At 42.8% G+C, this 72,089-nt stretch overlaps 2 protein-coding genes, 1 long non-coding RNA gene and 1 pseudogene across 9 annotated transcripts; 3 read left to right on the forward strand and 1 right to left on the reverse strand.

The window, feature by feature from the left end:
- Positions 1-17,541: 17,541 nt before the first annotated feature.
- On the forward strand, positions 17,542-18,408 carry LOC105190330 (uncharacterized). The gene is made up of 2 exons (XR_850336.3): positions 17,542-18,113; positions 18,231-18,408. It is a non-coding gene; the product is annotated as an uncharacterized LOC105190330 (long non-coding RNA).
- Positions 18,409-19,857: 1,449 nt separating this feature from the next.
- On the forward strand, positions 19,858-27,180 carry LOC112588691 (uncharacterized). Of its 7 annotated transcripts, none has more exons than XM_025299376.1 (9): positions 19,858-20,239; positions 21,195-21,335; positions 24,672-24,864; positions 25,552-25,659; positions 25,720-25,941; positions 26,032-26,359; positions 26,429-26,468; positions 26,552-26,604; positions 26,682-27,180. In XM_025299376.1, the coding sequence occupies exons 6-9, from the start codon at positions 26,190-26,192 to the stop codon at positions 27,061-27,063; spliced, it is 645 nt and encodes a 214-aa protein (XP_025155161.1). In that variant the 5' UTR covers positions 19,858-20,239; positions 21,195-21,335; positions 24,672-24,864; positions 25,552-25,659; positions 25,720-25,941; positions 26,032-26,189; the 3' UTR covers positions 27,064-27,180. The 7 variants fall into 7 exon arrangements, with proteins under 7 accessions (XP_025155161.1, XP_025155160.1, XP_025155162.1 ...); XM_025299375.1 differs by having other exon boundaries at positions 25,733-25,941; XM_025299377.1 differs by lacking the exon at positions 25,552-25,659.
- A 355-nt stretch (positions 27,181-27,535) lies between these two features.
- Positions 27,536-32,413, reverse strand: LOC109504629 (uncharacterized; annotated as a pseudogene).
- A 24,462-nt stretch (positions 32,414-56,875) lies between these two features.
- Positions 56,876-60,734, forward strand: LOC105181140 (retinol-binding protein pinta). The gene is made up of 7 exons (XM_011137719.3): positions 56,876-57,203; positions 57,502-57,667; positions 58,587-58,691; positions 59,459-59,600; positions 59,675-59,785; positions 59,919-60,024; positions 60,320-60,734. The coding sequence occupies exons 1-7, from the start codon at positions 57,071-57,073 to the stop codon at positions 60,469-60,471; spliced, it is 915 nt and encodes a 304-aa protein (XP_011136021.2). The 5' UTR covers positions 56,876-57,070; the 3' UTR covers positions 60,472-60,734.
- Positions 60,735-72,089: the final 11,355 nt, after the last annotated feature.

A 72,089-nucleotide genomic window follows, 5' to 3' on the forward strand; every position in this document is an offset into this window, starting at 1 on the left:
TGCTTCGAACGACATCGAGCCCCAAAGTCATACAATGTCGAGACAATATTGAGCGTCTTGCCACAATGTGGCATTCTCCGGATTTGTAATGAATGAGGTCGTTTACAAAACTCAAGAAAAAAATACAAATGCGGTATGGTTTATTGTCGTATTTGTATGTCAATTTGTAATCAAAATCACTGAACCACCTCTGTTTCATACGCCCGCTTCGTCACATTGATGGATTATTGAAAAATCCAACGCAAGCGGAAAACGCTAGTGAAACTGAAATGGAGGATGAAAATAATAAGAACGTAGAAACATGCGAACGGAAGAAAGATCGCGTCGCATTTGTGTTTTACGGTTTTTAGACATGGCAGGATGATGCGGTCGAAGGCAGCGAAAATGTTAAAACGCACGTGGTTACACTTTGTGTAACCGCAGTGTAACGCGCAGCAAATATGTGATTCATGTATGGAGATAGATGATATGACGGTGCGTTGTCGTTGGTGTGGCGTGCATGAATTAATATTTCGCAATGATCCGGTGAAGCAATTTGTCGATTTTGCCACGAGACCAACGAAGAACTTCAAACAGATCATTTGCATCGCGCATAACACAAATGCGTTCGACTCGCAATTTATTCTCCGCTACCTGGTTGAAAGTAGCAACTACGTTGAACCAAAACTTATTTTAAACAGTACGAAAATTGTACTATTAACCGTTGGCCAAATTAAATTCATAGACAACATTAATTATATGCCGATGCGATTGTCAATGCTGCCAAAAGCTTTCGGGTTGAAGGGTATTTCAGGCAAAGGGTTATTCCCTCATTTGTTTAATACCGTCGAAAACCAATATTATACCGGTCCATTACCTGATATTCGGTATTTCTCACTAGATACGATGAAATCGGATGAACGTGAAGAATTTTTAACATGGCACGCGGAGATGGTTAGTAAAAACGTCGAGTTCGATTTCCAACGAGAGATAGTGGACTATTGTCGCAACGACGTGGATATTCTTCGTCAAGCATGTCTCGCTTTTCGTAAAATTTTTTTGGAGCAGGGAAAAGTATGCCCCTTCGAAGAATGTACAACCATCGCTTCCACTTGTATGCGAGTTTTCCGGAAAAACTTTTTGCGTGAGAAAGAAATAGGTATCATTCCGACGGGAGGTTAAAGACATGCCAATAATCAATCGGACAAAGCTCTTCAATGGTTATTGTGGAAGGAACGCGAACTCGGGCGCGTTCCTTCCATTATAATTCATGCCGGTAGAGGACAGGAACAGCATTTATCAGATGGTACATTAGTTGACGGTTATTACGAGTCGGAAAATCCACCGCAAAGACATGTTCTATAATTTCACGGATGTTTTTGGCACGGATCTCCTGCATGTTTTCGAGTGAACCGCGATAGACCACTCTGGACCTGTGTACACGCGGATACGATCGACACACGCTACGAACGCACTCTCGCAATGTCAAGTCGTCTTCAAAAACAAGGATATTTCCTTACGGAAAAATGGGAATGCGTCTTCAATCGAGAGATGAGAAAGAATCAGGAGATGCGCGATTTTGTAGAAAATCGCTTAATGCTGAGAACCATGCCCTTCACGACGCATTCTTCGGTGGCCGCACGGGGAATACACAGTCTGTCCCAGATACGATGAGACTGGTTCCATCAAAGTTCTTAGCGCAGCGATATCTATGAGTGAATGATGGTAGGTGAATGTTCTACCCTTCATCTACTTAACCTCAAAATTTGAGCGAATTCGGTTGATATTTCACTGTGGTTTGACATTTTATGTAAAGTCACTTTGTGTACGTCGGTCGAAAAACCAACTTTCAAATTGGGTAAAAGTGGTGCAGAAACGTACGAAACGATAAAAAATGTGTACGGGGATGAATGCATGTCCCGTGCACAGGTTTTCCGTTGGTTTGGTCGATTCCGTGACGGTCGTGAGGACCTTGCAGACGATGACCGAGCACCGCCGCCAAAAACCACTCGCAATAAAGAAAACATCGAGAAAGTCAAAGAAATTCTTCGAAGAGACCGCTGTGTGTCTGCGAGACTCATCAAAGAGGAAACTAGGATACCGGAAAGCACAGTCTATCGAATTTTGACCGAAGATTTGGGCAAACGGAAGGTTGCACGATAATGCACCATCGCACAAAGCCATCATGGTACGTGAATTCTTGACCAAAAAAGGCATCATTGTTATCGATCATCCACCGTATTCACCTGATTTGGCTCCGTGCGACTTCTGGCTATTTCCCAAACTGAAATTGGCGATGAAAGGAAATCGTTTCGATACCATCCCGGTCATCCAAAAGACTTCGACCACCATACTAAAGGCCATTCCAGCCGATGCGTATAAAAAATGTTTCGAAAAATTTGTTGAACGTTTCCAACGTTGTATTGACTCACAAGGGACATTCGGCAACGCGGAAATTCAAAAAAATCTGAAACTCTGCATAATTGTAGAGCAGATATACCTAATAACAAAACAATTTTTCGTTGGTGCCCAAAAACGGTTTTAAAGGTGGAAACAACCCCTTGAACAAAGTTGATTTTTGTCTTTCTAAGCGAATATTATCGAAACTATTAAAGATATGAAAAAATGTTTTAGACAAAAGTTTTATGGTTTTAAAAGTGCTTTATTATGCTATATTTAGATTTTTTTAAAATGTAAAATTGTGTATAAAATACCCCCCCTCCTTCTCTTTTTTCAAATTGTTAAAATCAATTGTCCAACCAAAATAAAGCTTATTTTATGACAAATTCAACCATATATAATAACATTATGTTTGGAAAAGGCAATATTGAAAAAAAAATTAAAAATGCTCTTATATATATGCTACGCGTACCAAACTTATGGGTTCGCTGCTTGACGATGGCATTTCTTTCTCCCTCATAATTACTGACTGTAAAAGGTAAGGAAGGAATAAAAACAGGTAATCTAAGAAAAGAATAAAGTTGATGTTAAGAAGTAAGTTGAAGAAGAACAGCATGATAAGGAGGACGCAGAGAGAGTGTATATAACCCTAATATAGATAATCTTTTAAATTCAATTGTAAAGAACAAATAAGGAAATGAATGATATGAAGAAAAAAGGAGAACACACACGGATTTAATAATGAAAAATATAATTTATAAATTTATTCAGTGTACATTTGTGTGTATGTGTTTTGCTTCATTCAGTATATAGGTTTTATTAATTAAGTAGTCGATATAGATATTCGAGTGAAAGATATCTTATATTTTGGTATGGATTATAATATATACAAATTTTACAGGAATTGAGGACAGTAAAATATTATTTATTCTATATAATTATTACAATAATGATATTGCTCAAAGAAATGTTCAAAACAAAAATATTGCTTGCACCATGCACAACGTATAAAAGCCATTTTTACCACAAATGCTACATTTTGGTATACGTTTTTCTTCTTTAAAATAACAATAATCGATTGGATTATGAAATTTTTCAGGCCGTGTTGATAAATAACCACTTTTATACCAGCTATATCTAAATAAATTTCGAAATCTTGGAGAAGACAGTTGATTGTGTGTTAAAGATTGCAATTTTATTATGTTATTATGTAAATGTAAATTTATGTCATAATTATTTATAATAACACTATCAGAAAAGCTTCGAACAAAATTTTTCCAGATTCTGAAACCAAAAACATCTAATGGCTGTATAAAAGCAGTTGTTTTTTTTGGTATTGTTAGAATATTTACATGTTTGTCTTTTGGTACAAGTTCTTCCAATTGGTTCGGGCAATGTCCTGTCCATGAATCAAGCAGTAGTATACTTTTCTCTCCAGTGTTTGGTAGATACACTTCTTGGAACCAATTTTTGAAATGTTCAGTTGTCAATTTCCCTGATTTTGAAGCCGCAATGTAAATATTCACTGGTCTAAAAAGAGTTTGTTCTACTTGTGGTCCAAAAACACCAGTAGATTCTTTTAATACTATATACAAAGGCGAAAGGAGATGTCCATCCGCAGATATAATAGGCATAATGGTGTAGCTATGAGTCATAGCAGATAAAGATTGGATAGTAGCTCCAACTGTCTTCACTCCTACATTAGCTAATGTTCTTCCTGCATGTATTTCTAAATTAAAGCCACTTTCGTCCGCATTATAAGTTGATTCAGCACCGATTACATTAATATGTGGCTTTACTGTATTTACAAATTCCTCAGCGTTTTGACGTATAGTTAGATCAGTTAAATGAGAAGACCGCGTTTTAAATGCAGTTATTTTACGTGATGTAATACGATGTGCCTTTTTAAAATTCCATATCCACCAATTTCCTGCTTTAAATGAAGAAAAATCCACTTGTTCCTTTGCTTCTAGTTTCGCCCATTTTCGCAGATTTATATCATGAATAATAAGTCCTCTATTAACAGCTTCTTGGAATTTTATAAGAACATATTCAGCAATAACTACAAGTTTGTCTGTATTTGAACCCCCACGCATTACATGTTCTTGCCATCTGTGCAATTGTTGAATAGATTTTACCTAGAAGAAAACAAATCTCAATATTAAACAATTCGAATTCAAAAATAAAAGAAGTTATATACGAATTAAATGTTCACGAAACATCAAATTGTAAAACTTAAAATAAAAAACAACGCGACTCTAACTATATAATTTACAGCTTTGGTCATAAGTATAAAGCATCTCTAACTCATTGTATTTTCCTAGAAATCAATGCATATACTCATAGTAAATATATAATCTCTTTACAATAAATATTATATTAATATTTTATAATATAATGTGTATATTATATTTATGTATATTATATTTATATTATAATTTATATTATATTAATATTATATTATATTACAATAAATATTGTAAAATAAATATTATTTTCCACATATTCTTATATTATATTTTTTTATTATATTATTTTTCCATATACTCGTATACTATATTATGTTCTCCATATATTCATATAGTATGTTTTTGTTACACAATTTAAATAAATTTTTTGGGATGCTTTATACTTATAGTCAAAGCTGTATGTACAATGACCGACAATGATGCGTTCCGCGAGAGGGGAAATAGAGTTCTCTCTGTCGCGGAACGAATCACTGCCGGTCACTGTACACCGTAAAAGCCTCAAGTATTTTACTATATATTATTCTTCTTATTTTTTAATTAAACTTTACTTTTCTAAAACGATGTTGTACAGAAGTAAGAGATAAATGTCCTTTCTTTCCACTCTTCCAAAATTCGATTGCCTTTTTCTTATAATTTAAGTTTACATTTCCACCTTCATCATCCACAGTGCAAACTTCATTTCCATAATTATCTTCTTCAGCATCAATATCGTACACATCTACAAATTGTACGTCATGCGGTTCTGATGGATCGTCAAAATCAAGTCCCCACTCATGTTCGATCGTAATATCGTGATGTATAGCACTCTTTATTAAATCAATAATTGTATCATGGAGTTCCACCTCTTGATGATTAACAGGAGTTATTGCAATATTTGTGAAATGAAATGTCGCAATTAACAAATTAATAACATTAGCTGGATTTATTACTGACATTATGATACAAATCTTAAGGATATTTTAATTAAACATTTCTCACAGCAATAATAATATACGTACTGCTTCAATAACTGCTTCAATAACACTGAAATGTATTCCAAAATGGACAACTTTTATATGCAAATGAATGAAGATAACATATGTCAATATAATGAACCTTGATTGCACTGTACTTGATAAAGAGTGCTATTTTGGTCGCACAGTCATAAAACTTATGACAAGTGTTTTGCATGTTGCCATGATGTACACACACGTGCGCACGTACAAAAACACACATACACACACACACATATTTATTTATATTTACGCGTGTCGTTTAAATTAATGAAAAAGGTAGCCGCAATGTTGGCAAAATAAACGTCTATTACGTGAAATTTTATAATTTATAACATTTTTAAATATTAGTGACTGTATCCTTATCATGCTATTTTTCTCCTACTTCTTAACATCAACTTTATTGCTTTTTTAGATTTTCTATTTTCTTCCTTCCTTATCTTTTACAGTTTGCAATTATGAGGAAGATTTGAGGAAGAAAGAAATGCCATCGTCAAGTAGCGAATCCTTAAGTTTGGTACGCGTAGCATACATATAAGAGCATGTTTAATTTTTTTTTCAATATTGCCTTTTCCAAACATAATGTTATTATATATGGTTGAATTTGTCATAAAATAAGCTTTATTTTGGTTGGACAATTGATTTTAACAATTTGAAAAAAGAGAAGGAGGGGGGGTATTTTATACACAATTTTACATTTTTTAAAAATCTAAATATAGCATAATAAAGTACTTTTAAAACCATAAAACTTTTGTCTAAAACATTTTTTCATATCTTTAATAGTTTCGATAATATTCGCTTAGAAAGACAAAAATCAACTTTGTTCAAGGGGTTGTTTCCACCCTTAAAACCGTTTTTGGGCACCAACGAAAAATTGTTATGTTATTAGATATATCTGCTCTACAATTATGCAGAGTTTCAGATTTTTTTGAATTTCCGCGTTGCCGAATGTCCCTTGTCAGAAGGAGACTATTTTGAATAAACAAGAATAAAAAATCAAAATAATAAATGCTTTGTACTTTTTTTAAACCAGTCTCATTGGATCTGGGACAGACTGTGTATCATCACGCGGTACGAAGTTACGGGAGAGGAGAAGATACATTACGTTGATGTATGCTCTCTATACCCCTACGTACTGAAGACAAGTGCTTTTTCGATCGGACATCCGGAAGTTTACGTGGGCGAAGAGTGTTCCAACTTAATCGGTGTGGCTCCTTTACTACGATGGAAGGACTCGTACAATGCAAAGTACTCGCACCACGCGAACTCTTTCACCCCGTACATCCGTTTCGCACACAACATAAATTATTGTTCGCACTCTGTCGCAGCTGCTGCGAAACATTCTCTCAAATAACGTGTACACATGAGGATCCAGCTGATCGTGAATTCGAAGGCACATGGATCTCTTGTGAGCTACGAAAAAAAAGCCATTGAGAAAGATTATCGTGTGATATCTGTGAGCGAGATATGGAATTATAAAATCTCATGATACGATCTTGGTACTCAGCAGGGAGGGTCGTTTGCTGAATATATTAATTGTTTCCTACAGATTAAGCAGGAGGCCAGCGGTTGGCCGAACGAATGCGAGGATAACGACAAAAATGCAAAAGAATGTTATTTAAGGGAATACAAAGAAATTGAGGGGATTGTTCTCGATAGGCGTAATATCGCACGGAATCCCGGTCTACGTTCGGTTGCAAAGTTATGTCTGAATTCCTTCTGGGGAAAATTCGGTCAACGTTCTAATCTACCGAATACAGAGATTGTTAGAACGCGAGAACATTTATTATCTTTGCTCACGAATCCTGAGCATGAAATAATAAATATTTTGCCTGTAAACGATGACGTGATCTACGTCACGTGGCGGTTGCGACAAGAGGCGCTCGTACCTTCTTCGATGACAAATGTAATAATAGCTGCTTACACGACGGCGCAGGCACGACTAAAATTGTACGAATATTTAGAAAAATTAGACCGCCGTATATTATATTATGACACCGATTCCTGTATATATGTGAGCATCGGTGACCCCAATGAGTACGAGCCGCGTACGGGTAATTTTTTGGGGAATATGACAGATGACCTTGAGAACTGCGGTCAAGGCAGTTACATAGAGACCTTTATATCCGGAGGCCCAAACTTTTACTCCTACGTTGTGCGTACCCCGCAAGGTAGAACTCGCGAAGTTTGTAAAGGGAATAACCTAAACTTTGAACATTCGAGATATATTAACTTTAGCAGTATAAAAAATTTATTAATAGCCGGAAAAATAACCGAAAACGAGAAAGATGATGAGAGGAAGGAGGATTCGCGGAAAACATCGATAAACGATTTACGTTTTAGAGCGATTCGCCGTACCACATTTCACGACGTCGTAACGAGAGATGAGAGCAAATCATGCAAGTCTGTGCTACTAAAACGTAGATTCGACAACAACACAGGACACTCTCTGCCATATGGCTACGTGGCGTCGTAAGAGAGTAGTCGGTTGATCCTTCTCCTCCTTCGAATCTGAACATTTATTTCTAGAGAATAAGAAAAATGTATAAACGTAAATATAGAGTTAAGTATTCTGTGTAAAAAGATACAACTGTTTTCTTTCAATAATGACTTATCTGTATATTGTATACACAGTAGTTTAGCAGGAAAACTTTTGTACAAACCGTATGTATATAATATTAAAATAATTCTTTTGCAAAAATAAAGAAATAAATTCACTTATAAATATATATGTATTTCTATCCTTGAATACGTTCCCTCGAATCACAATAAAATCTTAGCAAATTATCGCTAGAAGCTTTTTCAGAAGCCTTCGCTCGTACAAGCTTATTGAACGGTTAGCTCACAGCTTCGCGCTGACAAGCTAATATCGCTAGCTGCGCTAAAATAAGCTATTCCCGCGGCTGTGAGCGCCACTAAAAAAGCTTATTTAACATGGCGCTTCCGCGAATATGAGCTAGCGGGACCGCCGCGGAAGGACTTCCGGCGCGGGTTATAAGCTCATCGCCATTTCTTCTTTTCTCCAGTATTTATGTAGCTGCACTAGGTAACCGAATCAGTCATTTAGCAAAATGGACATGCGCTGGAAACATTCTTGGACATCTATCGTTTGCAGACCTACGGATTGTGGGAAAACGGTTTTTGTAAAGACTTTTCTTCGTTATTTACCTGCAATGGCGGATACTCGTTTCGACAGGATCCTATTTTATTATGCCGAGTGGCAAGAGGCTTACTGGCAACTACAGCATGAAATGGCGAAATCGGGACGATGCGTGATAGAATTTCGAGAAGGCTTACCGCGCACGGATGATTATTCAAACGATCCGCTTGTCGCGAAATTGGTGATAATAGACGATCTCATGAGGGAATCATCATTGTGCGAAGTAATCATCGATCTGTTCACGAAAGGGAGTCATCACAAAAACCTTAGTGTTATACTCATTTCGCAAAATCTATTTCATTAAGAACGCGGGCAACGAGATATTTCTCTCAACACGAATTACATCGTGGTGTTCAAAAACCCCCGTGATCGTGCTCAGATTCGTCACTTGGCCAGGCAGGTATGTCCGGAAGATTCAAAGTTTTTGGAAGAAGCTTACTATGACGCTACATCGTTTCCACATGGATATCTGTTGCTCGATCTGAAACAATCTACTCCGGATGAATATCGGTTTCCTACATGTATCTTCCCTACCGATACTACACACTATGTTTACGTTTGACGGGGATCCGCCAGAAGTTACATATAAAACCTTTGCATATGCTTATTCCGCGACAGTCTTGTCGTCGTAATGGCAATGAGTGGGGGGAGCAGAACGAATGCGAAAAAGAACGATAAAACAGCAAGCGTGGCAAAACAATTCATCGGTGAGAAAAACATCTCTCTTCTGAAGGCGTTGTGCTACTTGACGGAGAAACAACGCGTTGCCTTTCTGCGAGAAGCTGACCGTGATTTCATCAGATGTATTTGCAAGCCTTCAACATGCTGAAAGGTAACGTACCGTTCGGCAGAAGGGAAAAAAAATCGTCTATCACGTTACAAAGCAACGCTACGTCATATCGCTAATAATCGTGCCGATTGGAGAGGCAAACGGAGAGTGATAGTGCAGCGTGGAGGATTTCTACCTTACCTGATCGGTCCTATACACGGGACTATTATCCAAAATTATCGGTAATTGAGTCTGTTCGCACTTGAACCATGGAAAAAACCAAGAAGATGGTACTGATTTCTACGGATAATCTTGAGAAATTGCAGCAGCAGGCTCATACATCACCGACCTCAGTGTCGTCGTTGTTGTATTCCTCGACTGCGATTCCTTCTGTTTTGACAGATAATGCCGCAACTGGGTTGAACATAGCATCAGTAGAAAATGAAAATACGGTACTCCGGGTTCCGTCCTATCGCGTCTCGACGCTGAGATGCATAGAATTCTCAACTTTTCAGTCCTTAGAGGAGCACGGGAAAAATGGAGATGTATAAAGAAGTGCTTCAGCGATATCTGTACTTTTTTCGAGAGCGGGAAAAACGCCAATTACGCGGAAAAAAGAAGAGAAACTCGTCGATGATGAGCAACATCATTCTTGGACAAATACTGAAGCGTATAATTGTCGGTTTTGTCGATAACAAATTTAACAGTGCCCGGCATTTAAATCCGTTCAATTTCCAGCATTATGGAATAAATTTATTTTCGCTGTATGTCGATGGAACTCAAATCCCTAGCAGGCCGTTACAGCCAAAATTTTCTGGTAACGAGATGCTCTACGCCGAGGTATAGAGCCGAGCGTATCACACCCTTTTTTCGAGAACGGGCATTCACTTTTTGAACGAAATTAATTCTATATCCAGAGAAGATTATCCTGCTGGTTATACTCTTTTCGCTTTCAATCTCACTCCTGATCTATCAGCTAATTGCACGGATCAATAGAACCTTGTGAAACACAGTATTTTGCAAATGGAACTACGATTCGAAAAAGCTCTCACAACAACGATCAACTGCTTAGTTTACGCTGAATTTGAAAGCGTGCTGGAAATAGATTCTTCTCGTCAAGTCATTGTAGATTATAGCGGTTAAAACGAGTCCCCCACTTTTCTTTTCGACATCATTCCCCTTCCAATGTAAAGATTTTCAACATCATAACTCTCCTGAGTAAAAGTTTTGAGAAAAGAGCCCAGTCGATTTCAAGGCGTGAAAAGTATAATTTCAGGGGAAGCAGAATTGCGAATACAGAGGGAACATGGATGTGATTATCGAAGTGCAATGTTTCCGCGATAACAACGATGTCTATGTGTTCAAGGAGGTGGCTATTATCGGTAATAATGAGACATTCGTTGGACATTAGATCTTAGCTCCAGAGTATTCATTTGCGAAATTGAATGAAAAATCAAGGCGGATAAATAACTGACTTTCACAGAATCATGGAATCGAGTGGTATGACGGAGAGAGCAATCCGAAATATTTTTATCCGCGCTTGCGTGAAATTACGAGTCATATTCGCGACTTCATGACAAAGGGTAAGGAAAAAGCGAGCTACTTGCAAAATTTGTTAGCCCGAAATGTGTATAATCTGGAGAATATCTCGCCATGTCCAGTGATCTTTCATCCAACGAACGTGTAGAAGCTTGCTCATTCCACGCATTTAGAAAACACAGATATTATCACTGTGCATTACGCAACGCATACAAATTGAAACACTGATACATCGAACAAAGCCAAATGAACTTTTGACATAAGCAAATTATGGCTGGAATTAGTAAAATGGCGGACATTATTAAGGAGTTAGCGATTCTGGCTCTCAGGAAACGTGACAACGTCTATGTGACCCAGTGCTTGTCCTCCAAAATTGACGAGGAAGACAGTGAAAATAACTATTCCTACAAATCGGGGAGTGAAGAGTCATCGACTGAAGAAGAGGAAAACGAAACAAATACTGAGTTGGAGCATTCAGTCGCACCGTCGAGGACTATAACAATCGCGTTACCAGAGGTAAAACGAAATTATATAAAATGAATTCGCTCGAAATTCAACATGCGCTGTAACATCTCAACGCTAGATATACCGGCGTCTATCTAGCCGACAGACTACCGAGGGTGTGGACGAGATCAATGGCAGTAGTCGCTAATATGGACAATCAGGACCGTCCAGGACAGCACTGGGTCGCATTCTACATCGATCAGAATGGAGCAGCCACATACTTTGACAGCTACGGGATGCCGCCCTGGGACTCACGATTTCTCCTGCGTCTTAGAAGAAATTCCGTCACTTACCGATGAAATACCTCTCAGTTACAGGGACTCTTATCGACGACTTACGGCTATTATTGTTGTGTTTTTCTTTACTTTATGTGTCGGGGTTATAACCTCAGTACCTTTAAAAATTTTTTACCAATGATTGCGAACGAAACGATCAATTAATTGTACGAATGTATAAGAAAATGTTTTGTCAATATAAGCGTAAATCACTAGATCATCATATCCCTATGTATCAGGTTCAATCCTGTATTAAGAAAAATATATAAGAATAAAATGTGAATTTATTCTATAAAAATTTTGTATATTCCTTTCTCGCCACTTCTCTCTCCTCTGTGATCTCCAGTTCGCGGTAACAAAACCTGTTGTAAACTTTTCGAGTTCGAAAGCGAAGGGACACACACAGGTAAAAATATTCTGGTAGACATAGACTGGAGGTATCGTCTTCCAACAATCGCTGGGTAGTTTTTGTTTTCGAAATTAACCTTATCTGATCGAACATGTTCGCACACGCTCGCGCGACTCAAGAGCAGGGGTCTCAGAGACTCGAGTCTGTAGGGTTTAGAATTTTCGAAATTTTCCACACGTGACGTCAATATTCTACGTATGTATACAATATAGCTAGTTTCCAACAGAGTATAGCAATAGCGTAGCATATAAGACGCTTGACTCAAGAGCCAATGGACCCAGGTTCGTATTCGAGCGGGACCACAGAGTTTTTCCAAAACTTGTGACGTCGATACTTTACGTATGTAGGCAATATAACTAGTTTCCATCAGGGTATATAACAGTAGCGCAGTGGTAAGACGGTTTGACTGAAGAGCCAAAGGTCCCAGGTTCGAATCCAGCAGAGCTTACAAAGTTTTTCCAAAAATGCAATATGTAAATTAAGTAGCTGGTCAAGAGCCAGAATCGCTAACTCCTTAATAATGTCCGCCATTTTACTAATTCCAGCCATAATTTGCTTATGTCAAAAGTCGATCAGTTTTTGTCTGTGGGAAGGTATGGGCCGTCAAAACATTTCTTCTCCACTCGACCCGCTGGCGCCGGTGGGCGTGGTTTAGTGGCACCGACGGGTTGAGTGGAGGGGGAATGTTTTGACGGCCCATACCTTCCCACATACTACTTATAATCTATCTACAGGGTGTCTCAGAACTTTGGCATACGGGCTCCGTAGGGATATATAGGGTGGTTGACTATAAGTTGCCAACCCGAAATGTGAAGGTAGATTGGGTTAAGATAAACATAAAAGTCTCATACCGTTTTGCGAGATTCGCAATAATTATTCAGTTATTAATGACAGAAATCTGAGGAATGGGAGCGCGCCGACATAGATAATTGGAGAAGCGTTGCAGCTATTTAGGCCGCAGCGCGGCCCAGTTGATCCAGAAACTGTTGCCGGTGCGCGGCGAGGGGAAAGACAATGCGCTGCTATTCGTTGTTTTATCTCGTCGGACCTGCGTCTCGCCGCACGCCGCCAACAGATGTTAGGTCGAGTGGGCCGCGCTGTGGCCTGAGTAACTGCAACGCTTCTCCAATCATCTATGTCGACGCACTCCCATTCCTCAGATTTCTGTCATTAACAACTGGATAATTATTGCGAATCTCGCAAAACGGTATGGGACTTTTATGTTTATCTTAACCCAATCTACCTTCACATTTCGGGTTGGCAACTTATAGTCAACCACCCTGTAGAGCTAAGTGAGAGGAACAAAAAAGTCCTGTGCCATAAGGTGAAAATTGTAATAGTTTTTTAATTATAAGCACCAAGTTAGGAGTTTTCCATGCCCAGCGCGGCCTATAGACGCTCCGCGGCAAGCTGTGTGCGTAGGAGCTGAGCAATAACGCGGCTCGCGTTGACCGCGGCGCGGAGTCAAAGCGCCAAGACGCCATCGCGACAATTAACACGAGACGCGTTACCGCTCAGCCCCCACGCACACAGCTTGCCACGAAGCGTCTATAGGCCGTGATGGGTGTGGAAAACGCCAAACTTTACGCGGTTATTACTAAAAAATTATTACGATTTTCACATTATGGTCGCGATTACTCACAATGGAACAAAAATAGCGTCGTGAGGATGTTTCAATCGAGTGTTTGACGAAGTTTCGCAGCAATAAAGCCGAGTTCTTGTGTCGATTCATAACCATGGATAAAACATGGGTCCTTCACTTCATATCTGAGACGAAGGAACAGTCAAAACAATGGACTAAGGTGGCTTGATGACTATTTTAAGGAGCTCGATGATTCCCACTATAAACAGGGTACCGAAGCTATTTGAACATCGCCGGAAAAAGTGTATTGAGATAAAAAGAGACTATGTAGAGAAATAAAGATATTTTTTCCCAAATTTTTTGTTTTCTTTGTTAGGTTGTAACCGGACACGCAGTTGCAAGGTCAGGTACTTCTGGGACTACCCTCGTATAAGCATTGGAATAGCATTTCTTTAAGTTTTCGGGGTCGTTCTATAAGATTCCGGCACCAGAATTCGTTTAGATTTATAATAAAATCCAATATGGCGGAATTTTTGGAAAAAGTCATGAAAAATCGATAATTTTATTTTTATAAGCTTGATTTCGTATGAAAAACATTACTTTGATACAAATATAAGTGTCACATCTTGTGTCAAAAATGTTGAACTTTCAAGGTATACATTGATGAAAATGTGAATTCAAGATGGCTGCCTCAAAATGGCGATTTGAACGAAAAAGACTTAAAAAACAATGTATTTTTAGAATAATTTCGCAAAATCCTAGTATTTAGCATCAATATAATATCCAGAGTACTGATTTTAAGATATTTACTGACAACTAATTCATATTAGAGAATTTCAAAATGGCGGATCCAAGATGGCGACTAAAGGGCACGAATAATCGTGAAAATTTCCAGATTTTCATGAATTTTCTTCTATTATTTTCATATTCGTGAATTATTTTCGAGACATACACATGCACATATACAGGATGGGTAATTATAAACTTACAAACTTAATAAAAAACATTAATAAAAAACATAAAAAATATCGAGATAAATACAACGGACGGGAAAAAATTTGAATCGACTACGTAAAGTTTTGAGAAAAATTATTAAATAATTATTAAATAAAAATTATTAAATTATTAAATGAGCGAATAAATGCACAGTGATCGGACGTCGCGGTCCTGCTACTCCACATAGCTTGGACCGGATTGACAGGTAACAACGGCGCGTGACGGTCCACTGTTATTGCCTGTCAATCCAGCCCAAGTCGTGCGGAGTAACATGCCTGCGATGCCCATAACGCATGCCCACTGAGCGTTTATTCGTTCTTTATTTAGCAATTATTCTCAAAACTTTACTTAGTCGATTTCTATTTTTTCCCGTCCGTTGTACTCATCTCAATGTTTTTTATGTTTTTTATAAAGTTTGTAAGTTTATAATTACCCATCCTGTATATATACGTATATATGTCTCGAAAATAATTCATGAATATGAAAATAATAGAAGAAAATTCATGAAAATTTTCTAGATTCTGGAAATTTTCACGATTATTCGTGCCTTTTAGTCATCATCTTGGATCCGCCATTTTGAAATTCTCTAATATGAATTAGTTGTCAGCAAATATCCTAAAATCAGTACCTTGCATACTAAACTGATGCTAAATATTAAGATTTTGCGAAGTTATTCTAAAAATACTCATTTTGAGGCAGTCATCTTGAATTCACATTTTCATCAATACATATCTTGAAAGTTCAACATTTTTGAGACAAGATGTGACACTTGTATCTGTATCAAAGTAACATTTTTGATACGAAATCAAGCTTATAAAAAATAAAATTGTCGATTTTTCATGACTTTTTTCCAAAAATTCCGCTATATTGAATTTTATTGTGAATCTAAACGAATTTTGATGCCGGAATCTTGTAGAACGACCCCGAAAACATAAGGCAATGCTATTCCAACCTTATATAATGTTTCTTTACATAAAATACAGTTGCAAAGTAAGGCTAATATTTTAGGATTTTTGGACGTTAATGGGTTAAGTGTTAAATCACCGAATGTAGTAGATAAAGAAGAGATAAAGAAGAACTCCTTTTCCTTCTCATTCACCTCTTCTTTGTTTCCTTTTTTATCTTATAAGGTTCTTTCCTCCATTTTAGTTTATTCATATTAAAGTTTAGAATAAATATAAATCAAAACTAATCTCTGTAGTGTAATATAAGTTCCATAATATCCGACTTCAACATACTATGTATTAGGCGCATAGTTTGAAATTCCATGACAAATATTTTCTGCATAGTAATGCGTAACCGTCTAACCAATGAGAATTTCAACGTTTAACATTTCTATTCAAGACCATCATAAGGTCTATGTCTTTCTTTCTCTCTCTCTCTCTCCCTCTCTCTCTTTCTCTCTCTCTCCCTCTCTCTCCCTCTCTGTCTTCCTCTCTCTCTCTCTCACTCTCTCCCTCACTCTCTCTCCCTCTTTCTCTCCCTCCCTCCCTCTCTTACTCTCTTATTCTCTCACTCTCGCACTCTACAAGCGCGCATTTGTGCGCGCCATTTTAATTTATTCATATTAAAGTTTAGAATAACTTAAAGTAAGCTATACAATATTTAAGGAAAATCGGCTGTGTTTGGTCAATTTTTAAGGATTAACTCTTTGCAGCCGGCAGATTTCGAAGAGATCGATAAACATTGACATCTGTAAGTTGATCTAAACATTTGAATCTAGCATCGGGAGGATAGTTTTCATTCATTATCGCTAGCTTCGTTCGCCATGCCGCACACCAGGCAATCATAAATGCCAGCCTGGCGGCACCGACTTCTACAACTTGCGAATGCTGCCACTGTGGTGGCATCGACCGCAAAGGGTTATGTAAGTCTTAAATCACCGAATATAGGACTAGAGGTAAAGAAGAACTCCTTTTCCTTCTCTTTCACCTTTTTTTTGTTTCCTTTCCTATAAGATTCCTTATAAGGAACATTATAAGGTTTCTTTTTCCATTTCAGCTTATTCATATTAAAGTTTAGAATAAATATCATAAATCAAAAATAATTTCTGAAGTGTAATATAAGTTAGATAACATCTGACTCCAACATACGATGTATCCGGCGCATAAAATTTTAAATTCCATGATATATTTTCTGTATAGTAACGCGTAACCAATGAAAATTTCGACGTTTAACATTTCTATTCAAGACCATCTTAAGCGCTATCTCTCCTTCCCCCTCTCTCTCACTCTCGCCCTCCCACTCTCACGCACTCACTCTCACACACACCCTCTCTCTCTCACATTCTCTCTCACACTCCCTCTTTCACACACTCCCTCTTTCATACATATTCTCTCTCACACACACTCTCTGTCTCATACTCTCTCTTTCTCACTCTCTCTCCCACTCTTTCTCTCTCATACTAACTCTCTCTCATAGACACTCTCTCTGCCTCTTCCTCCCTCACAATTCTCTCTCTCTCACTCTCTCTCTCTCTCTCTCTCTCTCTCTCTCTCTCTCTCTCTCTCTCTCTCTCTCTCTCTCTCTCTCTCTCTCTCTCTCTCTCTCTCTCCCTCTCTCTCTCTCACATATCTTCCCCCTCTCTCTCACTCTCTCTCACACTCTCTTTCTGCCTCCCCCCTCTCTCTCTCTCTCTCTCTCTCCCTCCCTCCCTCCTTTCCTCCCTCCCTCCCTCTTTACCTCTCTCCCCCTCCCCATTCTCTCTGTCTGACTAATATAACCCCATTCGAACTTCTTTCGTACAAACTGTCACTCAACTCATTCACCGCGATGACAGCCGCAAACGGTACAAAGCCGGCCGCAACGCGGCATAATCGAGACAATCAGTCAACATCCCGGAAAAGGTGCCTCAACGTTTCAATGCGACTTCGATAGATTTCGATACCAATCGTCACGTTCACCGTATTATGCCCGTATCACACTAGCGATTGACGGCTGCGTTTGCGTTTGCGTTTGCGCTTGCGATTTGATGTTTGTCAATCACACTAGTGACCGCTGGGAGTAAGCGTTTGCATTTCGTCGTTTCAATGTATAATAATAGGTTTTGCAACAGAAGTGAAGAAAAATGGAACATAGAAAGAAAAAAAAAATATGTGTCATTGTGATGTTAATGATGTTAAAGTCACAGTATGAGAAAAAGGTTCTTCCTAAAAAAAAAAATGTGGGTTTGATCCTGGATAGCTAAAAGAGCACAACAAGGTTGTTTTCATAACCTCTTTCTAGAATTACAACTAGAAGATCCAGATAAGTATCGCAGGTAGATATATTTTTTTATGTATGGGTTATAATCTATAGAACGTAAGAATGTAATTTGAGTATAGTTTGTTAACTCTAATCACTTTCAGTAATTAATATTATGTATTTGTTTTGTCAGATGTCTTCGTATGTCTTCAGATTTGTTTGAGGATCCCAGATAGCCAAACCTGCGCAAACAGATTCTGAACAGAACCTGTTGACAGATTTTGTTGACAATAAGGCTACAGACTGTAGACAAAATCTGCTGTGTCAGGCGATGTCGCCAAATTGATGTCAGTTAAGCGACAGAATCTGCACACATAATATCTGACAGTAGACTGGCGGCAGATTGCGAGCAGGGTCTACGTATATATAATGTAACAGCAGTTTGGCGACAGATTGCGAGCAGAGCCTGCACACATAATCTGATGGCAGATTGACGGTAGAATGTGAGCAGACTCTGCTCATTTTTCCGCAGACTCTGTTAGTCATTTCATAAATTATTTTATTAAGGGCGGATTGTGTTCCATCTTCTTGGTAAGCTAACTAACAGTTAAAACATGAGTTTGTCTTTATTTAAACATGCAATAAAAAAGTACAAATATATAAATATTCGTTTATTACAAGTTTTTCTTAGCTACTGTGCATACATCGAATGTCTTCTATGAATTTTTTTAATTAATATGTATAGATTGTTACTGGGACTTTAATTTGTCAATCTGCAAGCTGCGAGAAACTATATACAAGATAATTTTTCAAGACAATTGACTTCCTGACAATTAGTAAAGAAATCTACAATAGTTATAGCAAGCCTTAAACCCGTTCTACAATAGAATATTTTACGATATAATTAGCTCTGTGTAGCTTATCACAGAGCTTTGAATGTATTATATATAAACTAGTATTTAATAATAATATATAAATAAATGTAGTATATATAAATTAATGTTAAAAATCGTCTTCAGAGCGATTACTCCAGTTCACTCGAGAACGCTATTGCGGCTTAAGGCTTGTTACACGTATTATATACCCGGCCTAATGGCTCTTGCAAACCAGCACAATGCGTGACGCGATACGCGAGATGCGACGCATGATATCCAATGACTGTAGTTCTCCTGTTTCTCTGGAATAACTGAAGGCTTATTAGATATACGCGCTTATTAGGTCGCGCGTTGCATGTTGCGTCGCTCATCGCGCTGATCTGCGAGAGTCATAAGGGACTGTGTACGCTTTTGGGAGTGTTCCGATATTTACTGCCAGTACTAAAAATATATAGTGTACGTAACATTAACTATAGACTTTCAATACTGGCAACGAATATTGGAATACAGTGCTGCTTACTAAGCGCTTAGTGATTATCGTTTCTGATTGGTTCATTCCCCTAGATTTGTTAAAGATCTAAAAGAATACTCCAATCATAAATAATAATCACAAAGCACTTGGTAAGCAGTTTTTTCTTCTCTTTCAGTTTAGCTGCGTTTAGTAGAACAAAATGATCAGTGAGCGCTTAATGATTCTCGCTCCTGATTGGTAAATACTTCTGGGTCTATGAAGAATCTAAAAGAATGCTCCAATCACAGACAATAATCACTAAGCGCTCACTGATCATTTTGGCTGCGTTCAGAAAACACAACGGTTACACAACGGTTGAGTAATTCGTCAACGTTATTGGTCTGAATGTAAGGATATAACAATAAGGACCAATAGTTACTAAGCGCTCAGTGAGCGCTTTGTTTTCTGAACACAATCTTTGTTCTACTGAACGCAGCCAGTGAGACCGTGGCATTCCCTATATGTCAGTTAAATTGCATTCGCCAATCTGCAAGTTCAATATTGCCCAGTCGGTTCCGAATTCAAAGTTTACTAATAACAGAAGTCATTGGCCGCATTCAGCAGAAAAATTGCTCCGCTACCGTTCCGTAGCAAACGTCTCTGATTGGTACGTCCGTTTGGACCTGCCAAAGATTTTAAAAAATTCTCCAATCATGAACATTTGTTACTGAGTAGTAGCGGAGCAGTTTTCTCCACTGAACGTGACCATTGTTTCAAGTGCGACTGTCGTTACATGACGTATAATAGAAAGTCAGTACATAGTGTTTTGCTCGGGACGTATATTTGCTGCAAAACGAGATTCGCCCAAAAAAATACGTAATTATGGAAAAAAATTATTATAAATTATCCGTGTCGCGCAAATCGGTGCATAAGTTGTGTAGAAGACAACAAATTAGGGTTATGTCGGAGATCAAAGAGAACTTGAGTTCACAAAATTCATCTGTATGTACCATTGTTGATAGGGAATCAATAAAGAATAATAATGTTAAAGATAATCCTGGCTCATCAATTCCGGGCTGTAGTTTTTGGAGCAATAGTCTTAATGTTTCCACTGATGATTATGGTATTAGGGATGACACTCATATTATTAATGAATCTTCTTGTTCTTTCTCATCTTCCTCATCTTCATGCGTTTTAGATATTAATAATACGTTGTCATTATCTTCCCATGATTTATCACAAACATCCTTTCGTGAACGATTAGCATCTTGCTTTGTCGACAATAAATTAATTCATATGCAAGGTAATAATGTGTTATCTCTCCTTAGAACACATCCTTGCTTTTCGAATTTACCTAAAGATGTGAGAACTCTTCTTCATACATCACGAAATCAAGTTGTTACATATAACGTAGAGCCAGGAGAGTACATTTACTTTGATGTGGAAGCACGTATCGTTGAAAGTCTGTTAAACGTTTCATTAACATTTATTCCTACACAGCTCCAATTAGATTTTAATACTAATGGATGCACATTGGATAGAACAGGTACTATTCATATCTGGCCTATACAATGTAGAGTATATAATATATAGCAGGCAAAACCCTTTGTTGAAGGGATTTATAAAGGTACACATAAACCTCATGATGCTAATATCTTTTTCGAAAAATTTGTTACTGATATTAGAGCAATCCTATCAAATGGTGGCATTAACTTTAATGGCAATAGAGTACCAATACAGTTGAGATCATTCATAGCAGATGCACCAGCTCGAGCTTTTGTTCTTAATCATGTTGGCCATATATCTTCGTAACCATGTTCCAAATGTAAAGTTTCAGGCACACAATGTGAACATCATAATGTCTTCCATGGAATCAACCATTCTTTGAGAAATGATGACGAATATATCAGATATGTAGACGAAGATCATCATCATAAAGAAGGCACAGGCCCATTATCGTTGCTCCCAATAGGTATGGTATCGCAAGTGCCTTTCGAGTACATGCACCTAGTGTGTTTAGGTGTTATGAAAAAGTTATTGTCTGCGTTAGTATGTGGGAAATACATATGCAGAGCAAAACTCTGTGCAAAATCAATTTCTGTAATTAATGCTAGGTTGAATATTCTTCGACAATATTGTCCTACTGATTTCGTAAGACACCCTAGACCTCTGGATGCATGCTCCAAATATAAAGCTACAGAGCTTCGTCAGATTCTTTTGTACACAGGTATTGTTGTTACTTATGGTGTGTTAGATGAACAATTATACAAGCATTTCCTATTGTTACACTGTGCTATAAGAATTTTATCACAATCTCCATCGAACAAATATCTTGATTTTGCACAACTTGCACTGCAAAAATTTGTCCTTCGTTGTGGTTCTCTCTATGGTGCTACTTTCTATTCATACAATATACACGGTCTTTTCCATCTCACTGACGATGTCAGACGTCTTGGAAGTTTAGATTCCTTTTCAGCTTTTCCATTTGAAAACAACATGTCCATTTTTAGGAAATTTTGCAGGAAGCCAGGTTTACCTCTGCAACAGATGTTTAATAGAATGCAGGAAATACAGCTGCACGGAACAAGTGATAATCAGAAATATTAGGAAATATTAGGTTGTTCGGAAAGTTCGTTTCAAATTTTTGAAATAAATTAAGAGCGCAATATTTTACACAAAGAGGAACTTTATTGAAGCAAATATGTACCGTTTTGTTCAACGACCTTGGCCCATCTTTCAGAAAGCTGCATGATGCCTTTGCTCCAAAATAATGGTTTCTTATTGGCGAAGAATTTATCAAGATGACTTTTGAGGACTTTCAAAGACTCGAATTTCTTGTCCCGAAGAAAATTTTTTAAAGAAAGAAATAGATAGTAGTCAGATGGGGCAAGGTCGGGAGAATATGGAGGATGAGGAAGAACGTCCCAAGAACGTCTAACAGCTTCCTACGGATAGACATTGCGACGTGAGGTCTGGCGTTATCATGATGGAAAACAATTCTACGCCTGTTGGCCAATTCAGGGCGCTTCCGTGCGATGGCAGTCTTCAGTTCGTCCAGTTGAAGGCTGTACTTCGCCGCGTTGATGGTTTCGTTTGGTTGAAGAAGCTTATAATATACCACGCCCTTAAAATCCCACCAGATACTCAGAAGAACCTTTTTCGCGTGAAGCCCCGGCTTGGCCACTGTTTGCGTAGACGCGTCGCTGGTTCCCCACGACCTCTTGCGGCTAACATAATTGTATAGGATCCAACTTTCATCGCCCGTTATGATCCTCTTCAAGAACGGTTTTTTTTGGTGCCGTTGAAGCAGCATATCGCAGACGTTCACACGTTTCAGCAACTGCCGTTCATTCATTTCGTGTGGCACTTACACATCCAGTCGACTTGAGAATCCTAGCTTCTTCAGATGGTCATGCACGGTGGAAACAGACTTGTGCAGAATGTCGGCGAGTTCTCTAACTGTCACTCGAGGATTTTCGTGCACGAGATCCATAAGAAGCGTTTCATCAACCTCCTGAGGCCGGCCTGAGCGAGCTTGATCTTCCATGTTGAAATCGCCAGCTTCGAATCTTCGATACTGTCTTCGAACTACTATTTTCGAACTGTCTAGTGAGTGACGCAGGCATCTCCATATATTGAGAACATCTCATTCAGGGTCTGCGAAGCCGTGAAGCCACGTTTAAAGCAATATAGCATCACATGACGAAAATGGACTTTTTGGTTCTCCATTTTTCAAACTGATTTCTGACGAAATAGTTGCACTTAGGAAGATCTGCGAAGTTTCCTTAGCGGGCTCATAGATCCGGGAATGTTTGTTGACAAACATAAAATCGTTTAGAGCGCCCTCGTTCTTACTGATTACATAGAAATGGGGAGCGCGCGAAATTTGAAACGAACTTTCCGAACAACCTAATATATGTACAGGGTATAATAAAAAGTACTGGGATGGTGAAATATCACTGAAACTAAACATTTTAGAAAATAATGTTTCAAATAAGAATTATAGGATTTCAAAAGATCTATTTACTGACATTATGAGTTTGACCTTGGATGGTGTCGCCAAGGTCAGAACAAGGTTACCTAGAATTTTTTAAATAGGACCCCCTATTCTTTATTCATATTTTTGTAGCCCTTCAAACCTTTTTAAAGAACTATAATTTTTTCCACTTTGAGTAAGCTGTTGCGAAGTTATCGAGCTTTTTATGATAAGATGTTCAGTCAGCGGCTGGAGCAATTTCGTGACTTGTATTTCATACACATGTAATATTAAAGTAATACTAATGTACTAAATTTATAACAGCACTAAAATTCACCTTCGAATTATTTCAAATCAATGAATTTGATTTGAAGTAGTACAAATTACTGATACAGTACATGATACGCGTTGTTTCATACGGAAAAGATAAATGATTGTTGTTATTGATTTTTCTTTCTTTAATTGAATTATCGATTTTGTTATCTAATTAATACAAATTTCTGTTTATTGGATAAATCTTTTTGTTTCCTGGCTTATTCGTTAGACTTTACTTTTTCTTTTAGAGATTAACATTATTCTCAAACGCTTTTGTAGAAGATGCTGTTTCAGATTTTTATCATCGATTAGCGCATTGTCAACCAATGAATGATGAACAATTTGATACATTAATCAAGCTTTTAATTGCTAGTTTTCCTTTAGGATCATCTTTCCTTGGTTGGCTGGATACTTCTTTGATCTTGTCTTGGCTGGCTGGACACTTTTTTTATCTTGCCTTGGCTGGCTGGATACTTCTTTGATTTTGTCTTGACTGGCTAGATACTTCTTTGATCTTGCCTTAGTTGACTGGACATGTTATGATAAGAAGCTCAATAACTTCGAAACGGCTTACTCAAAATAGAAAAAGTTATAGTGCTTTGAAAAGGACCGAAAAGAGGCTACAAGAATATACAATAAAAAATAGGGGCTCCTATTTAAAAAAGTCAAGGTAATCTTATCCTGACCTGGGCGACGCCATTCAAGGTTAAACTCATAATATTAGTAAATAGATCTTTTGAAAAGCTACAATTTTCATTTGAAATATTTTTTTCTAAAATGCTTAGCTTTGTGATATTTTATCCCGGTTTTTATACATCCTGTGTATATATTGACTTAATAAATATTATGAAGAGGTTATAATCAATAGGTTCCACGATGGAAATGAAGGATTTTTATTCATGTATTTCTTTATGCGTTATGCAAGAGTCTATGCTTTCTGTTGTACAATCTTTATTTTGTCCTTGTGGATTATATTATTAGCATGTATAACACTATTTCTATTGTCTCTGTTTGTAGGACATTATAAAAGATAATCTGACGACTGCTGCAAGGAGAATTGATCATTGATGAACGAATACCATTTAGGACGGAGTAAAGAAGGCCGAAATATAGAATATAAAATATAGAAGAATCTATATTACAGAGAAAATGTTCGTTTAGGCCAAAAGTGAAAGATTTTGCGCATAAGTTCTTCTACATACATAATAACGTAAATACATGTATTTTTTATATTATCCAAGTTTATTTTATATTAGTTTATTATATACTATTTTATTTTATTTAGTCACGTTAAAAAATGCATTTAGCGTTTTAAAAATGTTACATATTTTGGATTCTTATGTTCTACTATGTGGCCTGTGTGCATGCATGTATATTGTATATGTTTTCTACTATGTAGCCTCTTTACACGAACAGGAAAACATTATACGTTGCATTGCGTTAAGCGACAGGCGATGACTTTGTACAATGTTGTACAAGAATTACTTCGTTGGAATTAAAATACATAATGATTAAAAAAAAAGTACCAAATACGTTAATAAATATATTGCACGTAATACAAATATACGATTCTTTCGTTATTTTTACATAAGGCATTATTTCTATTAGGATTTGCTAATTCTCAATAAGTTAATTATCTCGAAAATTTTATTTTGCGTAGTTATGTATTAAGAATTTAAAGTCTCAACAAAAATCTATATATATGTTTATAATATTTAACGTAATTGACAAAATTGTACTTTCCTTGTAAATTATAGTTAATAATGATCATAGTTCACCTCTCCACATTGTATTGTATTTATTTCTTATTAAATACTAAAGCAGAAAAAGTAGAGAACAAAATGGTATGGGATTTAAATACCAATTTAAATGATCATTTAAAAACCTGTGTGTCCAGCCATTCCATTTAATGAAACGACAGAATCTGCTCACATTCTGCCACCAATCTGCTGTCAGAATTTGTCAGCAGAAACTGCGCGCATTCTGCCGTCAATTTGCTATTAAAGTATGTTAGTAGACTCTGCACGCACGCTGCCGCCAATCTGCCGTTAGATAATGTACACAGGCTTTGTCGACAGATCACAAGCCGTGCGCGGACACAGATGTCTACGGATCTGTCAACAGTGCCTGCTCGAATCTGTCGCCAATCTGACGTCAGTCTGCGTACAGATTGTTTACTGGGTTGTGAAGAAATTGGAGCCATTAATTAAAAGACAGGATACTCATCTCCGACAAAGTATCTCCCCTGCAGAAAGACTTGCTGTAACATTACGTCATTTGGCAACAGGTTGTTGAGCATATCTATTTTAAGCAAGTTATATATTTTTTTGTGACTTATTTTTCATCATGTAATAATTTTGTATATTATCTGTTGTAGGTGAAAGTCAAGAATCACTATCTTATACTTTCTGTCTTGGACAAAGCACTATATCTGGGATCATAAAGGATACTTGTGCTCTCATTTCTGTTTTGCAAGAAACACATCTGAAATTTCCTGACAGTGAATTGGCTTGGAAAGTAATTGTTCATGATTATATGGAAAGATGGAATTTTCCAAATTGCTTGGGTGCCATGGATGGGAAACATGTTCGGATAGATCCTCCACTTCAGTCTAGTTTCTCATACTTCAATTATTGTACAAGGAAACGTTCAGTATCGTGCTTTTGGGGGTTGTGGATGCTCAACTTCGATTTATATTCGTCGATGTAGGCACAAATGGACGAATATCTGACAGAGGAATATGGAATAAATGTGCTCTAAAACATAATTTGCAGAAAAACGACATTAATATTCCTCCACCAAGTCCCCTACCAGGTACTGAGCAGGATTTTCCTTATGTAATTATAGGAGATGAAGGTTTTTCTTTATCAATAAATGTGCTCATACCTTATCCCAAGGATCCCAAGGAACAATGTACAGGAAAAAAAGAGAGAAGAATTTATAATTACAGGTAAGTAGAAGAAAAGGAATAGGTGTTTTTTCTTATATATCAGTATTTATATATTCCACATTTAATTATTGTTGCAGATTATCTAGAGCGAGACGATGTGCGGAAAATGCATTTGGAGTCATGGTCAGCAGATTTAATATATTCAGATCTCCAATGAGATACGACCCAGATGATACTCGTTGCATTGTATTGGCGATTTGTTGTCTTCATAATATGTTGAGATCTCACAGTATAGGCCGTATGATATATACTCCACCAGGATATATTGATATGGAAGATGAAATGACAGGTCAATTGCAATATGGAGAATGGCGAGATGAGCAAGGACAAGATTTATTAAGATTACAACATCAAGGAGGCAATCTCCATGCTTCTGTTGCCATAGAAATGCGAAAAACTTTATGTGAATATTTTAATAACATTGGAAGAATACCATGGCAAGATCAGGCAATTCAGTGACAGACAAAATAAAATATATTTTTGTAGAACTTTTATTCACTTTGTATTTTACCAGCTTTGTATTTTATTAGCATAACATATTTAGATAACAATTATAAATAAACAATATTAATATTTTTCAACAGACAATTATCATTTCTACTACAAACATATAAGATAACTGTAGAACAATTATAATATAAGGAAATATTTTATAATCATTTTTCTAAGTTTGAACATAAAATCTAAATGTTAAAACATCTGAAACTAAAAATGACATACTCTAGATATCAAAAACGTTAAAACATCTGTATGCTAAAACATCTGAAACTTAAAATAACATACTCTGCATATAAACGCAGAGTTACTAGATTTATACTAATTAGGTTCATATTTGTAATTAAGATAATATTTAAATACTTTCTTATGAATATTTATACACAAAATATGTAATTACTTTAAACCTAGTACATAATAAAATATTTGTCATGTTCCTATTAAAACTAAAATAAAATTTAATTGCATTTTAAACTTTTCTCTGAGAAATAAAAACTTAGTATATGTAATATATAAAGTTTTATGAATATAATAAAGAAAATATTAAAACTGAGATATCAGTTTTAGTATTTCATTTTCACACAGTCTACGCTCTTCAGGCTGCATTTCACGTAGTCTTGCCGCAATAAACAATCCTAAGGTATGAGCAGAGTCATTATCGGGATATTGACTGAATCTGGATACAGATAAGTTAGGCTCAAATGAAGTAATTGGATCAGGTTGACAAAGTTTTAATGGCACTAACTGCTTCTTCCATGAAAGTACCAGTCTTTCTTTTAGATCCTCGTTTGGTATACATCTGATTGTCGGTATCTTGTTTTTTAGAAGCAGATACAGTAGATATAGGCTTTGTTGATGCTGTTGAGATCAAAACAGTTGCATTTTGCGAAGTTGCCTGTAGGACAAGAGTAGACATAAATCGCAAAAGTACAAGTGCATAAGATATTGGCTGTGAATAAGGATGTTCTAGAGAAAAAAGGTTAATATTCTATTTATAATATCAACAATTGTTTTAACTTACTGAGCTTGCATAACTTTCAGATACTGATAAATCTGTAGAATTATTAGATGAATCTTCTCTTGATCGAAGCATAAATTTCTATACCAAATTCCACCAGTAAAATTTTATACAAATTAAAAATAATTTTGTTATACTCATTCTTTAAATATATTCAAATGTTGTCAAAGCTCTATTATATAATAATCTTACTTTCATAGAGTCATTATAATACATGTTTAAAAGTTCAGGTTTCTCAGTAACAATTTCCTTATCTTGGTTCTCCTCTGCTACATATGATACCCACTGTGTCATTGATTCATTTGAAATTCTTCTCCTCTGTGATACAGGATCGTCAATATTCTCCTCTGAAGAAGTAGTGAGATTTGAAATGGAAGTACTCTAAACCATTGTCTTCTGTAAAAACTTTAAACGTCTGTACAAAGGCCACTTTGGAATATAAATATCTGTAGTGCCTTTTCTACTATGTTTAGAGTCCTTCACTCTTCTCAAATTTGACATAAAAGTATCTTTCATATTTTTAAATCTGCTTGCTATAACAGTACCTAGGAAGAAAGACGTATTACTTTAAATATATACAATTTATTTGTACACATAACTTCTTTCAACTTTTACATTTTACATGGTGTTCAAAAATTGTATGAAGTGATTGCATGCTATATATACAGGATGTTTGATAGCTGATCATGCAGACGAAAGTTGGAGATAGATTGGGTGTAGCCGAGAAGAAAAGTCATGTACCATAATCTCAAATTGCCAATAGTTATCGAGTTATTAATTAAAACATGTGAGCCAACGAGCGTGTAGAGAGGGGAAGCCGACCGCAGTAAGCACATAGACATTTGATACAGGCGGAATCAGCGAGTGTCAGTAGGCGAGTGCGCGCGGCGAGAGGCAACGTAAGCAACAAGAGGCGAACGTGCGCGACGAGGAGCGAGCGAGCGCGAACGACGAGGAGCGAGCGAGCGCAAGCGACAAGAGGCGAGCGAGCGCGACGAAGAGCGAGCGAGCGCGAACGACGAGGAGCGAGCGAGCTATAAGGAAAAAGCTATAAAGAAAAAGCTCGCTCGCTCCTCGTCGCGTGCGATCGCCTATTGTCGCTTACGTTGCCCCTCGCCGCGCGCGCTTGCCTATCGTTACTCACTGACTCCGCCTGTATCAAATGGCTACGTGCTTACTGCGGCCGCCCTCCGCTCTCTACGTGCTCGTTGGCTCACATATTTTAATTAATAACTCGGTAACTATTGCCAATTTGACATTATGGTACATGACTTTTCTTCTCGGCTACACCCAATCTATCTCCAACTTTCGTCTGCATGATCAGCTATCAAACACCCTGTATATATATATATACATATATATATATATACAGATATAGATATATATCATACTAAGTATTAATAGAATTTTACAATGTTCAAAAATTGTATGAAGTGAATGCATACTATATATATATATATATATATACAGGGTGTTTGATAGCTGATCATGCAGACGAAAGTTGGAGATAGATTGGGTGTAGCCGAGAAGAAAAGTCATGTACCATAATGTCAAATTGCCAATAGTTATCGAGTTATTAATTAACAGATGTGAGCCAACGAGCGTGTAGGGCTAGAGGTTATAGCTCGCTCGTTCCTCGTCGTTCGCGCTCTCTCGCTCTTCGTCGCGCTCGCTCGCCTTTTGTCGCTTGCGCTCGCTTGCTCTTCGTCGTTCGCGCTCGCTCGCTCCTCGTCGTTCGCGCTCGCTCGCTCCTCGTCGTTCGCGCTCGCTCGCTCCTCGTCGCGCGCGCTCGCTTCTTGTTATTTATGTTGCCCCTCGTCGCGCGCGCTTGCCTACCGTTACTCACTGACTCCGCCTGTATCAAATGTCTACGTGCTTACTGCTGTCGCCCTCCGCTCTCTACGCGCTCGTTGGCTCATACGTTTTAATTAATAATTCGATAACTATTGGCAATTTGACATTATGGTACATGACTTTTCTTCTCGGCTACCAATCTATCTCCAACTTTCGTCTGCATGATCAGCTATCAAACACCCTGTATATATATATGTATAATTATCATACTAAGTATTAATAGAAATAACTTTCCAATTTATTATTTCTTCATATTATATGATGTATACAATATTAACCTGAAACACGAGGTCCTAAGGAACGGGCCACTTCTTCCCAAATTGCATCTTTTAAATCTGTTCTCTTATATCAGGTGTTGTAAAATGAAATCCATTATTTTTGCATGAAATTGAAGGCTTTAATTACCATAGTTAGAATGATCCGATTTAGGTCAAATATGCGCCGTTTTGTTCGATAACTTGTTGCCATTTTGAAAATAATTTCATTATGCCTCTCTCATAGAAGCCCTCGTCCCTATTGGCAAGAAATTGAGACTGTCGATTTACACAAGCCTCTCTTGAAGCGAGTTTTTCACCAGCAAAATTGTTCGCCATGGACAGGAACAGATGGTAATCACTTGGTGCCAGGTCCGGATAATAAGGTGGATGCATAAGAACCTCCCAACCAAGCTCCCGGAGCTTCTGGCGAGTCACTATCGATGTGTGTGGCCTGGCGTTGTCCTGATAGAACACAATTCCTCTCCTATTGGCCAAAGCTGGCCGCTTCTGGGCGATTGCTTCCTTCAGACGGTCCAATTGTTGACAGTACAGTTCCGAGTTAAGAGTTTTGCCGTAGGGGAGTAGCTCATAGTAGATAATTCCCTGCCAATCCCACCAAACACACAGCAAAACCTTCCTGGCCGTCAATCCTGGCTTGGCCACCGTTTCCGCCGGCTCACCGCGATTCGACCACGACCGTTTTCGTTTGACGTTGTCGTAAGTGATCCACTTTTCATCACCAGTGACTAACCGCTTCAGAAATGGGTTGATTTTGTTGCGATTCAGCAGCGATTCGCAGATGGAAATTCGGTCCATGAGATTTTTTTGCGTTAACTCGTGTGGCACCCATACATCGAGCTTCTTTTTGTATCCAGCCTTATTCAAATGGTTCCAAACGATTTTTTGTGCAATCTTTAGCTCTTGGGCAATCGAAACAGTGCTTACATGACGGTCGGACTCGACAATGTCCATGATTTTATCGATATTTTCGACAATTGGCCTTCCAGTACGTGGTGCATCTTTGACATCGAAATTACCGGAACGGAATCGACGAAACCAAAATTGCGCGTGATTGGCTGTTACAGTATCAGGACCATAAACACTATTCACATTTTCAGCCGCCTGGCTTGCGTTTTCGCCTTCATCGAAGAAAAACTGTAAAATATAACGTATTTTCTATTTGCTAGTGTCCATCTTTGACGCGCGCTCAAACAAAACTGAGTCAACTAATTACAAAACTGTCAGAAAAGTTTTTTTAGTACGATATCTCATCTTTCTAACACCATCTAGTGGAACCCGATCGGACTTATACAACGCGAGATATAGATAACTAAAGCCATCTATTGGAAAAATAATGGATTTCTTTTTACTACACCTGATATAACTCAGAAGTACTATCCCAAAGGATAGGTCTACACTCCACTAAATCAATCAGCAGAAACTCTGCATCTTTTGAAAATATGTCTGTTTTTTAGGTGGCATGATTCACTGATTTCACATTTACAAGTTCTCTTCTAATGTTACTACAAGTCGCTTTGTGATTGGTTGCACTTGCGTCTACGATTGTGAAAAATAGGCGGACGGCTAAATAGGAATCGCAAATCGCAGTCGCCAGCAGCTTTTTTCTGATTGGTCAAGAAACAATCGTAAACGCAAATGCAAACGCAAACGCAGTCGCCAATCGCTAGTGTGATACGGGCATTACACGGATCGTTTACTAAGGGGATGAGTCTCGACTCTTGTCAATAAACTATCGATAAACTATCATAACGCACACGGTGCAAAGTTAGTTGCATTTGTCATAACTGGGTCATAGCAAAGTTAGTTATTTGTCATAATTGGGAATACAGCAAATATCATCATCAACAAAGCCAATGAGTGACTTTTTCGGAAACCTCTGCATTATCATTCGAACAAAGGCAAGCAACCCGTCATACTGATCTGTATGTTGCTGTTATCCTGTATCTTTAAAAATTGCCAGCCTTCTAAGTGAATTTTTTACGAAATATATTAAATCTTTTACGTTATTTAACGTGTCTCTACATTCTGTTATGGATTTGATTGAATCTTGAACAACTAAATTCAAATTAGGCAGTGCAGTGAATGAAAAGAGCTTTTTCTCCAATCTCCAGGATTCTAGCTTAAACTCCATTAAAAATACTAGACATATTCTCTGCACCGTCATAACATTGTTCACGAATATTAGATATAAAGGTCGACAAATCGAAACAATGTAAAATATCAAGAATTATACCGTCAAGGTTTTTTATGTCGTACTGTCAGTACTGTAAAATCCAAGAAACAGTTCTTCTATTTGTATAGAATTGTTTACAAACTTAAAATGCAAAGAATTGGTAACATTAAATTAGTAGACCTAAGATATTGATCATTACATATCATGAACATAGTATTATAGATATAAAATCCCTCCCTCTCCCTTAAGGAAGAGGGGGAGATAAGGAGGAAGGGTGGATGTCCCCTTTCTCCAAGGTGACACTAGAAGGCCAACCGGCGGGGATACCCGCTGGAGACCGCACCTCTCCCACTAATTCTCCGAAAGGGGAAGGGGGGTGCGGTACAAGAAGGCGAGGGGCTCTTGGAATAGAGTCCTGGGGCCGGGGGGTTGGGGAGGGAATGCGGGAGCAGTTCCCCTAACTCCTCTCCTCACGGTCAGGTAGACATCCCGCAGGGGTTTTAGTCGGTAAGAGTCTGACATAACCCCTGCCCCTCCCCAAGGGGGCGGAGGTATCCATGATGGATTTTCCCTGCGTGAAAGAAAAAAGTATTATAGATATAGACTTTGTTGCCGCGTCAAGTGGTTGAACGGCCGTGACGCAGGGATGTCAGAACATCCTTGTCAGAAGGATCGGAATTAGAGATGTTAGTAGACTCGGATCTCGTGCGGCCTTTTCGAGTCGTAAATCCAAATCGAGAAACCCGAGTATCGGTCGTAAGAAATAGATCAACGAGCGCTAATGTGAAACGACCTCCGTCGTTTCAGAAGGCCTGCCCTTTCGGACTCAACGGCCAGCAAGATGCCACGGTAAAAAAGGAAACTGTGGCCAAGCAAACGAAAGTGCTGAGCTCTGTCACGCTAGAGGCGACTGATCGTTCCTGCGGCGAAACGCCGATGTCCTGTGGACGAGAGCTCAGCGTGCTCAAAGACGCGATCGCGTCGCTTGTCAAATCGCCAAGATCCTTGACGGATACTTGGAAGAGAGAGAGTTCGCAAACTCCGAAGGAGACGGCCTCGCCGCTCCTGAAAGCCAAGTTCCTCGATGGACGCTTGGAAACAGAGAGTTCACCTGTCCCACACGGAGGCGACCAAAGCCCGCTCCTGAAGCGTGGCAACGTAGAGAACTCACCGCTGAACACAGTAGATTCCAACCATAAAGCTTCAACCCAGCAGGGTATATTGAGCACCCCAGTAAACTCAGCAGAGTGTAGAGTGCGTTGGTTTGAATCTCGACTATGCACTAAAACTGCTTTAGGAAAGTCTAGAAAGAACGTCGGTAAAGACGGACGCTACAAGCCGCACATACCAGACACCAGAGATTGCCACAATCGGCGTTGGGCCATGCGAAAGCACGCTGCTCGCGATCGCGTTTGGTTATATCACCCGGGCGGCCGATTCTTAGCTGCGAGCAGCGGAATCAGTGAGCGCGTCATGTAGCGGCCGCGAACGGCACTAGTGGCTACGCGCGGAGCGTCGGCGGGAGCACCGCATGCTCGCCTGCAAGAAACCAACGGGAGCCAGGCCGTCCGCCACACAGCCCCGACTCGATGACAATAATGATGCAGATTTTGGTAACGTGACGTTGTGTCATTGCTTGCACATTTCCGAACAGACTTAATGAATTTAAGTGACAATTATTATACCGTAAAAGCAATGAATCTTAGCATAAAAATAAATTTTTTTATTTCAATTCTGTTAAAACAGATTTTTTTATTTGTTGTGATCAAATTTTCTATCAATAAATATTTTAATGAGCTCATAACTTATTTAGTAAAGTAAATTATTTTTAAATATGTAAATTTTACTTTAAATAAGTAAATTTTTGTACCTAAAAACTGAACTGAAAAACTGTACGCAAAAACTGAACTGTCCTTTAGTAATGATATTATTCTCGTCTCGTCCGCAATAATAGAAAATTAAATCGTGCTTTCTACATTTTGAATTAGTTTACGTAAAATAGAATGATTCATTATGTTCAAAATTTCATTCTGAATTTCGTGAGATATCCACTCAAATGAATCTCGGCTTAACCATTTCTGTAATTGTACTGAATGTTCAGATCTCAAATTCAATAAATTGTTGAAGTTATTCGTTTCATCGATATATCCTCAAATTGGAATGCCTTAAACGCCGAGATAGTGTAACATGATATTATTTATAACAAACAAGCACGATATTCCCTCATTTGTCGTAATTTTTTGTTCGAAATACTTGCTGCAACATTGACATTCGTTCCCAGGTTGATAAATTTTAGTACAGCTTCTTTATGACACGCTGACATTTTATGAATTCGAAATTTTTCAATCGCTTTCTTACAATTCGCGTATCCGACCTCGATAAATGTATTTTCCATTTTTGAGAAAAAATGTCAAAATACTTTTCTCGTACACAGTCTTGCATACATTACACAAAGCTATTTCCTTTTTGGAATTGTATATCACCTAAGAAAATGTTTCAATCTAGGATGGCAGAAAATGACGGCCACCTTGCCGTGGTGGGGGAGCTTGCGTGTCCCGATGAAGTACAGAGCTGTGCCAGCGGGGGTTTCAGCCTCTGGCAGGTTCTACCATGCCGAAGAGGTCTGTACAGAGGGACCAGACTAAGAGCGTCCATAACACTCCTGGATGGACAGCTGCCTCCAGGTTTTACACAGGGACTGGAGGGTCGCACTCATGCGGCCCAAAGGACCCCACAGCGCGGGCAGAGTGGGCTCGTTAGCCTGGTGAAGGCAACCGGTCTAGGGGAAGAAAAACCTCGAAATCAAACCCGTGTGTGTAGGGGCACGTAAAACCCCCACATTAATGGAACATGTCATCAAAGGAATACAACGCCCCAGTACTCGGAGCTAGGGAACGGCAGGAGGGGGAGTATCGTCCAGGCACCCCCCGTCGTCATCATACGACGGGCTAGGTAGTGTGTGCCAGGCGGGCACATCACTCAAACTGGCTACCGCCCGAAGGGAGACGCTGGAGGACAGGCTGAGGCCGAGTACGAGTCGGTTTGACTCGTGCCCGGCCCCGGTCTTGCCTCCAGCACCAAAGAAGAGGAAGAGGAAGACGGAGACGTCCGCTTCCCAGCTTTGGAGGGATAGGGAGGTTCACTTCCCTCCGATCGGGTACAGTAATGTCCCACGGTTGGAGGGGGGTGAACCCCCCCTGTAGGCGCGGTGTAGGGACCGACCATCTGTCCGCCTCGCAGATGTAGGAGCGACACTTCACGGGGGAGGAGTTTCCTCCGATCGAGGACGGAGAGTCCTCGGTCGGGGGAGCTCCTCTTCGGAACGCGCGCGAGGGGGATGTCGAAGGCGCGGGAGAACGTCGTCAGCAGGGAGCTTCTGCCGGTGCGGAGGCCCTCACGGCTGGGCGAGATCCTGGCCGCGGAGGCGATCGACGGTGTTCGGTACCTCCGTGAGCTCAGGGTCGAACCGAGGAGAAAGACGGCGAGGGGCTACGTTGGGAAGCCCCTCGCCTGTCTGAACAACATGGTCCGCAGGTGCCTGGAGGAGATAGAGGAGGCATTCGCGGACTATAGGAGGATGGTGAAGGAAGGCGGTCCGCATGGACGCCTTGGGGCTCTGGAGATACAGGTGCGGGGCCTCAAGGCGGAAATCGCCCGCATAGGGCGGATAATGGAGAGGGTTCTTCCCTCTCCGGTGTCTGCAGCTGCGGGCAGCGAGACCGCCCCCCTTCACCTTTCTCCGCGGCAGCCGGTGGCCGCTGGGGAGGGACAAGACGGCTGGACAGTCGTGTTCAGCCGAAAGGGTAAGGGGAAGGGGGCTGGGGTTAAACTCAAACCCCCTATCTCCAAGGGGGGAGATGCGGCGAAGACAGCCGCACCCCCTGCCAAGGGCGGGAAGGCCAGGGAGGGAGGGGTCCCGAAGGGACCCCCCATCCAAAAGGCCTCAGATAAGGAATCCCCCGCGCAATCCGGTCGTTACGGTGACCGCCTTGCCAGGGGGTTCCATTAATGATATGTGTGGTGAAGGCCAGGCAACAGGTCGACCTAAAGGAGGTCGGCCTGGAGCCTGGCCAGTTTAAGATTAAATCCAGAATAAGGGGATCAGAAATAAGGGGGTCTTACTGGAGGTCTCTGGGAAGGAAGGTAAGGAAAAAGCCGACCGCCTAGTCAGGGACCTCCAGGACGTTTTGTGCGGGGAGGCGGTGGTCGCCAGGACGGCGAGGCGGGCTGAGCTCCGCCTCATCGGCCTGGATGACTTTGTCACCCTGACCATGGTGAGGGCCGTGATCCTCAAACATTCGGGCTGCCCTCCGGATGACCTCCAGACGGGTGAAGTCAGGAGATCGTCTGCAAGGCTGGGGGCGATTTGGATCCGGTGCCCACTAGCACCGGCCCAGAAATTAGCAGCAGCCGGGGGCTGCCTATAGGGTGGTCGTGGGCTAAGGTTAGGATTTTGGAGGAACGGCCCCTCCAACGTTTCCGTTGCCTGCACTACGTCCATATGACGGTGGCCTGCCAGTCCAAAGATGGACTGGGGGCCACTGCTTCCGATGTTGAGGAGCCGGATATGTGGCACGGGGGTGCACCGCGGAAGTGCGGTGCTCTCTGTGCCACAAAGAAGGTAGGGACGCCGGCCATCGGATGGGTGGCCATAAGTGCAAGGCAGTCCCCCGGACTGCACCTAGAGGTGGAGTCCCCTCGCGTCACGTTAAGCGAAACAGGGGAAGCAAGGCGGCGCGTAGGCGGGCCGGAGCTAAGAGGGGGGATGTAGTCCTCCTGTAGTCCCAGCCCGCCGACAGGGCCGCCCCCCCCAGTATAAGGGACAGTAGTCCCACCAACGGCCAAAGCCAAGGAGGTAGGGAAGGGGATGCTGGAGAATGAGATAGCTCATCCACCAGCACCCACTAATCAGGTAGGGCCGGCAGCGATGGGAGCGACGGCCGTTCCGTTAGCGCCGCACCCACCTCCGGCGGTTAAGCCGGAGAGGATCTCCGAGGTGGAGACCATGGAGGTCGTGGCTTCGGCCGCCCTCCTGGCAGAGGCGGGGTGGGAGGAGTGGGGGGCTAGAGCGAGGTGTAGCTCTCCTCACACACTCCCTCACCCCAGGCCGATGGGACCTGCCGGTGGGGTAGTGGCCACAGAGGCTCCCCCACCGGGGCTCATCGACCAGGTAGGAGCGGGTGGGGGTGGTCCAACCCCTTAGGGGAACATCCTCACCCGCGCCAGGAGGGGAATAGCCCTGACTCGGGGTGAGACACCCATTTCTGTTATTATGATGCAGAGGTGAAGGGAGCCCCGGTAAAGGAAAACCTGCTCCCTAGGGGTCAGGTGCTGTAGGGTCTCCCTCGGTTCCTCGCCGAAAAGGGACCCCCACATACCATCCTCCTAGATGTGGTGCCATCTTGTCGTGGTGAGGAGGCACAAGCGTACCTGTGATCCACTGGAGTAGTACCTTCGGTCCAACCGAAGGGAAGGCCCAGTGGGGAGGATCGCCTGCTAAGAGCACCACGGGTTCAGGGAAAGGTGGGTTTCGGGGTTGTGGGACAAGAGTGGGAGGGGGGGTGGGCGTCAGGGGCCAGGGTGTTTGGCATCCTGGTACAGGGGATCCAGGTGAACCTCGGCGTACCCTAGCCTACTACACCGTAATCCTAAGTCATATCTCTGGGGCCGGATGTCTTGCCTTAACCGGCTGGACCGCGAGGCGTGTCCTGTATAAAACACCACGTAATCCTACGGTTGAGAAATGCCATGCCTATAGGATGAATGGCTGGTGCGTGACCTGTCGCTAGTGGTTCCTCACCCGTGGCCCACCACGGTAATGCGGGGGCTCTATCCGGAATCGACGTCCCTTTCCCGCCGTACTCGTGAGACTCTATATGGATTCCGAAAATTTTAACACAAACTCCGAGCTTTCGGGCTCAGAGCCTTTGGGCTCAAAGCTCCGTACGGACGGGCGTAGCAGCCCGTCCCAGAGCTTACCACTCCCGGTAGAGGATGATTTTTCCGATGATAGTTTGGGCGAAGAAGAAGAGGTGGAAGGAATCCGGCTGGAGGATGCCTCCTCCTCACCCCTCGAGGAGAGTAAGGCCATGGACTTCGGCGGACTAGCCCCCGAGGGGTCGTTAACAGAGGACCGACACCGTCCTCGCCGGCGCGTAGCCGGCGGCTCTCTCCTGACCGCGAGGGTAGAGAGGTGAGCCCTTCGGCTAGGTTAAGGGCGGCCACCCATTGTGGGACCACGAAGTTCCTGGGGTCCGGGACCAAGACCCCGGTACCAGGAACCAACAGACCGGGCCCCTCTTTACGAAGGTATGGAGGGAGTCCGCCCTCATTGACACCCGGGGGATACAGGAGGGGACCCTTGGGGACTGAGGAAAAGGGGGGGAGAAGAAAAGAAGGAATCAGGGAGGGGGTGTGAAGGAGCCGAGAAGGGGGTTGCGGTGTCGGGGCGAAGGACCTGGGGTCCGGTGATCCGCTCCGACATAATACTTTCACAAGGTTCCAGGATACCAATCCCAGGCAACAATAAGGTCGCCCAGACTCTGACGTCAGGGACTGTTCAGCCCTCGACGTCAAGGGCAACGAGTGATGCGAGCGAAGCTGCTAGAGCTTCAACCTCGGGGACGACCGGTGGGGCTGTCAGGTCCAACCGGGCCTCGACTCTGAGGGCCTCCCGGGCAGCGACACTGAAAGCGACGGATACCAGCGCAGCAGTCGTGGCGTCAACGTCGAGGACGACGAGGAGTATGGAAGGAGGAACCGCCAAGACCAGCGGCGGCAGGAAGAGGGCCAGGGCAGGCACTACCAGCAGTGGCGGCTCATCCATAATGGAGGTCCCCGTCCTTTGGCCTAATGCCCATCCCGAAGAAGCGGGGGAGACCATGGCCGCTACCATGGCAAAAGGGGTGGGTATCAGGGAGAGGAGGGAGAAAGAGAAGGAGAGAAAGAGAGAGATGGAGCTGGAGAGATTGGAAAGGCAGGCCTGGGACCTCCTCGGCAGGGGCCCGTTTCTTTCAATGGACGACACACGCCCGGCCAAGGAGGTCTATCGGGACCCTGCCTCCGCTGAGCTCCTGAAGGGGGCCAGGGCTTCTGAGCTGGCTTCGGAGGCTGGCTGCGCGTTGGACGCGGTTAAACTGATCCCACGGAGGTCCCGAACTTCAAAAGGGACCATTGTGGGACTGATAAATCGTGCTGTAGCCACCTCCGAGGCGGTGATGACCACATTGATCGCCAGAACGGCCGAGCAGGATGGGAGGGAGAACGAAACCTCCGGAATAAGGAGGGAGATGGAGGGGTTAGCCCCTTAGGGGAGGACAATAGGAGGTTGAGGGTTGAGACGAGGCGGTTTACGGAAGTGCTGAGGGCTCTCAAGGCCTCTGCTGTCTCGGTCCCTGACCTCCGCGAGTTTCCCTCTCTCCCAGTCAGTTCCAGGAGGAGGACCTACGCGGATACGACCGGGGGTTCAACGTCGACGGAAGAGGAGCTGAGGGACGCTCGGACGATGGAGAGGAAGAGAAGGAAGAAGAGGAAGACGAAGAAACGCTCCTCGTCTTCCCCCCCTAGAGAAGAGGAGATGAAGGAGGAGAAGGAGGGGAAGGAGGTCTGAGGAGGTACCGTCGTACAACGACAACCTCCCGGAGGAGAACCCCCCAGTGCGGAGACCGAGGTAAGCGAAAGGGACCCTTGACGCCGCCTTGGCCGCTATGGTCCCTTTGGCCGGCGTCAGGGTGGAATTCGACAGCCTGAGGGCTGTAGCGGCTCGCCTTGACGTCGAGAGAAGGGGTAGCCGTGTGCCCGAGGTAACGGGGGCCTCGACGCCGACCCCGGCTCCTAGAAGGAAGGAGAGGACCAATCTGGGAAGGATCCAGGCACCGCCACCACCAGTGGAACCGGGAACAGCTGGGGAGAAGGGAAAGGGAAAGAAGGAGAGAGCAAAGAGGAAGAAAAAGAGGAAGATGGAGAAACGGAGGAGGGAGGAACAGGAACGAACTCTGAATGGTGGAGGGACGGGTTCAGTCCCAGGCTGGGAGTGGAGGTGCCCAGAGGAAGGAGAGGAAGTCGGGTATGGGGATCCCGGCACAGGAGTTGAAGGAGTGGGGCCGCTATCCCCTTGAGAAAGGGCTGTGGAACTCGCTCAACCATGGAGGATCGGGACAACAACCAGGAAGGAAGGAAGAGACGTGGGCGCAAGTCACGGCGAGGAGGGAGAAGCGGAAACCGCAAGAAGAGGAGAAGGCGAAGGGAGGAGCCTCAGAACCTCGCAAGGTAGAACCCGGGAGGGGGACACGGGAGGCGAGACGGGGTAAGCCGAAATCGCCGAGGTCGGCGGCCGTTACCATAATGTGCCCGAATAGTAGATACCATGAGTTCATGGCTGAGGCCAGGCGTCGTATAAGACCAGCGGACTTGGGCATAAATGTGTCCCTGCGAGTCCACAAAGCCCTGAATGGGGCGATGCTGGTGGAGGTGCCTGGCCTCAAAGCAGGACCATGCGCCGACCGGCTTGCAGAGGAGCTCCACAAGCTGACAGCGGAAAAAGGCCCCGGTTTTCGTGTCCAGAGGCCAGAGAAGTTCGTAGCGTTACGAATCTTCAGTCTGGACGCGACAACCGGGGCCGACGAGGTGGCGGCCGCCATAGCCCTCTCTGGGGAATGCACTCCCGCGGAAGTATCCACGGGAGAGATGAGCGTCTGCCAAAGGGGCATAGGGCTGTGGTGGTGTGGTGTCCGCTGGCGGCGGTCGCGAAGGTCGCTGCCGCGGAGCGGGTCCCAGTGGGGTAGACCCGAGCCGAGATGACGGCGCTGCCCGCTCGCGCGCTGCTGTGCTACCGCTGCTTAGAGCGGGGGCATGTGCGCGAGCGATGTATGAGCGCCGTCGGCCGCAGCGGTCTCTGCTACCGCTGCGATAACCCCGGCTACCGCGCCAAAGGGTGTCAGGCGGCGGCGCGCTGCTCCGTCTGTGCCGAAGAGGGCAGGCCCTCTGGTCATAAGATCGGAGGGCCTGCCTGCAGGCCCCCTCCCAGGAAGAGAAGGAGGGGAAGGAGGAGGGAGGAGAGAAGCAAACCGGTAAGGGAGAGGTCAAAACGGGGGAGGCCCGAACCCCCGCGGAGATTCCTCCGGACCGGGTGTTACAGGTGGGAGGTACCGAACCCGGTACCTCCCCATCGAGGGACCCCGCGGAGGAGGCGAGACTGGAGATGGTCCAAACACCGGAGAGGGACCAGACGGACGACGAAGTGGCCTCGACGGTCCTTCTCTCGCAGGAATGGGGGAGGAGCACGGATGGAGTCCGTCCCCCGATTCTCATGGGGAGGAACCAATCGAGGTGACACCTTTGTCCAGGAAGAAGAGACGGGGAACGGAAGATCCGGAATCGGAAGCAGGGATCCAGCAGAGGGAGGAGACGGGAGAAGACCCCAACCTCAGATAGAAGGACAAGGTGAGGAGGGTGAACTCTCCCATGGACGCCACCTTGCCGTGGTGAGGGAGTTTGCGTGTCCCGATGAAGTACAGAGCTGTGCCGGCGGGGGTTTCGACCGCTGGCAGGTTCTACCATGCCGGAGAGGTCTGTACAGAGGGGCCAGACTAAGAGCGTCCATAATACTCCTGGATGGGCAGCTGCCTCCAAGTTTTAACCAGGGTCTGGAGGGTCTCATTCATGGGGCCAAAGGAACCTACAGCGCGGGCAGAGCGGGCTTGTTAGCTTTGGCAGGCAACCGGTCTAGGGGAAGGAAAACCCCGAAATTGCACCAGTGTTGCAGGGGCACGTAAAAGCCCTGCTTTAATGGTAGAATGACGTCTAAGCAGAAAAGCGCCCCGGTACTTGGAGCCGGGAGGGGGCGTACGGTCCCGGCACCCCGCCGTCGTCATCATGCGACGGGCCAGGCGGCGCGTGCCAGGCGGGCGCGCCGCCCGAAATGGCTACCGCCCGTAGGGAGGCGCTTTCGGACCTGCTAAGGCCGAGGGTGGGCCGGGTGGATTCACCGTCGACCTTCGCAGAACCGAAGAGCTCCAAGAAAAGGAGGCGAGAGGCGGAGGAACCCGCCTCGCCACCGTGGCAGGAAGGGGAGGCGCGCTTCCCTCCCCTCGGGGGCGTTAGTTCCCACCGAGGGGGAGGAGGTGCGGCTCCCTGCACGCGTGCGGGTGGGGACGTATTCTCTGCCTCACAGAGATGGGATGAGTTCTTCCCGGGGGAGGAGTTTCTCCCGGTCGAGGGCGAAGAGCCCTCGGCTGGGCGGCATCTCTCCGAAACGCGCGGGAGGGGGGAGCTCCGGGGGTAGGGCGTTACGTACGCCACCAGTGGGGTCTGCCGCCCGTGCGGAGACCCGCACTGGAGGCAGAAAGGGGGAGGGACCTGCTCGGGGAGACCTTGCATGGGATCGATTATGTAAGGACTCTCCGGGTAGATCCCTCTATAAGGGCAGCGAAGGGCTACGGGAGACCCGTAGAGGCCCTTAATGAGGGGTTTAGAGAGAGCATCCTTAATATACAGGATGCTCTCTCTGACTACAAAAGGTTGGTGGAGGAGGGCGGCCCTGATTGACGACTTGGGGCCCTGGAAGTTCAGGTCCGGGGCCTCAAGTCTGAAATCGCCCGCATTGGGCGGCTGCTGGAGAGGCTCTTGCCCACTCCAGCAGCAGCTGCTGCGGGCAGCGGGGCCGCCCCCCTTTAGCCACCCAGAGGACAGCCAACTTTCACTGGGGAGGGAAGGGAGGGCGAGTGGACGGTCGTGTCCACTCACAAGGGGAAAGCGAAAGGGAAGGGGGGAAAGGGGAAGGTTGATCCCCCCAAGTTGGTGGGAGGGGGTGCCATAAAGAAGGTGGCACCCCCTCCCACCAACTTGGGGGCATCAACCTTCTCCTACCAAAGTAGGAAAGGTAGCGGGGAAGGGGACCCCAAGGAAGGAACCCCCTCCCCCGCAAAAAAGACCGCAGTTGAGGAACCCCCGCGCAACCCTGTAATAACGGTTACAGCGTTCCTCCGTTAATGAAGTAATGGCGAAGGCCAGGCTCCGGGTCGATCTCCAGGAGATCGGCCTGGAGCCTGGAGCGTTCAAAATTAAACGCGCCAGGAATGGGGAGTATTATTGGAGATCCCTGGTCAGGATGGTCGGGACATGGCCGACCGCCTGGCCAGGGATCTGCAGGACATACTGCACAGGGAGGCTGTGGTCTCCAGGCCGACGAGAAAGGCGGAGCTCCGCATCGTCGGCCTGGAGGACTCAGTCACCCCTATTCTACTGAGGGCCGCGATACTGAAATGTTCGGGATGCCCTCCAGACGATCTCCAAATCGGGGAGATTAGGAGATCGTCTGGAGGGCTAGGGGCAGCTTGGGTCCGGTGCCCGTTGGCACCGGCCCAAAAGCTTTTGACAGGCGGGGGGATAATTGTGGCGTGGGCACGGGCAAGTGTCAGGGTACTGGAGGACCGGCCCCTCCAGTGCTTTCGATGCCTACGCTACGGACATATGGCGGTGACCTGCCAGACCGACTACGGTCTGGCGGGTCACTGCTTTAGATGTGGAGGGGCCGGTCACGTGGCAAAGGGGTGCACCGAGGCTGTTTGGTGCCCCCTTTGCTACCACGAGGGGAAAAGGGCGGACCGCCGAATGGGGGGTATCGCGTGCAGCGCGGTCCCCAGGGCTACCCCGAGAGGAGGGGTTCCTCCCCGTAGGAAGAGGAGAAGGAAAAAGGCTGCGCGGGGGGGGGCTGCGGCCGGTGTTCGGCCGCAGCTTCCCGGCGGCGCCGCCGAAAAGGATAATAATGGGGAACCGTTGGCTGGCCCAAGCAAGGCCGGTAAGGCAGGGGTGGGGGTGACGGAGGCTGAAAGTATTCAGCCTCCGCCACCAATTGATCTGGTAGGGTTAGGGGCGGGAGGAGCGACGGCCGCTCCTACTGCGCCAGACCCTCCCTCGGCGGTTAGGCCGAGGGGGGTCTCCGAGGCGGATGACATGGAGGTTGAGGCCTCTGCATCCCTCCTGGCGGAGGCAGGGTGGGAGGAATGGGGGGGCAATGAGCAGGAATAGCTCTACCCACCCACTCCCTCACCCCAGGCCCATGGGATCTGCCGGTGCGATAGTGGCCTCGAAGTGCTAGAGGCCGCCGCACCGGGACTCATGGGCCAGGTTGGAGCGGTCGGGGGTAGGCCGACCCCTTGTGGGAACACCCCTGACCGCGCCAGGAGAGATAGCCTCCCCCCAGGGTGAGACCCCCGAATCCGCTTCTGTTGCGGAGGAGGAGGGAGCCCTGGGGGGAAGACCCGCCTTCCGGGGAGGCGGGTACGGCAGTTTCCCCCTCGGTTCCTCACCGAAGGGGGGGGTTTGGGGGGGTCCCGTTGGGACCTCCACACACCTTTTTAGGACGGGCTCTTGAGCACTTCGAGGTGCCCGCCTATCTCCGGCGGATAATGTCCGCCTACTTCGGAGACAGAGACCTCGCCTTCACGAAGGAAGGCGGGGTTCTAGCCTGGCGCACCATGGAGCGCGGTGTCCCACAGAGGCCGGTGCTCAGCCCCCTGCTATGGGACATCGGCTTCGACCGGGTTCTTCGCACTCCGCTCCCCGACGGCTGCTACGTCGTCTGCTACGCAGATGGCACGTTAGTGGTGGCCGAAGGGAACAACTGGGAGGAGGCCCGCTTCCGCGCGGAGGTGGCAGTGGCATCGGTGGTGGGAACCATCGGAGACCTGGGTCTCAAGGTGGCGCCCCAGAAGACTCAGGCTGTGTTCTTTCACGGCCGGCGTCGGGCGCCGCCGGAGACCCGGGTCCTAGTCGATGGCGTCCACGTCCATGTCGGGCCGACGATGAAATATCTCGACCTGACGTTGGACAGCCGGTGGTCATTCGGGCCACATTTCAGGCAGCTGGCCCCCAGTGTACGCAAAGCCGGACTGGCCGTGGCCAGGCTGATGCGTGCCCAAGGGGGCCCAGGATGGCAAGTTCGCCGCCTGTATGTCGGTGCGGTTCTTTCGGTCGCCCTGTACGGGGCGCCTATCTGGGCTCCTCAGCTGCTGGCCACCGCGATGGGCAAGCGGCAGATGAGGCAAGCCCTTAGGCCTCTTATGATCAGGGCGATCCGGAGGTTCCGCACCGTGTCATACATGGCGGCGACCACTCTGGCAGGCTCCCCCCTGTGGAGCTCCTGGCCGAGGAGAGGAGAATCCTCTACTGGCGGGTAAAGGAGCTCCGCGAGGGGGGAGAGCTGACAGCCAGGGGCCTGAAGGCCCTGATGACCCAGGCCAAAGACCGGACCCTGGAGCGGTGGGAAGGCTTGCTAGCCGACCCCGAGGGTCCGGTCTCGTAACGGCCAAGACTGTCCGCCTCTGTTTGTCAGAAATGATAGACAGGAGGAGGCGTGGAATGTCCTTCCACCTGGTGCAGGTATTGACCGGGCATGGGTGCTTCGGGAGATACCTGCACCGGATAAAGAAGGAGCCCACCACTCGGTGCCACCACTGCCCCGAGCAAAAGGACACGGCGCTGCATACCCTAGCTGCCTGTGCAGCATGGGATGAGCATCGGATGAGCAGCGCCGGGTCCTGCTCGGGGCGGTGGATTGCCGCGACGGGGGGCTCTCGCTCCCGCATCTAGTGCGAGCCATGTGCGGGAGCGAGAGGGCGTGGGACGCGGCGGCCTCCTTCTGTGGGGAGGTAATCTCCCAGAAGGAGGCCGCCGAATGGAGGCGCCGGCCTGGCAAACGCCGTCGCAGAAGACGGCGGGGCCGGCGCTTCCCTGGGGGGGATATTAATAGCGGGCCTGAGGTGGCATCGGACGAGGAGAGGCTGTTGGCCTGCACGGGCCGGCGACACCCTCGGCCACCTCGGGCCAGGCTCCGCCACTTGGAGGGGAGCGGGAGGGAGACCTCCCGCTCTCTGGAGTGATCTGATAGGGAGGAGAAGGGGAGGTGGGGAACCCGATTGGGGTCGGGCCCACCTCCCCAAAAATCCCCCCTCTCCATTTAAGAAGTGGGGGATAAGGAGGAAGGGTGGATGTCCCCTTCCTCCAAAGTGACACCAGAAGGCCAACCGACGGGGTTACCCACCGGGGACTACATCTCTCCCACTAATTCCCCGAAAAGGGAAGGGGGAGGTGAGGTACAAGGAGGCGAGGGGCTCTTGGATTAGAGCCCTGGGGCTGGGGGGTTGGGAAGGGAATGCGGGAGCAGTTCCCCTAACTCCCCTCCTCACGGTCCGACAGGTAGACATCCCGCAGGGGTTTTAGTCGGTAAGAGTCCAACATAACCCCCGCCCCTCCTCAAGAGAGCGGGGGTATCCATGGATTTCCCCTGCGTGAACAAAAAAAGGTGAGGAAGGTGAACCCTCCGGGAAAGCCCCTAACGGACTTAGGGGAGGGAGTGCCACCCCCGACCCACCGAGAATACGAATCCCCCCCATACCCCCAAGAGGAGGGGGACGTTGAGGTAGGGACCCCCCACGTTTCCGCGCAAGTGGAGGAACCCGCGAATGAGGCCACTAAAGCCGAAGCCCCCTCGGGGGAGACCGAAGCGGCTCAGTCGACAGAGGTCTCCCAGGAGGGGGTGGATGTAGGCAGCCCGGAGAAGGCGGCGAAGGCTTAGTCTTCACGCTGCTCCGGGTCCTACAGGCTAACCTCGGCGGCGGCGCCCAAGCCCAAGATCTGTGGTCACACAGAATCCTGGAGCTGGGCGCCGGGCTGGAGGTGGCCACCGATCCACACTGAGTGCCGGTGAACAGCGCGAGCTGGTTCGACAGCCGGGATGGCTCGATGGCCATGGTGGCAAACCCCGCGGTGGGGACCCCTCCCTACGAGTCAAGGGAAAGGGGGCCCTAGTTCGTGGCAGTCGACTGGGGACCCATTACGGCGGTGGGGGTTTACCTCCACCACCATAGAAACAGACTCGGTCTAGGAGACCTCGCCCACATCAAGGGGGTTCTCGACAGGATCGGAGATGCGGTACAGAGGTGCCACCCCCGACCCGTCGTTATCGCCGGGGACTTCAACGCCCACTCGGAAGGGTGGGACTGTAGTCCCTGGCAGAGAGACCCCCAGGGGCGAGGCGGTGATCGAGTGGGCAGCGGGATTAGGCCTCTTGTTAATGAACGAGGGGTCTGCCAGCACCTGTGTGCGGCCGTGGGGGGGGGGAGCCGTGGGGGGCGGGAGTCATTGATTTGACCTGGGCTACCCCCTCGGCCGCCCGGTTGTTCCGGGAGTGGAAGGTGGAGGTGGAGGGCGAAACGCTGTCCGACCATCGGTACATTGTGTGGGCCCTCCGCCTCCCCAAACCTCCACGGGTGCGAGCCTCTCGCTGCCTGAGGGAGAGGGATTTTCCTCTCCCCAGGAGATGGGCTCTCAGTCGATTGGACGTGGATAGGTTTCGGGCGGCCCTCCTCGTGGCCACCTGGCACTTTGAGAAGGAGCCGGGTGAGTGGGCCCTCAGCTCCCTCCAAGGGGCTGATGAACTATTGGGTATCGTGGCATCGGCGTATGACGCCGCGATGCCCCAAGCCCACCCCCGCCGTCGGGTCGCCTACTGGTGAACAGAGGAGATAGCGGAACTCCGCGACTCCTCCGTCCAGGCCAGACGGTACTACTGCCGGGCCCGGCGAAGAGGCAGGGACGACACGAGAGCGAAGGAAGGCTACCTAGCTACTTGGAAGACCCTCCGAGACGCCATCGCCGAGGGTAAGCGAACAGCCTGGGAGCAATTGACGAGCTCCCTAGACGACGATCCGTGGGGGCGCCCGTACAAGAGGGCGATGGGAAAGATTCGCCCATGGGCGCCCCCACCCACGGAAACGTTGGACAGCCAGGCCCTCGAGGGGCTCCTCGACACTCTTTTCCCGAGGGGGCCCCCTAGGATTCCCGTCCCGGAAATGGGGGAGGGAGACTGGGAGGAGGACCTGGCTGTGGGACTAGAGGAGCTCGTCATGGCCAGGAGGAAGCTCGGTGGCAAGGGGAAAGCCCCAGGCCCCGACAGAATTCCCGGCCGAGCCTGGGCTCTCGCCCTCGGCGAGGGAAGCCTATCCGCGGCCATGCGCGGGGTGTTGAGCGGGTGCCTCAAGGAGGAAATATTCTCCCCGGCGTGAAGGAGGGCCAAACTGTTCCTTCTCCCCAAGGAGGGCAAGACACCCGGGAGTGCGTCGGCCTACAGGCCGATATGCCTGCTGGACGAGGCGGGCAAGATGCTCGAACGCATCGTTGCCGACCGCCTCGTCCGGCACCTGTCCTCGGAGGGGCCGAACCACCACGACCATCAATACGGATTCAAGCCCGGAATGTCCACGCTGGACGCGATCCAGCACCTCCGGGACTTAACCGGGACGGTCGTGGAGAGGGGGGGTAGTGTGTTGTTGGCGGTGTCCCTGGACATCAAAAATGCCTTCTACACCCTGCCCTGGTCGGATTGGACGGGCCCTCGTGTACCATGGGGTGTCCGTCTATCTCCGGCGCATCCTGTCGGCGTACTTCGGGGACAGGGACCTGGCTTTCCCTGGCCCCCCCGAAGGAGGTCGTGGTCCAAGGCCGGCGTGCAACGGAACCCGGTGTTCCACAGGGGTCTGTTCTCGGCCCTCTGCTATGGAACATCGCATTCGACCGGGTGTTACGCACTCCGCTCCTCCCGGACTGCCACGTCGTCTGCTATGCAGATGACACGTTAGTGGCGGCTGGGGGGAAGAGCTGGGGGAAGCCCGCCTCCGAGCGGAAACGGCAGTGGCATCGGTGCAGTGGTGGGAACCATCGCAGACCTAGGTCTCAGGGTGGCGCCTCAGAAGACCGAAGCCGTGTTCTTTCACGACGACGGCAGTCGAGGGGCACCGCCTGAGACACGGGTCTTGGTCGATGGCGTCCACATCTGCATCGGGCCGACGATAAAATATCTCGGCCTGATGTTGGACAGCCGGTGGGACTTTGGCCCGCATTTCAGGCAACTGGCCCCCAGAATGCGCGGGGCTGGGCTGGCGGTGGCCAGTCTCTTGCGCAACCAAGGGGGTCCAGAATGGACGGCTCGCCGTCTGTATGTGAGTGCTGTTCTCTCGATCGCCCCGTACAGCTCTGCGCCTGCCGTGATGGTATACGCCGAATGCGACAGGCGCTGAGGCCCATGTACATAAGGGCGATTAGGGGTTCAGCACAATATCATACATGGCGGCGACCACCCTGGCCGGGTCCCCTCCCGTGGAGCTCCTCGCCGAGGAGAGGCGGGTTCTCTATTGGAGGATCAAGGAGCTGCGTGAGGAGGGGGAGTTGACGGCCAGGGACCTGCGGGCCCTGAAGTCCCAGGCTGTGGCCCGTACCCTGGGGATGTGGGGGGACATTTTGTCCGACCCACGGGGATACGGACGCGAGATGGCTGAGGCTGTGTGAGAGTTGGCGGGCAGGAGTGGATGTGGAATGTCTTTCCATCTGATGCAGGTGCTGACGGGCCACGGATGCTTCGGTAAGTACCTGCACCAGATAGGCAAGGAGCCCACCACCCGGTGCCACCACTGCCCCGTGCTGATGGATACGGCGCTCCATACTCTAGCTGCCTGTCCAGCCTGGAGGGAGGAGCGCCGTGCCCTGGCCGGGACGGTGGGGTGTCGTGAGGGGGACATCTCGCCCCCGCACCTGGTCCAGGCTATGTGTGGAAGCGAGGAGGTATGGGAAGCGGTGGCCTCCTTCTGCAAGGACGTGTTGTCCAAGAGGGTGGCCGCCGAGTGGGAGCGCCGACCGGGAATTCGACGCAGGAGGCGTCGGGGTGGTCGGCGCTCCCCGGAGGGGAGGGGCAATGGGTAGCGGGCCAGAGGTGGCATCGGCCGAGGAAGAGGAAGGACCCCTGGATAGCGGAGGTCCAAGCCCTCCTCAGCCACCTCGAGCCCGCCTCCGTCCGCAGGGGGGATCCGGGAATTCTACGGAGTAGAATCCGAATCCCCCTGCGCGACGGACAGGTAGGGACAGGGGAGAGTGACATCCTGTTTGGGGACAGGTCCACTCCCCTAGAAACCCTCCCTCCCTGACTAATAGGGTGGGGGGGTAAGGAGGGAGGGTGGATGTCCCCTCTCTCCTTTATAGGTGACACCAGAAGGCCAACCAGTCGGTCAACCGACCGGGGATCGTGCCCTGGATTCCCTTTGCGGAACACGGCGCGGTACATAAGTGGCGAGGGGCTCCCGAAAGGAAGCCCTGGGCCCGGGACGTCGGGGAGAGAATGCGGGAGCAGTTCCCCTAACTCCCCACATTACCGGTCCGACAGGTAGACATCCCGCAGGGGTTTTAGTCGGTAAGAGTCCAACATAACCCCCCCAAGGGTCGGGGGTATCCATAATGGATTTCCCCTGCGTTACCAAAAAAAAAAAGAAAATGACGTGTATACTTAGTATTATAATATACAGGGTGTCCCATTTTAATTTCCCACCCCAAATAACTCTTCAATATTGAAATTTCAAGGAAAATGATCTGAATAAAAGTTGTAGGGATTTAAGTGAGCTACCTTATGATGACCTTAACTTTGACTTTGACCTCTATTTTCAAGGTCATTTGAAGGTCAACTTGCGTTTTTAAAATGGGGACCCTTATTTTTTATTACACTGTTTTTCCTACTAGTTAATTTGAACAACTTTTTTCTAAAATATTTTTCTATTTGTCTAATATTTTTTGAGATATTTGAGGAAAACTTGATAACTTTTTCAATATTTAACTTACGATATCTCGCTAACTATTTGTCAGAAGAAAAAGTGGTATTAGACTTTCCTGCTTTATTTAGTTTCAAGAATATATTGATAATATAGCGCCTTTTGTTAAACTTTTGTTAACTTACTGATTTTTGGAAATTTCAAAATCATCAAATTAACAAAAGTCAGGGCGCTATTGTAACAATATATTCTTGAGACCAAGTAGAATAGGAAAGTATGATACCATTTTTTTATCCCGACAAACAGTTAGTGAGATATCGTAAGTTAAATATTGAAAAAGTTACTAAATTATCTTTAATCTTTAAATATCTCAAAAAATGTTAGGCAAAAAAAATGTTTCAGACAAAAGTTGTTCAAATTAATTGGTGGAAAAAGACAGTGTAATAAAAAATTGGAGTTTCCATTTAAGATTTTTATATTGATCTTGACTGCTTTTGACGGCTTTTCAAGGTCATCCAAAGGTCAAATTTATACCATTAGTAAATAGACGCCGTACAATGTTTGTCTGAAACATTTTTCTCTAAAATGTCGGGTTTACGAAGAAATCGAGTGACCCAGGTGATCTGAAACACCTTATATATATATTGGGTCTGGGAAAAAGTTCGTGGCGTTTTTCCCGATAGATGGTGTCAATTGCAAATAACTCAGGAAACACAGATCGCAGAGACACCACTAAACGCTCATTGAAAAGGTGACACTTCGAGCGTTACTTTGAGTGTATAAACATCGAAATTGGTGCAGTGGTTGGAAAGTTGTTTGTGTTTGAAAATGAAGAAAAGTAATGAAAAATTGCGCTAAATTTTGCAATATTATTATGACAAAGGGAAGAACGCTGCGCAGGCTTGTGAAAAAAATTTATGCTGTGTACGGTGAAGGTACTTTATCAAAATATGCTGCGCGGAAATGGTTCGCTCGCTTTCGTTTTGGTAATTTTAATGTGAAAGATGAGTCACGCTCTGGTCGTCCAATCACTGAAAAAGCTGATAAAATTCTTGAAAAAGTTCAGCAAGATAAGCACATCAGCAGTGTCGATATTGGTATGGAGCTAGGCATTAACCACAAAACTGTTTTGAACCATTTACACAAAGCTGGCTACAAAAAGAAGCTCGATGTATGGATTCCTCATGAGTTGAGCGCGAAAAACATGATAGACCGAATTAACATCTGCGATGGTGAAACGCAATGAAATCGAGTCATTTCTGAAACGTGTCATAACCGGTGATGAAAAATGGATCACGTACGACAATCGGAAGCGTCAAAGATCGTAGACAAGGGATGGCGCCGTCACAAGCGTTCGCGAAGCCAGGATTGACGCCGAAAAAGGTGATGCTGTGTGTGTGGTGGGACTGGAAGGGAATTGTCCATCATGAGCTACTTCCAGTTGGTCAGACGATTGATTCTCAACTCTACTATGGACAACTAGAAAGATTACGTCAGGCAATTGAAAGAAAACGGCCCGAATTGAATAATAGGAAAGGTATTGTCTTCCATGATGACAACGCCCGACCACACACTTCTTTAATGACCCGTCAAAAATTGCGAGAGCTTGGTTGGGAAGTTTTGATGCATCCACCGTATAGTCCAGACATAGCACCCTCTGACTATCACTTGTTCCGATCTCTGCAGAACTCTCTCAATGGAATTAAGCTGGTTTCAAAAGAAGCCTGTGAAAACCACTTGATTCAGTTTTTCAACCAGAAACCACAGAAGTTCTTCACCGATGGCATCATGGCTCTACCCGAAAAATGGCGAAACATTGTTGATAATAATGGAGCATATTTGGTTTAAATAAATTCATTTTCACACTATAAGAAAATCAGTTGAATTTTACTAAAAAAACGCCACGAACTTTTTCCCAGACCCAATATATGTGTATATACAGGGTGTTTGATAGCTGATCATGCAGACGAAAGTTGGAGATAGATTGGGTGTAGCCGAGAAGAAAAGTCATGTACCATAGTGTCAAATTGGCAATAGTTACCGAGTTATTAATTAAAATATGTGAGCCAACGAGCACGTAGAGAGCGGAGGGCGGCCGCAGTAAGCACGTAGACATTTGATACAGGCGGAGTCAGTGAGTGTCGATAGGCAAGCGCGCGCGACGAGGAGCGAGCGAGCTTTTCCTTTATAGCTTTTTCCTTATAGCTCGCTCGCTCCTCGTCGTTCGCGTTCGCTCGCTCTTCGTCGCGCTCGCTCGCCTCTTGTCGCTTACGCTCACTCGCTCCTTGTCGTTCGCGCTCGCTCGCTCCTTGTCGCGCGCGTTCGCCTCTTGTTGTTTACGTTGCCTCTCGCCGCGTGCGCTCGCCTACCGCCACTCGCTGATTCCGCCTGTATCAAATGTCTATGTGCTTACTGCGGTCACCCTCCGCTCTCTACGCGCTCATTGGCTCACATGTTTTAATTAATAACTCGGTACTATTGCCAATTTGACATTATGGTACATGACTTTTCTTCTCGGCTACACCCAATCTATCTCCAACTTTCGTCTGCATGATCAGCTATCAAATACCCTGTATATACACATATATTGGGTCTGGGAAAAAGTTCGTGGCGTTTTTTTAGTAAAATTCAACTGATTTTCTTATAGTGTGAAAATGAATTTATTTAAACCAAATATGCTCCATTATTTAATAACTGGATAACTATTGGCAATTTGGCATTATGTTACATGACTTTTCTTCTCGGCTACACCCAATCTATCTCCAACTTTCGTCTGCATGATCAGCTATCAAACACCCTGTATATAAAGAGTGATATTGTGAGAGAAAGATTTATGGACTATGCGATATTCATAAATATACTAAAATATTGATATGAATATGTAAGAATATAAAATATAAGAACATAAATAGAAAGTCTATATATTAGGTAAATCGGAAAGTTCCGTCCGTTTAGCGATAAGTAGCTATAGCTAGAACTGTAGTTAACTTCTAATGTATAAACGAAGCTTAGTAGTTTGTTTTGACATCTGTCAATAAAATTCAGTATATAAAAGTATACGTTTGCATCAATAACATTGTTTTTCACTGCATCGAAAATGTCGAAATTTCAGCCAAATAAGCGTCATTTGCGTAAAGTGTTAATCTTTTGCTTCAATTGGAAGAAAACTGCAGCTGAAGCTCATCGAATGCTTGTAGAAGTTTATGGTAATAATGTTCCTTTCGATAAAACATATAGAGAATGGTTTCGACGCTTTAAAATTGGTGATTTTGATGTAGAGGGCAAAGAGCGTTCTGGACGTCCAAGAGTATTCGAAGACGAAGAATTGCAGACATTGGTGGACGAAGACCCATATCAAACGCAAAAGCAACTTGCAGAAACATTAAATTGTGCTCAATCTGTTATTTCCGATCATTTGAAAGCCTTAGGAAAGGTTTACAAGGAAGGAAAATGGGTCCCATATGAACTGAAGCCAAGAGATATTGAAAGGCGAAAAACCACCTGCGAAATTCTGCTCGCTGTTGTAGGGATTTAAGTGAACTACCTTATAATGACCTTGACTTCTATTTTCAAGGTCATTTGGAGGTCAACTTGCGTTTTTTAAACGGGAACCCTTATTTTTTATTACACTGCTTTTTTCTACTAGTTAATTTAAACAAATTTGTCTAAAACATTTTTTTATTTGTCTAATATTTCTTGAGATATTTGAGGAAAACTTGATAACTTTTCAATATTTAACTTACGATATCTCGCTAACTGTTTGTCGAAAGAAAAAGTGGTACTAAACTTTCTTGCTTTATTTAGTCTCAAGAATATATTGTTACAATAGCGCCCTGATTTTTGTTAATTTGATGATTTTGAAATTTCCAAAAGTCAATAAGTTAACAAAAGTCAGGGCGCTATTGTAATATATTCTTGAGACTAAATAAAGCAAGAAAGTCTAATACCACTTTTTCTTCCGACAAATAGTTAATGAGATATCGTAAGTTAAATATTGAAAAAGTTATAAAGTTTTTCTCAAATATCTCAAAAAATATTAGACAAATAAAAAAATGTTTTAGACAAAAATTATTGAAAATAGAGGTCAAGGTCAAAGTCAAGGTCATCATAAGGTAACTCACTTAAACCCCTACAACTTTTATTCAGATAATTTTCCTTGAAACTTCAATACTGAAGAGTTATTAGGGTGGTTCGTTACTTTTAGGACATCCTGTATATATACAAAATAGACTGTTTTATATTTGGTTTTATAGAAACATTGCATCTCCGCATGATCTCAGCAGCTGTTTGAGGTTCCAGCTTAAATTTATCTTCAAATGCAGTTTTATACCTGTTTTCGATTAGTTTTTGCGCAGTATAAACGCGTTTATACTGCGCAGAAACAAATCGAAAATAGGATACAAATAGCATAAAAAAGAATAAGAATACAAAATATATAATATATATTACAGATGTAATTTCTCGAAAGATTGCCATTTTCACGTTCATAACCGCTTTGACTATTACAACTACAACTTTGATTATGTCACCAATTATTAATCAGTTCATTTAACATAGACAATTTTTCTAAAAAAAACTATTAAATTATTGGAATAAACTATCAGACAAACGCGGAAACATTGGAGAATAAATGAATATTAAAAATAACAAAAAAATAACCAATCTCGAAAAAATGAAGGCCATAATTGTATATCGATTTTAGTCGACTTAATTGGTTTGTGGCTTCTTTAGCATTCATTTTTACATTTGAATATATAATGCGCACGCTTTTTTTTTATAATGACCGAATCCGCCTTTCACTGGTTAAGATTCCTTTCAATCTATCCAGCCGTCTCACGGAGGAATCGTTCTCTTCTGCGACCGCGCGCTCTATCTTGATCCCCTATCTCGGTCTTCTTATCCTTCTTACCAGTGTTATAAATAGATTTTTCTATGTAATTTCTATTAGCATAGTTTTTACATAATTGCACAAGATATTACAAGCCCGATATCTGTGCGCAGTTATTTTACAAGAAGATAAATTGCACGCGCGTATACTGCAAGGTTGCAGGCGAAAACCAAGCGAGATGGCACAAAAGCAAAAAAGGAGAGTAATAAGCAACAATAAGCAAAACAACCCATCAGCCATAGGGCTATTCGAAATACTATTACATGATTTATATTATCGTTTCATACATCACTTAAATATGTGTTTGTTATGTTGGATTTACACTATTTTTCATTACAATTCATCAATTTTAATGTCGGAATTATATTCAGTGACTTAATGTGACTTAATCCCTGACATATACATTATACTTTTACGGAAAAAAACTATAAGAATACGAAAAAATACACTAGCATATTATTGAAGAGCTTAAATCTTTCAATAATATACCAATAATTATTTCGTATCCTTGTAGTTTTTTCCGTAAGGGTATTTATGTGATTAAATAATCATTAGGTTAAAATTAACCTAAATGAAGTTGCACTTGGTAAATCGTCAATAAATCATTTAACATAACCGGACGACGACTCAGTTGCTAAACAAATAAGAAAGGAACAAAAAAGAAAAGAAAAAGAAAAAAAGTAATGAAATATTGCCACTCAATAAGTAAATCTGAACGTTCGATATAAACTATATATATTTTATTCCAATGAATAATGTAAGAACTTGAAGAACTTAAAAGAAATATGTTATAAATATGTACTTCTACATAACACTTTTAGAAACAACCGTTATTTTGACCGTAACTTTTAAAAGACAGGTGACACGCTCCTTGAGAATTAGTCGAAAACTGACTGTCGAAACGATACGACGACGAGTTTATGAGAGTGTTTCAACGTTCACGTTTTACTTATTAACATCATTTTACTGCTGTTCTGTTGTTCTATTGTAATTACTATCATTATTTATAATATAAAAAAAAGATATATTAAATATATAAACAAAGAAATTAAATAATACATCTTTATATAAATTTAAAAGATCGTGAGAGTTAAAAGATAATTTAAAATATATGAAATAATAATTCAGATTGTACTTGTAAAATAATTCTGTGAGGAGCGGACAATATCCATGGACATTATGAAATTAGAAAATATTACGATTGAAGAAGCGGTGGAGATAGCTAGAGGAAACAAAAAATTCTATGAAGAGAAGTTCGATAAATTTCGACAATGGTTAAAACAACAAGCTCATCTTCCTCAAGGTTTGTATTTAAAATTCAAACAGAGCTTATTGATTAATTGTTTATATATTGCGCCCAAACGAAATATACCTAATTAATTGTGATTGATAGATTTAAAAAAAAAAGTAATTTCTATGTAACTTCAATAAAACGAATTATTTCATGATTTGCGAAATACGGATGTCGATTACTTCTATTCAATCATTAGTAGCTGATCAAGTTACCATGATGTATTCTATCATTACATGCTAACTTAGTAAAAATGAATGACATGCATTAATATGCCATAATAATAAACATAATCTTACATTACGCGCAGACATTTCAGATAATCGATTACGGATCACCCTTTTAACTTCAAAATTGGATCTAGAGAAAGCTAAAAAACGTTTAGATTCGCAATACACACTTCGTACCTTGCTTCCCGAGTTTTTCGCCAACTATGACCCGCAGAATGACAACATCGCTCTAGTACACAAATGCATGTAAGTATATAAATACGTTATTATATATTATATGGTATATTATACTATATTTTTATGCTAATTTTAACAAAATGTTACGTACGAAACTAGTATTAGACACACTGATTTAACAAAAACACTAATCAAAATTTAACATAATATTGAAAATATAATATTGAATATAATATTGAAAAATAAATCAGAAATATTATATTTTATACTTATAAATGAACGCTAATGCGTTTGCTTCGGATAAATTTAATCTAAAAATGAATTTTCTTACTCTCCGAAGTGAATTATGTTAATCATACAGGATGCTCTGTATAATAGTTCGCACAATTTTTTAAATATTTTCGACGGTTGAAGGAAACGGTTGCAATATAAATTTTCGACCATTTCATGTAAATTACAGTCTGCAATCATAAAAGATAAAATAATATTTTTTTCATAAAGAAATCGAGGTCACTCTGAATCTGCCAAAAAAATGACACCATGCTTTCTTCTTTACATAATATTATAAAGGACTTCGAAGATGAATTTAATGTACTATCACAAACGTGATGTATTATGTAAAAAAACAGTGCATGGTACTATTTAAAAATTTCAAGATGACTTCAATTTCCTTTTGAAAAAAATATTCTCTTACCGCTCGCCACTGCAAGTTGCAGTCTACACGAAACAGTTGAAAACGTATCCCACAACCTCTTTCTTAAAAGTCGAAAGTGTTTAAAAAAATTGTGCAGACCGTTACGTCGAATATCCTGTATATTTTATAAAATAACTGGGAATATTTCTTTTTTATAAAACAAAGTGCAAGAATAGATGAAAAAACTATATTGAATAAAAAAAATTTAGAATAATTGCAAATTTATTATCTTTGAAAAATCAATTTCTTCTGTTTGCATTGAACGTGCCTTCATAAATACATAATTTCTTGCAGACAATGGGTAATTCTGCCAAAGTTGACGCCAGAAAAAAATCGAATCACCTTTTTTCGACTTATAAGCGAAGACGCTTCTATCTTTCATCTCGCGGATGTGATAAAGTATGTAGAAACAAATTATAAAAACAAGTATATATGTATTACTGATATCTTAGAGACATTGAAGTTTTATCCCAAAAATACATCGCGCCTTTCTGGTCCCAAAGATATACCGTCACACAACATAAGAGTCACTATCACTCTTAATAAGTCCCAGGACTATAAAAGTGATCTTAAATACACGCTGCATTTATTACTTGGCCGGCAATGTATAAATCATCGCATGACGCAGCTACAAGAAACAACGGTAGCTAGTAACGATGATAAAAGAAAAAAGAGCAAAAAGAAAAAAGAAAATCTGGCGCAGCTTGACGCGACCTTATGAATATTCCATACTATCGGAATCCACGCGGTGCTCGCGCTCGATGCCGATGAAATTATTATTTAACGCCATCATTATTGCGAAGCTGTTTAGATCGTAGCATTTTTCGCACATGCTCTTGTATATCTGCAGTTTCGAATATCATAAAAAACTCGGGACAAATCATGCCACGAATTTAACGAATAACAATTGTTCTGCATGTTTCTGACAGAAAGAACTATAAAGAAAGTAATATAGAATTATAAAGAATGTACATCTCCATTAATTGTATATTTTTTCGAATTATCAAATATAATAAAAATTAGGTCAGCGTAAAAATTAAACAAAATTTTCCGTTGCGATTTTACGAACGTAAGACAAGTCCATAGAATATATAAATTCATTGAAAATGAAAAAATAAAATAAAATCGATGAAAGATATGTATTGTATTGTTTCTTCACATTACAGATACACATTCATGTTAACAGACATACGTATAGAGGAAGACATGGTAAATTCTGATATTTTAGTAATAGATTTTGTTTATTTTACTCTTAATCATATGCTTAAATACATACCAAGCCTTGTAAAAAAGCTTGACCTTTGCCTGGTAAGTAATCGCATCTCACATACACTATATGATGTCTTGTTCAAATTAATTTGTGATTTGTTTAAACTGTTCAGGAAGCATACGGTTTGAGATACAAAGGAATTTATATAATAAACGCACCATCTTATATCGGTAGATTCTTACAGTTAATAAAAGCGTTTATGAGTCCAAAAATTTATGAGAGAGTAAGTACAAAATGATATTACAAACATTCAAAAAATTCATATCTGTAGTATAATTGTCATTATGCTAATTGTCATGCAATTATTTAATTTTTAAATCAAATTGTGAGATTTTGACTAACAGTGACATTTTTAGATGAAAGTTTTCGAATCCGGAATAGAATCAATATGTGAAATGATATCAAAGTCCAATTTACCTGCGAATTATGGTGGTGAGGAACCGTCATTGGAAGCCCTAACAGGTACTGCATCGATCAATATTACGAATATATAGATTTCTTAATAATTTTATAATTTCAATTTGAATGTGTCTAAAAAAGTCTAAATCGCGCAGATCAAAAATATGGTACTTTCAATTCAGTTTTTATAAAAAATTATATCTGCTCTTCTTCGATATCTAATAACAACAATTATTCATTCACCATACAATACAAATCCGTTAATATCTATAGATTAAGAAATTTAAATAGTCATTATTCGGACATAGGAAGATCGCTCGAAATTTTATGATCTTATTTTAATGTTATCTTATTCCAGATATGTGGCATTCGAAATTATTGAAACGAAGGGAATGGTTATTGGAGCAAGAAAAAGTTAAGAGCAACGAGTCCCTACGAACTGATCATATAATAAATGCGGATGAATTATTTGGCGTTAATGGGATATTCCGCAAGTTAGAAATCGATTAATATCTCAAAAATATCTTATCTGATATATTGTGATGTTTACGAATTCCAACATATGTAACGCTAATCCAACGTATATAAATAAATGTAAATGTTATGCGTAATATAGAGAAGAATCTAGGATGGATATTTATTTGAAAACAACATAAAATAATATAATTTCTTACGAAAAGAATGATGCAAATCTTAGATGTGTCACATATAGGCTAATATGCATACATTTGAATAACGGCAATGTTGTAAAACATAGCGCAACAAGTAAACATGGGCGCAAGTTCTGTAATAAAATACTTAATGACATTTTCTTTGAATAGCTTATTCCTTTCCCGCAAATAGTACACGTGCAGCCTTAACTATGAGAAATATCATTCAATTATGATCAGGTTTAGTGAATATTAAACTGCGTGAATATTAAACTCAATATCAACTACGTAATTATTTCTGCATGTTTCTCTCTCTGTCTTTGTCGTTTCATAAACAATATTAGTTACTATTATCCGAGCCCATATACTCGAAAACCGAGTTATGGCTCCCCTGATATTCGAATATTTAAAGTTGCCGATAACAGCACACATATCAATATCTGCCCGTTACTTAAACGCCTTAAATCCGTTTCGCTAATTGTATCGAGATAAATATATGTAAAACTGCAAATTGATAACAACAAGTCAAAATGACGTATTTTGTAAACATATAAGTGTTCGAGAATCCAATAGACTGAAATGTCTTGATAAATATTGAGAATGCATTATCAATGCGCATGGAGAATACCTTTAATTTCTTAGTAAGTAATTACGAGTGAATAACGATACCTGCCGTCAAAATTATCACCACTTATCACCACTAAAAAAATCGGTAATCTCATATAAATGAAATGACCGTACGACCCGGGCACTAGCGCGCCATGATATCTCCGGTATCATCTCGGGATCTGGGTTATATTGATACTACTAATTAAAACCTCTTGATCAGAATGTTCTCTTGTCAATACATTGTCGTAGATGATGGATAGACAAATGCCCGCTGAAACACGATCGAACATGGTTCCAAAGCTATCGATGCTGTCGACTATATTTCGACAACGAGACAAGAGCAGCATTATCAAGAGTGAAAGGGGATTGTATGTTATAGGTGTCTTCGAGTCCTGAGGGAGCAGACAGTGAGGTCAGAAGCACGATAATGGGGATAATAAATGGCCTCGGACCTCCCTTTGCAACTCACCCTTGGCCCACGTCGAAGAACATACACGATGCTGAAACCGCAATTTCCGCGCGTAGCGGATATTAACATACAATACTGTTATCTCATTACAATGCGAAAACCGCACGTGCTTAAGCGTGCTTTCTAAAGGTAGGTCGAGACTTGTGTCATATCACCGTATCGTATCATGATCGCGTATCGTAATCGGCTAAGTGTGGATGAAACACTATATCGTATCTGCATATCCAGATGATACGCAGGAACGATACGATTATGATCGACTTGGAGTCAGTATTGTTGGATGGATGCTCTGTTGCAGCGAAAGCACCTATTAACCGAAAATACTTATGGCGATAATTATGGCGATAATGATGATGAAGATATTCTATCTTCTTCCTGCACTGCTCAGCTGATCTTCCATTACGTGCGATTTCCTCCTATGCATAATTTCTCTTTAATTTATTAAAATAATGGGAATCCGTTAAATTCCAAAGAGTACTTTTTGTTATAAAAGTCTATTAATTCCATCACTTTCTCTTGTGACCACTCTATAGCATCAGCTATGATTGCCAGATACGAAATGATACGACTGAATAAAACGAGAGATCCTATATTGGCAGATCGATACAGGATCTGAGCAGGATAAGTCACATCTACGCTCATTGTATCCGTATCACGTATTATTTCTTTAATGTTCGCCGAAATACCGACTAAGTCGATTATAGTCATAGCGTGTCTACGTTTCATTTCTTTGATGTTCCGGCGGAAAACCGACTTCAAGTCGATCATAGTCATATCGTGCTTGCATATCAAGAGGCACACCGTGCCTATTATTATATTATACGCGAAACTCCGAGTTGAAACGAGGTGAGATTTTCATATCTCAGCAATGGCCGAACCGATCGAGGTTTTTTTATACTCAATCGATTCGGCCTTCAAAAATAGGAAGAAAAGTGTTCTTGTGCTTTTTGTGTACGTTGTCTCTAAGTGGAGATATTTTAAGATAAAGTCTGAATCACGGAAAATTTCGATTCAGTAAGAAACGGACGCAAAGGAGTGGGGCAAAACGTGCACATTGCTTTCCCGACACCAGGGGCGCTACGAGAGCGCTGAAGAAGCAAAGAGTAGCGAGTGCGAGTAAGCGAGTAAGTGATAGAGAGTAAGAAAGAGAAGAATATTGCTAGAATACAGGAAGTGAAAATGTGTGACAGAGAGAAAGAGAGCGAGAGAGAGAGAGAGAGAGAGAGAGAGAGGGGGGGAGAGAGAGAGAGAGAGAGAGAGAGAGAGAGAGAGGGAGAGAGAGAGAGAGAGCGTGAGCGAGAGAGCGAGAGCGAGAGCGAGAGAGCGAGAGAGAGAGGAAGGCAGGGTGGGAACAGGCGAGAAAGAGAACGGGCGAGAGGGATGAAAGAGAGAGGCATAAAAAAGTGAGAATGTTGGTATGCGTTGGTATGTTATGACGCACGTCATTTGATTGCCGATCAGCTGATGCTGAGCAGACGATGTGATGAGCTATGCCATCGAAAAATCAATACCGGTGTTTATTGACTCGTCCAGGGTGATCGCCTTTCAATTACTGTGAATTACGGTGAAGATAATAAAAAAAGGCGCCAAGTACAAGCGCAACACGTATTGTGTTATTTCAAAAATTTCAAATTCAAATTATTTTTTTAAGGTATATATGTGTACATAACATAAGTTTCTACAAGTAAAACTTATACTATGTACATACGTATCTACATAGATATATACGTATGTACATACGTACATACATACGTATATAGTATATTATATACATACATAGGTATATACGTATGTACATACGTACACACGTACATACATACGTATATAGTATATTATATACATACATAGGTATATACGTATGTACATACGTACACACGTACATACACACATACATACATACGTACATACAAATGTTCATACATACGTAAATACTTATTCAAATGTACGTAAATACTTACGTATATACATACAAACATATGTATATATATATACGTACAAACGTACATAAACATTTTTTAGGTATTGAAGGTCCGCGTCCACGTCTACATGTACGACAATATTTTCGAATTGCTTAGCTTTTCCTAGCATTTGTGCCTCTTGGTATATATGTTTACATATTCGTAATAACATACATATACACGTATATTATTATTACGAGTAAAACTTATAACTATAATAAAACTCTGCAACACTTTTTTACTGTACAAAAGAAGTGATATATTAGAATAGTAGCGCCAACTGAGAAACCTGACATATATATATTGGGTGAGTGCAAAAGTTCGTGCGGAGTTTCAATAGATGGAGTTATAAGCGTCGTAAAGTGTTGTCATTAATACTTCCATCTACATATTATATAACGTTGGAAAGGTGACGTCTTCAGCTGTTATTAAAAAAAAAATCATTTGTTTTCATACAAACTGCTTCGAGAAATATCACTTTAAAAATGAGTATCGATAAGGTGCATTTACGGCATGTTATGCTTTACGAGTTTCGGAAGGGAATAAACGTTGCCGCAGCCGTAAAAAACATTCAGGATGTTTATCAGGATGAAGCACCAGCTAAACGAACTGTGGAAAAATGGTTTGCTAAATTTCGGCGCGGAGAATTTAACCTTGAAGACGAGCCACGCTCTGGTCGACCTTCTAACATTGATGACGATGTTTTGCGTACTTTAGTGCTCAATAATCCGCGAATTTCAACAGAAGAAGTTGCTACAGCACTAAACGTTGACCGATCAACCGTTTTTCGGCGTTTAAAAAAGATGGGATTCGATTTGAAGCTCGATATATGGGTGCTCCATTTGCTGACCAAGAAGAACAAAATCAAGCGAATTTCTGCAGCCGTTTCTTTACTCGGGCGGCTCAATAACGAGTCGTTTTTGGATCGACTAGTGACGGGCGATGAGAAATGGGTCCTCTACAACAATGTTCAGCGCAAACGGACATGGAAACAATCAGGTGAGCATGGTGACGCAATGCCAAAGGCCAGTTTGCACCCGATGAAGGTGATGCTCTCTGTTTGGTGGGATTGCAAGGGCATAATCTATTTCGAGCTTCTCCCCGCTGGCGAAACGATTGATTCGGACAAGTACTGTCGCCAATTAACCGATCTGAATCGAGAAATAAAAGAGAAACGTCCGATTTTGTCAAATCGCAAGGGAGTCGTCTTTCATCACGACAACGCCAGACCACACGTTTCGAAAAAGACGCTGCGCAAACTGAAGAGCCTGAAATGGGATGTCTTAACGCATCCACCGTATTCTCCTGATATCGCATATCTGACTATCACTTGTTCCGGTCATTGCAAAATTATTTAAATGGAAAAAACTTTGACTCTTTGGAGGCCTTAAAAAACGGCGTCTCTTCGTTCTTCGAATCTAAACCGCGCAGTTTTTATGATCGAGGCATCCGTATGCTGCCAGAACGTTGGGAAAAGATTATAGAAAACGATGGAGAATATATCATTGATTGAATAAAGATTTTTGTTTGCCTAATCACTGTGTGACTTTTACTCACAAACTCCGCACGAACTTTTGCACTCACCCAATATATATATATATATATGATTATTGTATACTTAACTTAATAGTTTTAGAAATCTCAAATTATTTTCTTTTTTAAGATATATATTATGTATATAAGAAATCTCAAATTATTTTCTTTTTTAAGATATATATTATGTATATAACATAAGTTTTTTAATATATGTACATAAACTTTTAAAAGTAAAAATTATATCGTTATAAAAATTATAACGCAAGTAGTGCAGGTAATATGCGAATTAGGTAAAGATAATTTACAAGTATAAATTAATGGCATTTACATATTAATGGTGTATATACGTGACGTATATACAATTTTTACAAGTAAAATTTATATAAAACTTACCTTTTTAAACAAAAAAGTAAAAAAAATGGCGCCAAGTACAAGCGCAACACGTATTGTGTTATTTTTAGAAATTTTAAACTCAAATTATTTTTTTAAGGCATATATGTGTACATAACATAAGTTTTTACAAGTAAAACTTATAACTATAATAAAACTCTACAACACTATTCTACTGTACAAAAGAAGTGATATATTAGAACAGTAGCGCCAATTGAGAAACCTAACATATATATCGTATATGATTATTGTATACTTAATATTTTTAGAAATCTCAAATTCTAATTATTTCCTTTTTTAAGATATATATTATGTACATAACATAAGTTTTTACAAATAAAACTTATCAAATTATTTTTTTTTCAAGATATATATGTACATAAGTATTTAAAGGTAAAAATTATATAGTATTATAAAAATTTAACACGTTTATTAATAGTGTCCAATATTTAAAGAAGAATATCTTTTTAAAGGTTATTGTTATTCAAGAAAAACCTAGCTACAAAAAATGACTATGGCATAAATTTTTACAAGTAAAATTTGTCATTATTTATTAGAACACTGAGTTATATGGTTATTTTACTTGTTATTATATCAAATTAATAATGCAATAAAAAATATTTAATACAAATAATCTTGGCGCGGCTGCACCAAAAACTATATCGAACTAAAACTTGTTTAATACATACATGACAGCATTTTTATTATAATAAAATATACTTATAAATTCTCTCTATACATATACGGTGTAATGTTCTATTTAAGTTTATATAGTATTATATTAAATTATAAACCTTTACTATAGAATATAGATATCGAATGTGAATATATTCTACATATTTTGATATTTTTTATTCAAAGATGTTATTCTTATTATAATCAACGAAATGTCAATGATATCTAATTTGACTTTTATGTATATACGTCTTCGATATAGTTTTTGGTGCAGCCGCGCCAAGATTATTTGTATTAAATATTTTTTATTGTATTGTTATAATATTTAATTTGTTACAATAACAAGTAAAATAACCATATAACTCAGTGTTCTAATAAATAATGATAAATTTTACTTGTAAAAATTTATGCCATAGACATTTTTTGTAGCTAGGTTTTTCTTGAATAACAATAACCTTTAAAAAGATATTCTTTTTTAAATAATGGACCTATTAATAAACGTGTTAAATTTTTATAATACTATATAATTTTTACTTTTAAATGCTTATGTATATATACGAGGGCGGTCCGATAAGTACTTAGCCTCACCGCCCGATGGCGCCACTATCGCAAGAGAAATTTACTATCGTGTAGTACATTCTCGTAGCCTGCTACTGTCGAAATTTCAGCCGAGTCGGACTCGTAGTTTTGTTTTGACCGCGTGTGGAAGCGGGTGTGTCCGCGGATTTTAGAAAAATGGAAAAAGAGCAATATCGGTCGGTGATTCGATTCTTGTTTTTGGAAGGGAAATCGCGCAGCGAAATCAAAAAGCGCTTGGATGCTGTGTACGGTGACTCTTCTCCTTCGATGGCAACCGTCAAAAATTGGTTTAACGAGTTTCAACGTGTCGCACGTCGGTTTTTGATGAGCCACGCCCAGGTGCCCCGAAAACGGCTACCACGGAGGATAACATGACAAAAATCCACGATCTCGTATTGGCAGACCGCCGATTGAAGGTGCGCGAGATAGCTGAGACAGTAGGTATCTCAAAAGACCGCGTGGGTCATATCCTGCATGAAATTTTGGGCATGAGAAAGCTATCGGCGCGATGGGTGCCGCGTTTGCGCACTCCGGACAACAAGCGCAACCGTGAGACCACTTCAGAGCAGTGTTTGACGCTGTTTAAGCGCAATCCGAAGGAGTTTCTGCGTCGTTTCGTGACCGTCGACGAAACATGGATCCACTGGTACACACCAGAGACCAAGGAACAGTCGAAACAGTGGACTTCACCCGGCGAACGTGCTCCGAAGAAGGCGAAGACTGTCCTATCGGCCGGAAAGGTGATGGCCACCGTTTTCTGGGATTCACAAGGTGTGATCTACATCGACTACCTGGAGAAGAGCAAAACGGTCACAGGGCTGTACTATGCCGAATTATTGGGCCGATTCGACGCCGAATTGCAGAAAAAACGGCCCCATTTGGTGAAGAAAAAAGTGCTCTTCCACCATGACAACGCACCGGCTCACACCTCCGCCCTCGCCACGGTCAAATTGGTCGAATTGGGCTACGAACTGCTGCCCCATCCACCGTATTCTCCAGATTTGGCCCCGTGCGACTTCTTTTTGTTTCCAAAATTGAAAAAGTCACTCGCCGGGCAGAAATTTGAGTCGAATGAAGAGGTCATCGCCGCCACAGAGGCCTACTTTGCAGACCTCGAGAAAACGTATTTTTCAGACGGGTTAAAGAAGTTGGAGCATCGCTGGGTCAAGTGTATCGAGCTAAAAGGAGACTATGTTGAGAAATAAATCGCCACTTTTCCAAAATTTTCGTTTTTCTTTTGTAGGCTAAGTACTTATCGGACCACCCTCGTATATCTTGAAAGAAAAATAATTTGATAAGTTTTATTTGTAAAAACTTATGTTATGTACATAATATTAGGTGCGCAACTAAGTTCTCGCTGTTTTTTTGATGAAATGCATCCTTATTGTGAAAAATGGTTACAAATGAATCATTCAAAATATTGCCCATCGCTAGCGACAACTTTTTCCCATCTTTCTGGCAGAGCTCGAATACCGTCACGGTAGAAGTGTTCGTCTTTTGAGGCTATCCACGAATCAAGCCATTTTGAGATGTCTTCATATGAGCGGGACTGCTGATTAGCCAGACCATGTGCCATCGAACGGAACAAGTAATAATCGGACGGCGCAATATCTGGGGAATATGGCGGGTGGGGTAGGACTTCCCATTTGAGCGTTTCTAAGTAGGTTTTAACGGGTTTGGCAACGTGAGGCCGAGCGTTGTCATGCTGTAGAATCACTTTTTCGTGCCTCTGCTCATATTGTGGCCGCTTTTCGCGCAGTGCTCGGCTCAATCGCATCAATTGAGTTCGATACCGTTCCCCAGTGATGGTTTCAACAGCTCATAATAAATAACACCGCCCTGGTCCCACCAAATACACAGCAAAACCTTCGCAGCGTGAATATTCGGCCGAGCCGACGACGTAGAAGCATGACCGGGCAGTCCCCATGATTTTGTTCTCTTTGGGTTGCTGTAATGAATCCATTTTTCATCACCCGTAACGATGCGATGAAGAAAACCCTTCCTTTTTTGCCGCTGGAGCAGTTGTTCACAGGCGAAAAAACGACGCTCAACGTCTCTTGACTTCAAATCATAAGGAACCAAGTTCCTTGTTTTTGAATCATTCCCAACGCATGCAATCGCTTGGAAATGGCTTGGTGGGTAACTCCTAATGCTGAAGCAAGCTCTTTTTGCGTTTGACACGGATCCTCATCGAGCAATGCCTCCAATTCAGCGTCTTCGAAGGTTTTTGGCCTTCCTTTACGCGAACGGTCGTCAACATCGAAATCACCGTCTTTGAAGCGACGGAACCAATTACGGCACGTTGTTTCACTTAGAGCAGCATCTCCGTAAACTTTTTGGAGTTCTCGATGCGCTTCAGTCGCCGTTTTCTTCGAATGAAAGAAGAAAAGCAACACTTCCCGCAAATGACGATTATTTGGCACAAAATCATACATTTTCACACAACCAAAAGTATATGACGCAAAAACAAAATCACTAATGTGTCAAAGCGGTTTGTTTACCATATGTCTAAGCTTGGTTCATGACGTTTTGGTTATGTCACAATCGACCAGCACTTACTACTGGAGCCATCTCTTGAAAAACAGCGGGAACTTAGTTGCGCACCTAATATATATCTTAAAAAACGAAATAATTAGAATTTGAGATTTCTAAAAATATTAAGTATACAATAATCATATATATATGTTAGGTTTCTCAATTGGCGCTACTGTTCTAATATATCACATTTTTTGTACAGTAGAATAGTGTTGTAGAGTTTTATTATAGTTATAAGTTTTACTTATAAAAATTTATGTTATGTACACATATATGCCTTAAAAAAATAATTTGAGTTTAAAATTTTTAAAATAACACAATACGTGTTGCGCTTGTACCTGGCGCCTTTTTTTATTATTTTGATATGCAGATACGATACGCAAAAACGATACAGTGTCCCATCCACACTTGCCGATCATGATACGCGATTATGATACGACACGGGGATGCAACACAAGTCTGGACCCACCTTAATTAACTGTAGCTTAACATTATTTCTTACGAGATATTAAGACTGCTTAATTAGTCGCGCCTGCGTCGCACGTACTTCCCCTCCCTTCCCTCTCCGCCGGTCTCGCGTTAACACAGAGTCTCGTATTACGACTTGTGCATAATAATTTTACACACAAGGGGTCTTACTTCGTGCGTGCGTTTAGCATAAAATATGACCATCTGATTCTGAGCTTCATACATAGATCACGTTATTTTACTCTGCAATCAGACAGTCGCCATTTAACGCCGAGTGTACAGCCAGAGTATACCCACGTACCAGGAAAACAGCTTTCATATTTACATTGCAGAATAATTATATGTACATGTATCCCGTGCCTATTGCATCCTATTGGACATTAAAAATTACCGAGGAACAGTCGAGTCTCCACACCTACTCCCTGTGAATGCATTACACGTCGGCGCCTCGCCGGTAAAAATGTGCTCGTTTTCTAACACAAATCGGAGAAACAATATGAATTAACAGAGAAAGAAAAAGAAAGAGAAAGAGAGAGAGAGAGAGAGAGAGAGAGAGAGAGAGAGAAGCTGATAACTATCGTGTCCCGGCCGAGGCTTGTCTCGTTAACAAAGGGCCAAACAAATGGCCGCCACGGAGCGCGGCACGAGAGTTGAATTATCACACAATCTGTACCTACTTACTACTGTGATTAAAAAGTATCCGAACTTTATTTTTAAAAATCAAAATTACAATTCAATCATCAAAATTCTTATAGTCTTCTTCAAAGTAGTCCCCATTTCTTGCAACGCACATATGCCAGCGTTTGATCCAGTCCTGGAAACATCGCTCATACGCGGCAGACGGTATGGCCTTCAATTCACGCAACGATTTTTCTTTAATGTCTTCAATCGATTCGAAACGCTGTCCGCAAAATGGTTTTTTCAGTACGGGGAACAGGGAAAAGTCGCAGAGGACCATGTCTGGTGAATATGGTGTTTGCGGAGCGACATTCGTTGAGTTTTTTGTCAGAAATTCACGCACAAATGTCGAGGTATGCGATGGTGCATTGTCATGATGCAAAATCCACGAGATGTTTTCCCAATTCCGGTCATTTCTTACGGATTATGTGCACGATCCAAATGATATTCCAACGTCATCTGCTATCTCTCGCACAGTCAATCGACGATCTTGGGGCACCAATTCTTTCGTTTTCTCTATGTGAACGTCATCCGTTGACGTTGATGGTCTTCCAGAGTGTGGGTCGTCTTCAACAGATTCTCGTCCTTCTTGAAACTTCTTAAACCACTCAAACATACTTGTTTTCGATAAACAATCATTACCATAAGCTTTTCGCAACATTTTGAATGCGTTTGTGAACGAAATTTCGTTCGCAATATAAAATTTCAAACAAATTCTTTGCTCCATATTTTTCGACATCATAAAAATCGCCGTGTACAACAATCTTCACTGACATAAACAACTGCCACTTTTAAACGGCTTGAAGGAACGCCATGATTTTTTCACCAAATATGAAGGATATGTGTACCAACTTAAGAAAAAAAACGGATTTTATTTACAGTTTACCCACGATTTTTGTAACGGCCGAACTCCGTTGTTCGGTCGTCGCTACACAGAGAGAACGATTTAACTGAATCTAACAAATGTTTATTTGAAATAGTCCAAATAAATTTTTTGATTGATCGAACGAAGTTTTGTTTGATGCAACAAAAATATTTTGTTGCAGCTTAGTTCCAATGAAATGTTTTTGTTGCGTCAAACAAAATTTTGTTCAATCAATCAAAACATTTATTTGGACTATTCCAAATAAGCATTTGTTAGATTCAACTAAATCGTTCTCTGTGTACGTATTTTGCGCGGATAAAGCTCGTCGGAGTCCGGGTTCGGTGAGGAGGAAAACAGCCAGAAGTCGAATATAAATATATTAGTTTTATTCTATGTTTATGTGCGTACAAGAGCTCGGCCCCAAAGGCGCTGTCGCGGGTTGCGGTCAGTAAGCGCGTCGGTATGGTGCGGTGCGGTGCGGTGCGGTGCGCGATATACGCGGGCGGCCGAACGGATAGGCCGCATGATAGGCGAGGCCTATTGCGCGATGCGTGTAGACGACAAAGACGGTGACGGCGCGGTGATTAGCCGCAGTTCGCGATGCTGGGTGTCTCGGACTGATCGCGCCCAATAATCGACTCGCAATCGCTCGCGCAAAAATGGTTACTGGACCGGAGATTTCGACTCTCAGTCGAACACTCGCACGCGAGTCGCAA

This window comes from Harpegnathos saltator, unplaced genomic scaffold, assembly GCF_003227715.2.
Source record: "Harpegnathos saltator strain DR-91 unplaced genomic scaffold, Hsal_v8.6 scaffold27, whole genome shotgun sequence".
Taxonomy (NCBI): domain Eukaryota; kingdom Metazoa; phylum Arthropoda; class Insecta; order Hymenoptera; family Formicidae; genus Harpegnathos; species Harpegnathos saltator.

What these genes read in the sequence shown, in the direction of transcription:
- LOC112588691 (XM_025299376.1), top strand. Translation starts at nt 26,190, where the DNA reads ATGGAAAGATGGAATTTTCCAAATTGCTTGGGTGCCATGGATGGGAAA. An exon ending in TTCGATTTATATTCGTCGAT is followed by an intron (nt 26,360 to 26,428) that starts GTAGGCACAAAT and finishes CATAATTTGCAG; the next exon opens with AAAAACGACATTAATATTCC. An exon ending in TCCACCAAGTCCCCTACCAG is followed by an intron (nt 26,469 to 26,551) that starts GTACTGAGCAGG and finishes CCTTATCCCAAG; the next exon opens with GATCCCAAGGAACAATGTAC.
- LOC105181140 (XM_011137719.3), top strand. Translation starts at nt 57,071, where the DNA reads ATGGACATTATGAAATTAGAAAATATTACGATTGAAGAAGCGGTGGAG. An exon ending in GCTCTAGTACACAAATGCAT is followed by an intron (nt 57,668 to 58,586) that starts GTAAGTATATAA and finishes AATTTCTTGCAG; the next exon opens with ACAATGGGTAATTCTGCCAA. An exon ending in CATCTCGCGGATGTGATAAA is followed by an intron (nt 58,692 to 59,458) that starts GTATGTAGAAAC and finishes TTCACATTACAG; the next exon opens with ATACACATTCATGTTAACAG.